Source organism: Amphiura filiformis, chromosome 5 (assembly GCF_039555335.1).
Source record: "Amphiura filiformis chromosome 5, Afil_fr2py, whole genome shotgun sequence".
NCBI classification, from domain to species: Eukaryota; Metazoa; Echinodermata; class Ophiuroidea; order Amphilepidida; family Amphiuridae; genus Amphiura; species Amphiura filiformis.
The window spans coordinates 61,393,985-61,466,073 of NC_092632.1; the positions used below are offsets into that span (position 1 = coordinate 61,393,985).

At 37.4% G+C, this 72,089-nt stretch overlaps 4 protein-coding genes across 5 annotated transcripts in view; 3 read left to right on the plus strand and 1 right to left on the minus strand.

Annotated features, from left to right (window-relative positions):
* Positions 1-6,381, plus strand: part of LOC140153484 (methyltransferase-like protein 27) — a 10,653-nt gene extending 4,272 nt beyond the window's left edge. Inside the window, exons 2-5 of the mRNA XM_072176246.1 lie at positions 1,342-1,467; positions 2,298-2,433; positions 5,011-5,103; positions 5,424-6,381. Of these exons, the coding sequence (XP_072032347.1) occupies positions 1,342-1,467; positions 2,298-2,433; positions 5,011-5,103; positions 5,424-5,614 (546 nt within the window). The 3' untranslated portion in view covers positions 5,615-6,381. The remainder of the gene's footprint in view (positions 1-1,341; positions 1,468-2,297; positions 2,434-5,010; positions 5,104-5,423) is intronic.
* Positions 6,382-9,654: 3,273 nt separating this feature from the next.
* LOC140153487 (RRP15-like protein) lies at positions 9,655-18,615 on the minus strand. Its single transcript, XM_072176250.1, has 5 exons — positions 18,377-18,615; positions 15,668-15,927; positions 14,324-14,418; positions 12,658-12,841; positions 9,655-10,365 (listed from the first exon to the last, which is right to left on the minus strand). Exons 1-5 carry the CDS (start codon positions 18,540-18,542, stop codon positions 10,222-10,224), a joined length of 849 nt encoding a protein of 282 aa, XP_072032351.1. The 5' UTR covers positions 18,543-18,615; the 3' UTR covers positions 9,655-10,221.
* Positions 18,616-23,079: 4,464 nt separating this feature from the next.
* On the plus strand, positions 23,080-58,720 carry LOC140153486 (uncharacterized). Its single transcript, XM_072176249.1, has 16 exons — positions 23,080-23,894; positions 33,768-33,949; positions 34,584-34,651; positions 40,238-40,401; positions 41,957-42,075; positions 43,504-43,613; positions 46,355-46,457; positions 47,175-47,261; positions 49,605-49,747; positions 51,803-51,912; positions 52,667-52,836; positions 53,936-54,042; positions 54,789-54,930; positions 55,807-55,890; positions 57,121-57,230; positions 57,941-58,720. Exons 1-16 carry the CDS (start codon positions 23,585-23,587, stop codon positions 57,984-57,986), a joined length of 2,055 nt encoding a protein of 684 aa, XP_072032350.1. The 5' UTR covers positions 23,080-23,584; the 3' UTR covers positions 57,987-58,720.
* Positions 58,721-69,534: 10,814 nt separating this feature from the next.
* LOC140153489 (uncharacterized) overlaps positions 69,535-72,089 on the plus strand; it is a 15,966-nt gene continuing 13,411 nt past the window's right edge. The window contains exon 1 of one of the 2 annotated variants that reach the window (XM_072176253.1): positions 69,535-70,026. The gene's annotated coding sequence lies outside the window, so the exon portion shown is untranslated. The remainder of the gene's footprint in view (positions 70,027-72,089) is intronic. The other variant, XM_072176252.1, reaches the window with a different exon arrangement.

The following is a 72,089-nucleotide window of genomic DNA, read 5'->3' on the forward strand; positions in this document are numbered from 1 at the left end:
ACTTGCAGAGTATGAGTTTTGTACCCAAAGTTTCAAAGTCAGGCATCTTATCAAGATCAAGATAGTGATAGTGACATAACAATTAACACGCTTATCTTACCAAGGTCTTATCTATCTGCATGGTAATTGGAAATATTATTATGGTGTAGCCTATTTGTTTTAAGGATGAAACAACTGGCTCCTTTTGCATGGAAATTAGAACAAATTACTATACAAGCTGTATCAAAAAGTTTGGTACCCAGCAGTTTTGATAGTAATTGAAAAGCCTGGTTCTTCCAAATGCAATATCGGGTCCCCTTAAAATGATAAAATGATCAGACCATAAATCTTTTGTGACTGTTTATGACATTAATCAACAAATTATGCGGATCCTAGATGTGTCGAGGATGTTATGTTTATGAACAAAACGTTACGTTTGTATTTTCAACATTGTTAATCATTGCTACGTGTATGTTAACAAATGAAAGTTCTGTAATTATTTTAATTCTTCAATGCTAAGTTAGTAAGTATTCTTTTGGATATCATCAAATTGTAAATCTCTAGTCAGATTTTCAGTGTGTTAACAACTATGTATCAAAGATGTTACGTTCATGTACAAAAACATTAACGTTCTTATCTTGTAAACATTGTATACCCATATAGCTACTTTTGAAGAATGAATGTTCTGTAATTGTCTTTTATCCTTCATCTCTATTAGATTTTCAGTGTATTAGCAAGTAGATGATGTATATGTATCACAGACGTTATGATGTATATGTATCACAGACCCGGGATCACAGACGTTATACATTCATAAAAACTTTTCTTTTGGTCAACATAGGGGTAGATCCTCTTCTATACTATCCATCATATACCCCCTGCATAACGAAATTCAACAATATTCAATATCCAAAGCAATATCATCACTACAATATGCCCCAAAATTGAACTCCCCACCCCACATAATCGCAAATTGACACGACAGCTTCATTCCAATTCAATTTATTTCATCCAAAACGGTCCTGTGATACACCTTCCCCAATCAAACACATTTGTCTTGCATTTGATCATCTTCTACTCTTCCCTAGAAAAAATCATTATGATACCAAATCCCCGGGACCAAATCTAAACACCATGCCATGGAATTCACCATATCACGTCCAAGCTCACATAATTTGGGCGCCCCATTCCTTTTTTAAAGGAATTTTTATTTAATGTTTTTTGAATAGTTTTTGCAAAAACGTTTAGGGACGGGGATATTTTTAGGATCGGTCGGGTTACGCCAATCAAATAATTTTTTAAAACTTTATGGCTTTAATCCCGTCGGAGTAACATTATGTGACATTATTTGCTTCATCACAGCCAGAGCTCAAGCAGCATGGGTACAATGGCCCCACAGCCACTGTGAAGGCATTGGTGAAATGGGTGCCTGATAAGACGGCTCGTGTTATGGATATAGCATGCGGTACAGGTCTTATTGGAGAAGAGGTAAATCATGTAAATACAGACAACAATTTCATTATTAGTTGAATTCACCATGATTTCATCTTAGTGGTGTTTACGCTTAAATATTGAGACAAGTAAAGATGACACTCAAGAGCCCGGGGGGTCTTCGAAAAAAAATTTACAGGGATGTGCCACACAGACTTTTGGATGCTGACTTTCTCTATACCTACTTTTTGCTGTTTTTGTCACCCATCAGGATACCAATTTTTCCCAAAAAGCACCTAAATTTGCTCTAATTGGGCACTTCAATGGGCACTTTTGCCCAAATGCGCCCAATTGGGCGCATTGGTCTCCACTGAAAACCCACCCATCGATATACCAAAATTGCTGAAAAGGTACCCCAAAACCGTGGCACATCCCCGTATACCTTCAACCAGAGAGAACCCCCTCCAGGCTCAAGAGGAAAAGGTATGGCTTCTATAAAGGATATCCTAGGCTTAATAAAGGGGCGGTACTTCTGCTCCATGTCCAGGATTTTTCTTGAGAGGGGAGAAACACCCAAAATTTCTTTTTGGTATACTGTCGGACTTAACTCGAGAAGCACAAGACCTATGGAAATAAAAATTTAATTATTGGCATCATGTCTCATCTCCTATAAGATCAATATATTAATATTTAAAAGAAGTATATTGCACTTTTTTTCATGTTTTTAAACTTAATCGAATTATTTATATTAAAATGCAAATAATTCCTGATCTCTCTACCTAACAGTTGTAGTGTGACAATGATGATGATGATGACCCTTATACATTGTGCGACCTTTCTTGTTCCCACCATATTGATATTTTTAAATTATTTGCATGATATGACAGCTCCTAAAGGAAGGCTACTCATCCATAGATGGTCTGGACATGTCTGCAGAAAGCATCAAAATATGTAAAGAGAAAAACATATATGGAAGGCTTGTTTGCTCTGAAGTAACCACCAACAGATTGGACATTGACAACGGTAAGATAATGGGAAGATAATAGCTGATAATAATTAGGCCTATGGTTTGACATATGTATCATGTCTAGAACATGCCCAATCAACTTAATGGTATTGCCATATTGAGTGATTAAATAATACTACCCTATACCAATTCACATTTGGGGAGCAAACTATTGTTATTTCACTCCAGAAAATTGATTTCAATTCGATTCAAATTCAATTCTTTCTACACCTGGAGTCTTGCTATTCGATTCCAATTCAATCCACCTTGCTATAGAATTAATTCAATTCGATTCCAATTCAATTTTTCAATTTCAAAATCATTTCAATTCAATTCCAATTCAATGCAGTGAAATTAACAGCTAATCAATTTCAATTCAATTCTGAGCATTCATTTCAATTCCAATTCAATTCCAATTCCAATACAGTTGCAGTTTGTGTTAATTGACCAAAGGTACCCTGAAAAACTGAGATTGAACACTTTTTGTCCTCGATTTGTAAAATCTAAACACAAATGTTAAACTCAAAAATATCAAGCGTTTAATATCTAAACATTAACACAAGGCATCAAATTACTAAACATGTTTAGCATTTAGACATGTTTACAAATCGAGAACAAGATGGTGTCTAGAATGGTGTTTAATATCTTGACACTGTTTTTACAGTGCATGTTTTGCATGTCTTACTACCAATTTTATAACACTTGTCGCAACACAAAGTCAAAATCAAGTACACTATTTGTCACAAAAGCATTTCAACCATGTCAACAGAAGATACTTTATTGTTATGTTAAGGGGTATAGTCCATACAAGATCCCGCCGAACGATTTTTCTTAAACTTCGTACCAATTAAATTTCATCGATATACTTCGAATATCTAAAATAAAAAAGAGGAGTCACGGAGTTAGTTTTCGAGAAATAACCATTTTAAAAATGCTGTTTTTGGGAAAAATGAGTACAGGCGTCTATGGGAAAATGGCAATTTTAGACATGTTTTCGATTATAACAAAAAATCTACCCGAACAATTTTGCTTATTTTTTGATATAATATGCGCACTGATAGGATATTTCATTAAAGCTAATAAAAAATAGGGGTCACGGAGTTACTTTTTTCGCAATTTGAGCAGAAATGGCATATTTTTTGGTTCAAAATACCAGTCCGATATCATAGCGCGTCACTCGCAAAAAACTTGTCGCAGCTCATACGCGCTAAATTATCCGCGTATGCAGATGATATCGCAAACACCTGCAACATGACAGTGGGGTGATTTTCTTCGGTTTTATTAACCCTCTTGATTCAAAAGTTCTTTATAAATCGAAAACCAAAAGTTGTTAAGCCATGATCCTAGTATCCTCTTTTAATGACATTTTTCAGTGGATATCCACGAAAAAGCTTATTCCCAAAATTTGAGTTTATTCCGATTTTATTTTTCCGAGTTATAAACATTATGTAAATAGCCAGAGGTTTCCAGTGGAATAAAATCTCAACTTTTTTTTGTAAAAAAGTGGGGGGATGAGGCTGTGGATCACGCTGACCTCAAAAATGTCCAAAATCAAGGTTTAGATACTATTAGATAGCCCCTACTTGTCTCCTGCTCCTCCTAATATTTTCACTCAAAATCCTTGTACTTTTGAAAAAGTGTGAAAAAACAATTTGTTGAAATTTACAATGACTTTTGAGCATAAAAATTAGGAGTTTGGGAAAAATAGGGGCTTTGTGATTAGTACCAAAAAATGTTAATGTGTGATTAGACCTGGAAGTGTATCAGAATTCAGAACGGGAAGGGCACTTTTTACAGGTGGAATGATCTGGAATTACAGACATATGCTTGAGAATTGAAATGCTGAATTGAAATCAAAGCTGAATTTCATTTCAATTCCACTTCATTCTTCATCACTCAACATGATTTCAATTCCAATCCAATTCAATTCTTCATTGATCACGATGATTTCAATTCCAATCCAATTCAATTCATGCCCAAGCCCACTCATTTCGATTCCAATTCAATTCCAATGCATTGAAATGAAAATCGCCCAAAATTCATTTCAATTCAATTCGATTTCAATGCATTGAATTAACATTAGAGCAAACAAGAACCTGCCTATACACCCTGGGGAAAAAATCAACCAAAGGCAGAAAGCAGACTTTCACATTGTACCCGAAGTTGGATGGAAAATCTGTACCCATTTGTTTGGCTTATAAGTGCCTAGACAATATTACTATTGCTGTATGTCATACAAAAGCGTTACTTAATTTATAACTTGGTAAGGGCTCATATTGAAATACCCTACCATGTTTTCACACAGAAAGAAGGCAGGATTCCCCTCGCTAAGCACGCTACTCAGGAAAGCTTGGTCATAAACGGATGGATTATATGCATCAGTGATACACCCTGCCCAGGATTTTAACAAAAGAAGGCTAGCACAGGAAAGCTGCAGGATGGCGCACACCTTCCTGTATAAGGGAATTTCAATATGAGCCCTAAAGAAAAATGTGCATTAGCTGAATTTCTGTACATTATATTGCTCCTGGCATAATTATTGTATTGCAATTTACAAATAAATCAAATCTGGTAATGTTTTCTGCTACTTACAGACACGTATGATGCTACTGTTTGTGTGGGATGCTTTGTGCCTCATCACATGAATGAAGAATGCTTTCCGGAACTGGCAAGAATTACTAAACCTGGTAAAATCATTACTAAATCTTGATATTACATCAATAGTGCTCAACTTTGCTTAGAATAGTGCTAAACTTGTCATATATTTATGCGAGTATATAAGTATGAAATGAAGCGAGAGCGGAAGAATCTGAAAAGAAAAGGAGTGAGAGGAGTGATTGAGTAAACTCAGAATGGCGAAACAATAGTACAAAATTAAGTTTTGTGTAACATTTTTTCTCTAATATCATATTTTGAATAAAACTCAAGACCATTTAGTTATTATTTTGTTCTTTGAATAGCCACCATTTGATGTCTAATCAGTTTGCCTTCTTCTCTCTTTCTACAGGTGGCTTCCTTGTGATTACAATGAAGCAGGCTTACTTTGACACAAGTGAAGATTATAATTATGGCGGCAAGTTTGAGGCTGCAATTCAGAGCATGGTACAACAGGGTAAATGGGAAGTAGTGGCAAGGGACCATGTAGAGGGTTACTTTGGAGAACACAATGGTGTAACACTGGTCTTCAAAATAATGTAAGATTTGGCAAAAACTTTGATGTCTCCGGACCAAAAAACAGTTCCATCATTCCGTAATGTACAGTTGAGACTTAATGAGTTGACTTGCTCTACATGCTTTCTATTTAGAAGTATACCTCAGTCAGGATAACTTAACAGTTACGAATTTCACCTTGTCAGTTGACGTGTAAGAAGTCCCGTTGAGGGCCAATCTTTCCTGACACATTGTAACCTCTACGACATTTCAAGATGCCCCTTCCTGGCACATGATAATATCAATTTACATTTATATCAACCTACATGCTATTCAACTTGGAAGTATACCTCAGTCAGGATAACAATTACGAATTTCACCTTGTCAGTTGATGTGTAAGAAATCCCTGTTGAAGGCCAATCTTTCCTGACATATTGTAACCTCTAAAACATTTCAAGATGCCCCTTCCTGGCACATGATAATATCAATTTAATGATAATGATAATGATAATATCAATTTAATTATCAATTTAATGATAATATCAATTTAATGATAATATCAATTTAACGATAATATCAATTTAATAGAATAGATTGATGAATGTTATCTATCAAATTGTTTGGGATTATTAACTGTATTAACTGTATATTATCCTAATTCAACAATTTGTGGTTTAGCCTTCATTTCTGTTTAGTTCATATCCTGGCTGAATTGAAGTCCACTGTGACAATAAACTGTAACTGAATGTTTACAAATTGATTAAAATGAATGGTGCCCAGCAATGTCGTCATTGATTGATAAGCATTACAGCCTATTTTAGTTGTTTTTGTTTCCTTTCTTTTTTGATCCAAATTTTTCATGACCTTCAACTGTGCTTCAAACATTCATATTTGTTTGGTAGTGATGCGCAGTTATTTTAATAATTTTAATAAAACCTCTAATTAGAAACAAAAAAGTTCCTAATTTGTAATTTGCACGTTTTCTTAGAATAATATTCACTATAGTAAAATCACAACATTTTGTAAAAGTGTAAACATCAAAAAAGCATTATGTTAAAAATACACTTTTAATATCACTATTTTGTTAAAATAGGTCATAAATGTGAATAAACATCTCAAAATAAGTAATTACCCTATGTGTTGATAGCAGAATTTATTTCTGCGCATTTTGACACCTCATTTCATACGATAGCCCAGAAAAACACCGGTCAATCTGGTCCAGATTTGAAAGTTGCACTTACAGCAATACAAAAACACTCAGATACCATTACACAGATTTCCTTCAATTATACTGAATATAAATCAATAGAACTTTCAAATCTTGGGTTACATGGACTTAAATGTATGCTGTGACGTCAATATTTAGTCAATTGCTACAAATGAGGTGTCAAATGTGCAGAAATAAATTCGGCTTCCAACGCACTTTACAGATTTGTAATACAATCGCCTGTTTTTGAATAATGGCAATGTAAAGTTTTTGCTTCTCGTATCAAAACCACTGGAGCAATATAAATCAAAATTTGGAAACAGATTATTTTAATGGTGTATGCCTCAATATAAGATGACCCCCACCAATAAATGCAAGAAATCAAATAATGAGAGTCTAATTAACAGTAATTATTTATTGATGTACAGTTCTCATTTGTCACTTCTTTTTTGTACAAGTGAATTAAAAATGATTACATTTCTGTTGAAAAAAGGCATGTTATTAAACATCCATCTATGATTTACGGCCCTGGTGTGTTTTCCGCAAAGCTCAATACTTGCAAACACAAGTTCAATTTGATGCGCTATGTGAATCAATAGTCAGGGAAGTGAAAAATATTTTCCTTTCTAGGAACTTGAACTGCTGTTTGGAATAATTTCTTTGAGCACAGGGCACAAGCCTCAACAGGTGGGGTGGTGACCCCTGGGGTCCAAGGAAAAAAAACATGGCAGGGGTCCATCTCCTGGGTTAAAATGCAGTGATGCTTTTTTTATAGGCAAAAATCAGCATGCTGACTTTGCCGAGGCACTATTATTTGCATTTTTAGTTACTGTATTTTATTTGTGTATTTCTGCCAGACTTATATTTTAAAGAGTGCCGGTTCCCAAAAAAAATTTCAGAGCTGCAGAAAAATAAAAACATCTTGATTAATTTGCTGTGACTCTGGGAACCCTGATACCAGGATACTGTGGATTTTGTAGCCCTGTGAATCATAAAGCAACAATGAAAGTAAGGAATGCATGCGCGTATTTTGGGGGGCTTTAGCGCCAGCCCCGGGAATCAAAGCAGGGGCGGCAAAATCAAGTGGCGGCGGGAAGAAGAAGAGGCGGCAAAAGAGGCGGTGGAAGAAGAAGGCGGCAAAATGAATTAGTAAAAAGAAAAAGGCGGAAAATGTAAAAAATTGTACTATACACCAAAATGTGTTGCTTTTGGGGCGGTGGCGCCTAAAAATTTTTTTTTTTTTTTTTGCTCTTCACCTTTTCAAACGACCGTAAAAAATTGGGGCAACCTTTTCGGGCTGTTGATGAAGGGGCTGCAAAATTGGCTTTTCTTCAGCCCCCCGGAGAAGGGGCGGCCACGGTACGCCACTGGAATGTGTCATATGCAAAATAAAATATCATTGGATGTTCAATATCTGTGGTGTAATTAAGCACTATAATAAATATAGGGTCCACAACTTATAAGTTCCCCCCTGAATACTTTTTAAAATAAATCGCAAAATATTTGACAAAATTCAAAAATATAAAAAGGTATGGGTAGCCTTATTTGTTTTACACATGTGGTCCAAATTATTGTGTCACACGTCATTGCGTTTAGTCACAATAGTTCATTATGTAAAAAAGATACCAATTTGAACAGTGTTAAAAGTTGCATTTGAGTCCATTACGCTACTTGCGGTTCCGCCATTATGCACTATGTCTTGGGGAGAGCCTCGAACTGGCAGCATACATGAATGGGAATTGAACTAGTCATAACGTTCTGTGTAAGGTTACATAATTCTTCCTTTCATGTATGCTGCCAGTTCGAGGCTCTCCCGCACATATAGTGCATAATGGCGGAACTGCAAGTAGCTTAATAGAGTCAACTCTCAAACAATACAGTAGGCCAGGTCTATTCATGCGTTTGTTAAAGAAATCCTGACTGCTATGGACTCAGGTGCAACTTTTAAAATGGGCTCTTTTCTTACACAATTAACCACTGTGACTGAACGCAATGACGTGTGACGCTTTAAATTGGTCCACATGTGTAAAACAAATGGGGCTATAAATACCTTTTTACATTTCATAAAATATTTGTCAACTTATTTTAAAAAGTATTAGGGGAAACTTATAAATTGTGGACCCTATAGATCAGCGATTGTCAATGAGATCAGGTGTAGCTAGTGATTGAGATCCAAGTTTCACATGCTAACCAACTTGTCACTTGTATTATAGTGATTTTGTGAAACAACCTCTCCAGATATATGTGAGCCATTGTGGTGAAACTCTACAACATAACAATTTAAAAAAAAATCTGTATAAAGACCCATCTCTTTCAGTTGTTTATTTTGGTTCTGAATTTATGTTGAATGTATTTTATACATGTAAGAATGTTGAGGAGAAAATCAATATTAAATATATCTCTTCATATCCATATTTTTTTGGAAGGAATAATAACCTGAAAACTTGTTCAGTTCTCTAATCGGGCTTATAGTAGTTGTCTGATAAAAACAGGTACCGTATTCATTCCAATAAGCACCCAGGGCGCTTAACAAAGTCATTTTGGGTGGGCGCTTATTTTCTACCTGGTTTACCTAATTTTTCGTGAGGGGCGTTTATTAGAGACGAATTTACGTATGTTATAAAAGGGTCCTGACACGTTCTAGTAGCTTTTCCGATGTTGAAAATGCATTGCAAGTTTACACAGGATGTGCAGTCCTCCAGCTATTTCACTGTATCGTCTATCTGTCACTTAAACATTAATGATACCCTTTAGCAAATTGAAAATACCCTGGGTGGGCGCTTATTGGGGCATGGGCGCTTATTGGAATAAATACGGTACAATTATTGCTTAGTAAATAATGGTAATTGATATGTATGTAAGCATAATACGCTTCATATTATAAACAAAATATGCTCAAAATATGCTTACAAGTATATGCTTTCAAAATTGAGTGTCTCACAATGCTTCCATTATCTAGTCTTGAGTTTGAACTAAGTACAGTGTGAGCCAGCAAGCACCCTGTAGCTCACCTGTAATATCATGTAGCAAAGAACTTGATTACATTTCTTTCTATTATCAGTTCCGTACCTCTCTTTGCATGATTAGTGAATTGGGACATTTCGTCGGTCACATCACAAACAGGCCTATAAGTTTAATACCATTTTAAACAAAATTATTTCACACACAGAGCTATAATTTTAATACCATGTTACACAATGTTACTTGAAAGATTGGCATGTAGAATTCACTAAAATTAAAACTTTCAAGTGTCTTCTTCATAAAAATGCCCTTTGAGGAAAATTAATTCAGCAATAAATAAGTTTGAGACTAAATCTAAAACCAGTATTGTATAGCTTTGTATGTGAAACACTTTTGTCCGTTTTTGTATAGTATGTGATGTGACCGACAAATTTTAAAAGATGTCTCTTGGCTCGTCTAGCGATAGCATAACAGGTTGTGATAAACGCTATCTTTTTGATTGCTTAGTTTTGTCCTGTTCTTGTTGTTTGTCCCAATCTTTCATCTTGGCACCCATCATAAAGTCTTCTCTTAAAACACTCCACATTGGTTTGTCCTTTTCATCTGGCTTGCCAGTATCCGTCTTCTTGCTCTGTAATATGATGGGAAAATACAATCAAGATACATCACAGTCAGTCCCTAGTAGTTCAATAACGATTGGCCCTCATGAATATGCAAGAATTCACAGCATACAAAGTACGGGGACTATAATGAAGTCACTTGACCATTTCACAGTCAGTCCCTAGTAGTTCAATAACGATTGGCCCTCATGAATATGCAAGAATTCACAGCATACAAAGTACGGGGACTATAATGAAGTCACTTGACCATTTCACAGTCAGTCCCTAGTAGTTCAATAACGATTGGCCCTCATGAATATGCAAGAATTCACAGCATACAAAGTACGGGGACTATAATGAAGTCACTTGACCATTTCAATAATCGCAATCCTGTTTGTTGTGAGTTCATATGATCGACAACCAAATTCATGTTTTTGTTATATTGTTCAAAATCAAATCACATTTTTCCCTTAGAAAGATGAGTAGTTCTACTCTCCATTCCAGAAATTGCCTTGCCATAAATTCATGTTAAAAAGCTTCATAATTAAAGATTCAATATATTCAAGTATATAACTTAAAAGGGCATTTCGTGATCCACAGCATAATCCCCCCACTTTTCTCAAAAAAAGTTGAGATTTTTATATCACTGGAAACCTCTGTTTACATAATGTTTATGTACAAAATATTTCTTGCAGATTAATTAGTTTAGCAAAGATATCGTGAAATTTGAATTTCGTTCTGGTATACCAGAACGAAATTACAACACATTGTCTATGGAGCAGTGTAATACACATAATTGTGCATAACTCCCAAACGCAAAATCGGAATAAACTGAAATTTTGGGAATAAGCTTTTTTCGTGGATATCTACTGAAAAGTCATAAAAAGAGGATGCTAGGATCACGAAATACTCCTTTAAGTTGTTTAAACAAGGGAAGAGATTAACGCATTCACTTTCTTTGGCCCATTATATTACTCACCTCACCAAGTCCCTATTTTCCCTTCTGTCTTTTGTTTCATTCTTTGACCCAATATATTACTCACCAAGTCCCTATTTTCCATTCTGTCTTATTCTTTGACCCATTATATTACTCACAAAGTTCCTGCTTTCCATTCTGTCTTTTGTTTCATTCTTTGACCCATTATATTACTCACCAAGTTCCTGCTTTCCATTCTGTCTTTTGTTTTATTCTTTGACCCATTATATTACTCACCAAGTCCCTATTTTCCCTTCTGTCTTTTGTTTTATTCTTTGACCCATTATATTACTCACCAAGTTCCTGCTTTCCATTTCTGTCTTTTGTTTTATTCTTTGACCCATTATATTACTCACCAAGTCCCTATTTTCCATTCTGTCTTTTGTTTTATTCTTTGACCCATTATATTACTCACAAAGTTCCTGCTTTCCATTCTGTCTTTTGTTTTATTCTTTGACCCATTATATTACTCACCAAGTCCCTATTTCCCTCCTGTCTTGTTTTATTCTTTGACCCATTATATTACTCACCAAGTCCCTATTTTCCATTCTGTCTTTTGTTTCATTCTTTGACCCAATATATTACTCACCAAGTCCCTATTTTCCATTGTCTTTTGTTTCATTCTTTGACCCATTATATTACTCACCAAGTCCCTATTTTCCATTCTGTCTTTTGTTTTATTCTTTGACCCGTTATATTACTCACAAAGTTCCTGCTTTCCATTCTGTCTTTCGTTTGATTCTTTGACCCATTATATTACTCACCAAGTCCCTATTTTCCCTTCTGTCTTTCGTTTGATTCTTTGACCCATTATATTACTCACCAAGTCCCTATTTTCCCTTCTGTCTTTCGTTTGATTCTTTGACCCATTATATTACTCACAAAGTTCCTGCTTTCCATTCTGTCTTTTGTTTTATTCTTTGACCCATTATATTACTCACCAAGTCCCTATTTCCCTCCTGTCTTGTTTTATTCTTTGACCCATTATATTACTCAACAAGTCCCTATTTTCAATTCTGTCTTTTGTTTCATTCTTTGACCCAATATATTACTCACCAAGTCCCTATTTTCCATTGTCTTTTGTTTCATTCTTTGACCCATTATATTACTCACCAAGTCCCTATTTTCCATTCTGTCTTTTGTTTTATTCTTTGACCCGTTATATTACTCACAAAGTTCCTGCTTTCCATTCTGTCTTTCGTTTGATTCTTTGACCCGTTATATTACTCACCAAGTCCCTAATTTCTCTTCTGTGTTTTGTTTTATTCTTTGACCCATTATAGTACCACCAAGTCCATATTTTCCCGTCTGTCTTTCATTTTATTCTTTGACCCATTATATTACTCACCAAGTGCCTGCTTTCCCTTCTGTCTTTTGTTTTATTCTTTGACCCTTTCAATAGATCCAAGAAATCTCCTTTGCTAATTGAGGCCTCTATTTCCAACCGTTTGGTTTCAGAAGTAGCTTCTTTGAGTTTATCTTCTAAGAACTTCTGTTGTTTTTTGACAGCATTAAATAGTTGCACAACACCTCTGTAGAGAGGAAAAGCATAAACAATCCATAATTGCAAATTATCACCAATCAATCAATGACCACAAATTTACTTCAGCATCCCGTCAAAATCACAAAATGGTTGCATTTGCACACATGATAGTGACAGGGGAAGACAAAAACGCAGATGGCGGGACGACATCACATCTTACATTGGCACAACCTGGGCTAGGATAGCACAAGACAGAGAACAATGGAAGCTTCATGAGGAGGGCTACAGCCGACATGGGCTGACATAGCCAGCAAGGCAAGGCAAGGATAGTGACAGGAACTTTGCTTCAATGTCATACTCTTACTAAAAAAATCACCCATACTTTACATGACTATATAGATGTATTCTATATATTGTCCAACTTTGGTGAAGATCAGTCGAAACAATGGAAAAAGAGAGTCATAATTAATTGAATACCTGAGTGGAAGAAGGGCCCAACTCCATCAAAACTGTTTTTGAGATATCAAGAAAAAACTTAATATTTGGAAAAGTGTTATAGACAGAATGTTTTTCATCTTCAGGGACCTTAAATACATGAGCATACAATATTACGTACATTCGAAATTATATATGATGTTTCCATGGCAACGGTACAGGTCTTAATACGAGCTGGAGTTGGGCCCTTCTTCCACTAATATACTGGAAGAGCCAGTTCCGTGTTAGAAATGGCTACAAAAATTAGGTAACCACCATTAATTGCACAAATATAACTCATATAATATGTTTGCAAGAAAGTTTATTGTAGTGAAAAGCATATTTCATGGATGTACAAAATTCCTCTTTAACCCACTATTTGTGGAAGAAGGGCCCAACTCCATGGAGTTGGGCCCTTCTTCCATGAAAATCATGATTAAGTGTATGTGGAAGACTATTTAAAGAGTGGGTTTTGGCTCATCTTTCACACACAAGGAAGAACAGTCTGCTGGCAATAAAATGCTGGGTCTAACTCAATTTGGTAAAAAATTGGAGTTGGGCCCTTCTTCCACTCAGGTATTCAATTAAGCAAATGACTAACATTTCTACTATTTACATTATATATTATAAAAATACACTTCCTACCACATGCACACATACAGGGTTCATAATAATTAGCAGCGCTTGACAGGGTCTTAGCTAGGATTTGACAAGTGCCTGTCATTTTCACCAAAACTCCCTGTCCAAAAACTGGGGTTTCAGTTAGTTCAAATAGCTACGGTACATGTAATTGCTACAGCCTTGAATGTTACTCTGGTCTTGTTTTGAGTTCACAGAACTATATGTACAAGCATTATTTTTAGAATTGAGCAAGAATCATTTATCTGTCCCTGGAACAAACTAGCTGCCCAAAATGACGGGTACCCGCCCAAAATGACGGGTAGACGAGTGGCTGGCTAACACCCTGGAGCTTGAACTGACTTGATACTCCTCTCAGGGTATTATATTTAGGTTACACCAAGTACATGGCCATGCAAATGTGAGGCAGAATGTTTACCTTGTTGCTGTTCTCTGCAAGCTTCTTTCATGTTCTCTCTCTGTCACCTTTGGTTTCACCCGATAAAGATTTTCCCACTGTTTGTGATCCTCTTTCTGTGAGACAAAATGGTTGATACATACAGTGGAGGGTACTTTAAGGGGGTACTACACCCCTGCCCAATTTTGTGCCTATTTTTGCATTTTTCTCAAAAATTATAGTGCATTGGGGACAAGTAAGATATGTATATTATAGGGGCAAGGACTACAACTACTGCACTGGAAATTTTATGTCAGCACAGACAACAGTTGTGGAGTTACAGTCAAAAATGTGGGAAAACCAATATTTGATCAATAAATCAATAACTACTTGCTTTGAGTTGCTGAATTTTCAGTACAGTAGTTGTAGTCCTTGCCCCTATAATATACATATCTTACTTGTCCCCAATGCGCTATAATTTTTGAGAAAAATGCAAAAATAGGCACAAAATTGGCCAGGGTGTAGTACCCTTAATCCCATGAGAACTACCTGCCCATTGGCCAAAATGAATATTATGTCCAATTTTGAACCAATCAAGGAGGGTATTAATAAGATCATCCACAAATGCATAAATAGTTTAAAGCCTAGACATAATTGACAATTGAAATGAGCATTTCAAGTTATCAACCAATCAGAAATCCTGTTAGATGACCAGTAGTGTCCAGGGGGTTAAACTGCTTCACTACTTTCAACTACATCAACTAAATGCATTGCATTCAAGTGGTCATATTAATTCAAATTGAGATTGGGTTATAATGTACTATGACATGTTACAGAACAAAACAAAGCAACCATTGAGCATTTTGGGACTTATACAGCAAACTGTTTTATCTTCATAGTCTACTAGACCCTCCACTAGATCTATTCATGTGTAAGATGCATTTTAAGCATGAAAAGGATACTTCTACTACTGTCAATATCAAAATTTAAGAACATTAATATAATATTAATTTTTTAAAGTACATTTATAATAAATGAATTAACAAAATACGACAATTAAAGGCAGTGTCCGAAATAAGGAAAATATGGAGGTTGTCCTGAGGACAACTATAAAGCTTAAATTCTGCTTGTCCTCCAAGCATTCTGGTTGTCCCCAAAAGGTGTCATATTTTTGGAGGTAAAATATAGTGGTTGTCCAGGGGATAAGTACATAGCTCAATTTGGTTATCCCCAGTGATTTTTGGACAAGCGGACAAGAGGATAAGTGCTTATTTCGAACACTGATTAAAGGTTGATGGGACATATTATGGTATTACAGGAAACAACACATACACCTTCACTGGCCCAGTCTGTCTCAATAGTTCTGACAGTGTCATGGTCATTTACCTCTTTTTTAAGTTCTAGGTGTTGTTGCTGTTCAGTCTCTTTTTTCTTTGCATACTCTTTTGACTTGCTTAGAACCACCACCTCTTCTGGAGCTTCATTTCGAAGAATCCTGGCCATGGCATCTGCCCATCCAGCACCTGCTTCGACTTGTTCAGATTCATCATCATTATCATCATCATCATCTTCATCAGAGGAAGCTGAACTGTTATCATCTGAAGCAGTCACTCTGGTTCTCTGTTTAATCTGTTTACCTCTTTTCACTGAAACACAGAGAAAAGGCATTAATTTGTACCTTGAATAATGTGATTAGCACTGTTAGGTCTCGGGGGGTTCACTTTGGATATTATTTAGTATGCATGCTTGTCACAAAAAACATCGAAAAAGGGCCAAAGTTTGACCTGCTGGTGTAGATCCCATCTTTAGAAAAAGGGTACCTTTTAAGGGGTACTACACCCTGGCCAATTTGTGCCTATTTTTGCATTTTCTCAAAATTATAGCGCACTGGTGACAAGTAAAATGTGTACATGTATATTATAGGGGCAAGGACTACAACTACTGCACTGAAAATTCAGCAACTCAAGGCAAGTAGTTATTGATTTATTGATCAAATATTGGTTTTCCCTCATTTTTGACTGTAACTCCACAACTGTTGTCTGTGCTGAAATAAAATTTCCAGTGCAGTAGTTATAGTTCTTGCCCCTGTATAATACATATCTTACTTGTCACCAATGCACTATAATTTTTGAGAAAAATGCAAAAATAAGCACAAAATTGGGCAGGGGTGTAGTGTAGTACCCCCTTAAGGGTAATCCTCAACGTTTAGGGTTGTCATTTCATCCCATCTTCGACATTAAGGGTCACTTATTTGCAGAGATGGTTATGGAGATGGTTGGCCTACTCAAGTACACAAGTACCGTAATAAACCAAACAAAGAAAATGAATATGTACGGTTCCAGTTTATTTTCTTTATTAATTAGTAGGTCTGCTCATATTATTATTAAGTGAGAAAATTGTACACATTATAATTACGCCATTTAGGAGTCCGTTTTATTAGGGGGGTAAAATTTCTAATATCCAGGGTGCGTGCAGCCACCTCTATTTCAAATTCAAGGACTTTTCAAGGACTTTCAAGTACCCAAAAATTAATTTTCAAGTACCTTTGAACGACCCAGAGATACATGTAGGTGTGTGTAAAAAATAGAAAAATACCCAGTAGTGGTCTAAGGGCCAGTGGGGGTTGAAGGGGGCTTCACCCCCTTGAAGCCCCAGCTATTTATCAATTAGAACTGCAAAGCCAATGGTAATTACCAAAGCCCCATACAGCACGGCTACACATTTTACACGACAGAAGACAACATTTCTGAGGGGAAAATTATATGGATTAAACAATAAGGTTCTTTTGAGAAAACAATCCTAGAAGAATCTCTTTTTATAGACTCTAGAAAGTAAGAGTCTATGTTTGATACATGTAATATTCTTCAAGGCTGTTATCTTGGCTTGTTTTCTCAAAATTAATTATACCGTAAAATATGCAAATTAGGTACCTAAGCCCACGCATTTTAGCAGATTTAGCACACCAAAAGAGCCAATTTTTGACATAAAAACCTGTTTTAGACTGTCAAGTAGAACCATGTGCTTCTTTTGTCCAATTTGCCAACAATATTTCAAATATAGAAACAGTTCAGACCCAGAACATGATCATGTCAGAAATTAATATTTTGTTCTAGTCTGGGTCTGATTATTCGCACTACTGGCAGGTCTAGAACAAGAAGAAAGGCAGCTGTGTACGGTACTCTCGATATGCATGTAGTAAAAGTGCCATAACTTTGTAATTATTCACGCAAGACATATAAAAGTACCGTATACATTTTTTATAAAGGCAAGACATGAATACAGATTTGGTGTAAAAACAACAATTATGAAGAAAATCACAAAAAAGTTAATTTTTGGCAATTTTTGTTCGGTACATCATAACAAAAAAAAACCACTTTTTCCAAAAATTGTTGTTTTGTTTTTTTCTTAATCTTGAGGCACCATTCCAAAAGCGGTTGTTTTAGTTTTTGATAAATTTGGCCTTATTTTTTGAGATATTGACCATATAAGGCATCAAAAGAACTTTTAAAAATTCACAAGCGCCTAATTTGCACAAAATGATGCCTAAATTAAAATCAGAAATAGACCAATATATTAAAAATGATGCGTGGTTTGCTTGCGGCGTATACGTACCCGATGGTAGTCCTGCCAGCAAGACTTCAGTCTTTATCATCAACATAATGACATATCTACGGACCTAGGTATGACGAGTTACAGTTACTGGAACTATATACATGTATAAACCCAGATGACACGGTCGATGGTTAGTTCTAGTAACTATAACTCAGCATACTGAGGTCCGTAGATGTCATTATGTTTATGATAAAGACTGAAGTCTTGCTGGCAAGACTAGGTCGATGGTATAACAAAGTCAAAGTAAAGATTTTCTTTCCTTTTAAATTGCGGAAACGAGTGAAATAGTGAAATAAAATCCATAAAATAGAGCAGTTGTAGTTAACAAATCTGGATTTTCTTTCCTTGTATTTATAAAAAACATAACAAAGTAAATACATTTCAAAAAAGCTCAATTTCGCGAAAAAAAACAACGACAACGTCTTGTGAGTCTGAGTGTACAGACAACATGTTCATGTGTTGTACCTTCGTCTTCGACATTACCTAATATTTCATCGTCATCATCACCACTTTCAGCATCAGCATCACTGCCTGAGTCGTAAGCTACTTTAATGTACGGTTGTTTTCGTTTTCTTGACAGCTTCTTCCCGGTTCCCTCATCAAGCATTGCAACATTTTCGTCATCCGCATGTTTTGTGGAAGCCGCCATCTTCTTTTTGCTCTTTAATTGTGTTTCTAGAACTAGACGAATGATAAATGTTGAAATTTCTGTCAATTTTATTATTTATTTAAAAATATGATTGTTTAGTTTGCTGCTTTAATCAAAGAGTTTTATCAATAGAAAATATTTTATATAAGTATCTCTATAAAGATACAAAAATCTTTCATCATTGTGCTTTATACCCTAAAAGAATAAACGCTGTAGTGTTGCCAAGTCGATGGTAAAATCCAATTCAGTTATTTTCCTTTTGAATAGAAACGAAATGGAACAGGGCGGGGGGGCAGCGGCGCTGGGGGGAATTCCCCAGTCACAACTCTTTCCCCTGTTTCCCCCAGTAAAACTAAAATTACGAAAATTTACACTTTTTGTGGCAATTTTGCGTTGATTTTGCCACCCCTGAACTTCACTTAGGCCTAGTGCCCCCCCCCCCCCGAAAAAGAATTCCTGGCGCCGCCACTTGGGGGGGGGGTACGTACAGCCGGGGAGGAGTACAGGTTCGTTGTCTGTGTGGTAGGTCACCTGGGAACAAGTGCTTCAGTATGAGAGTCACTCAGAGGAATCCAGTTACCAAGAATTACAAGATGGGTCACCATATCCTCGACTAGGAGGTGAAACATCACCCGTACCTCGGCGTTGAACTTAGCAGTTAGCAATGATTTGAAATGGTCTACTCACATCAATCAAACTGTTACCAAGGCTAATAAAATGCTGGGCTTGCTGAAGAGAAACATATATTACTGCAACAACAGCACTAAGTCTAGTGCCCGAGCTACAAGTCCCTGATAAGACCCAAGTTAGAGTACTGCTCCGGGATCTGGGATCCACAGCACAAATCAGATGGGGATAAGTTAGAGAATCCAAAAAAGAGCTGCCAGGCTTACTGTTGGCGACTACAGCAGGGAGTCCAGTATCACTAAAATTCTTGCTTATTTAGAGTGGGAACCTCTTCAGGACCGTAGGACCAAATTACGCTTGACGACCATCTACAAAGAAACTCACGGGTACATACCAAGTAACATCAAATGTCATCTTCGTGATACAAATTCATCCAGTCAACCCAGGACCAGGCAATCGGGGGCCTTATCTTACAACATAATCACCACAAACAAAGACTGTTATAGGCACTCGCTTTATCCAAAGACTATTCGCGAATGAACCAACTCGACCAGAACCTACGCACCGCACCCGACCGCAAGACCTTCAAGACCAATCTAGAAACCATCAACATCAAGACGCTGACTTCAAAGGCCCACTTTAATATTTAACCGCGACTTGCACATGACCCCCCAACGTATGCGACAACCAGAGATGGTGATTGTACGTGACAAGACAGATACAGATACAGATAACACGGAACAAGGGCACACGCCACAAGGTTGGAAGTTGGAATTTTCAATTGATACCAAAAAAAAATCTGGAATTCCATCGTCCTCTATAGAGGGTTTCTAAATACCCAAATAAAAAGTTGGAATTTTTCAATTGACTAGCAAAATAGTCTGGAATTCCATGGAGGGTATAGAGGGTTTTTTAATAAAAATTATCAAAAAAAAGTTGGAATTTTCAATTGACTTACCAAAAAAAATCTGGAATTCCATCGACCTCTATAGAGGGTACCCCCGGTACCGGTATCTAAAATTACACAAATAAGTGGGAATTTTTCAATTGACTATCAAAGTCTGGAATTCCATGTTAGGGATTTTAGAGTTATTTTAGGCTTGTATTGGTGTTTATTGTTCTCATGGTTTCATTAAATTTGCTTTATCTGCATTTATTCAAAGTCATCTAGGCCTATGTATAATATAGGCCCACCACCAAGGCGTGTGTTTGGTAGTAACGTACGCAGGTTTTCAAAGTCGGGGGCAGGGGTCTTGATTCTCTGACTAGTTAAAAAATTTAATAACTAATTCCCCAGTTTTCCCCCGATTGGGTGCATTATTTCCCAAAACTTTTTGACAAAAGTGGGTGGGGGGCACATCCCCCTGTCCCCTTTGTGCACGCCACTGGTATTGGGTTTTCAATAACAATATGTGGTATGTAGGCCTACTAGTTTCTATATTAGGCCTAAATGTTTGATTGGCGTAACATAATTTTTAAATGGGGGGGGGGGGTGGTCGAAGTGCCCCATGACAAAGATGAAAGAAACAGTTCCCCTGTCAAAAAATGGAAGATAAAATCTGGAGGGCAAAGGAAAATAAAAGGGGCAAGGAGGCCCCAGGGGTACTCAAATTTGGTTTTGATAGGGACGTGCCGCTGAGATTTTGGAAGTGGACCCATAAATATACCAATTTTTCAAGAAATTTGGACCCATTGATATACCAAAAGTCAAAATTTCCGGCCAAATTTAACCAAAATTGTCTTAGTTAAATTTACAAATTTCCCCAAAATTTTGGGAAAATTTTGAAAATTTTGGCTAGATTAAGGAAAAATTGGGCTGTTTTTCGAAAAAATTGAGAAAAAAGGACCCATTCATATACCATAGGCTTTGAAAAAGGGGTCATTGATATACCAGAAGGCCGAAAATGCTACCCATGTTTGCGGCACGTCCCCGTATGGTCATTTGTACTGAGTAGTACCCCCCCGGCCCTTTTCCACCCAAATTCACTCAACTTTAGAAGTGACGGGTATGTCTACCAGGGTCGCGAAGTAGGGGCCTATCAGTACAAAACGTTGTAAGGGGGTCATTGGGTATACATACAAAAAATGAAAGAGGGGGTCATTAGGTAGGCCTATATAAAATTGCAAAAAAAGGTAATCGAGTAGAAGATGTTGAAAAAAAAATGGAGAAAAATTCTATTTCTTGTTTCAAATTTCCAAAATTTCTGATAAAAATTTGCTGCAATAAGTTTCCGAATTATCGGGCATGTTAAGGGACCGTTCACAAACACTTGTAAGGGGGGGCCTGATGCAAAATTTTTTTATCGCGAACATTTTTCGGGGCCCCCTTTACAGACCTCAAAAATTTCAGGGCCCCCCTTTTTGACATGAAAATTATGGGTCAACCCCATAGAAAAGCATATAATAAACTCAATTTTCCAGTAAAATTTGTGGTCATTTTTTCAGGGCCCCCCTTAGGAGGATCAAAAATTTTCAGGGCCCCCCTTTTTGCATCAGGCCCCCCCTTACAAGTGTTTGTGAACGGTCCCTAATGATCAACTTTAGAAAAAAGGGGGTCATTGGGTAGCCACGCCTAAAAAAAGCTATTTTTTTGGATATAGTCCCTGGATATAGTCCAAGCAGAAGAATTGAGACCACTTTGTTCAAAATTAGAACCGATTAGTTTTTGATTTTGTGGAGACCAAATTTGATGCAAATTATTCCCCTATTTCATTTTTCTCCTTTTTGGGGATATTAGTCTTTTAGAGATACTTACAAGAAAAAAACTGATTCAATTTTCTATTTTCAACTTTGCATCCGATTTTCGGATCATGATGGGCGTGCTTAGAAATTGATAATTTTGATTAAACTGGCAACGCTTTATTAAATAGAGGGCAAGGACAGGGGGATGACACTCACCTCATTTGCATGGCAAAATTACCCGTCTCCTCTGCAGCCAATTTGTTTTCGCTCCATCGAAATCAAGCTGGTCACGGAGGAGACTACCTTCCTTTGTGTTTGTTCATTTGTGTATGGAGAGCCTTTCTTGGAGTCCATGACTTAGGCTACTACGCTCTCAGCTAGAGTCCGACGCTGCATTGTACTAGAAATACCTTTTCTGTGAAATCGCTATAGAGCCAATCGGGAACACGTATTCAATTTATAAATATAGCATTAAATTAGTATCACATAGTGGCCTCCGTGCAGTGGAAAACCTTAATTCTTTCATCAAAAAGAAATGAAAATGACCAAAAAAAACCGGATCCACCTGTACGCCTATAAAATGGGCACAGAAATTTGTCTCAAATATGAATGAATTTTAAGAAATATACGGGATATGATGAACCAATGACCTGACGCCATGATAGCAGGATCTATTAGTTGTTTTATATACAATGCATATACCGTGTTGTCATAATACCAATATTTGGCATAATATATAACGACTAATATTTAGTATTGTAAATATGCAGTTCATATGCACAAACGAACACTGATCTTTATGATATTCAGGTTGTTGTACATCTCATATAACATGTCATATAGGAGGTCATATGTGTTGACCTTCTCCTATTGTATTTGTTCATCTGTGTATGGAGAGGATTAGCGCCATTAAACGCCATTAAAACTCCATCAGTATTAGGGCGTAGTTCAGTGAACTCACCAGATTGCTATTCCAAGTACTTTGATAAATACAGATAATATGTATTGATGGGTCGAGGCGATTGCATTGAAAACCTAATACATTATTCATAACAGTTACGTAATCAATCGATAGTGCGGACACTTTTCATTTGCAAACCACCAAAATTCGTGATCTCTTAGCGTTGGAAAAGAAACCACGTGAATAGAGTGCCCTCTCAAGAATATCAACTCTCTGGCAAGGACCTGTTCAATTTTAGCACTGCTCAGCACACGCAGTGATCTTCACCGTAAGTCAGCAATAGCAATACGTGCAGAAAAGCTCGCTCATAGATTCTGTTTACTCTTGAATTTCCACTGATTTATCACGATTCTTTAAAATATGAAACGATGGCAATGTCAAAAATCAATTGTATGTATTTTCTCTGTTTGTAAGCCTTCTAAGCTGTAATTGCAGACCAAAGGTAGTGTTGTGATACACAGCAGACGACGATACTGGATAATACTGTACTGACTCATCATTCATGCACTGTATGCAGTGTCATCATTGCCATTGACAGTGCTTGTTGATTCGGCTCTATTGATAACTGACATTTGAATTAAGGTGTTGAAATACTTTGAACTCTACAGGCTTTCAAGAACCAGAGCCTATTGTGCATTAAGACCAGGGATTTGTCTCATATCCCTGTAAAACACCCGGGACTTTAAACACACGAAGAGTGCTAGCTGCTGAGACTGTGTTACTTATTTAGATACGTCTCAAAGTTATCCTCATCTACTCTATTTTCAGCAACATGGCACACAATTTAGAGCAGATTCTTGTGCTAATCACAGCAGACAAAAAATTGGATCGTGATAGAGGCTTAGGAGAACTGAATCGAAAGATAAACAATGCAGAACCTCATGAGATGCAGGCTGTTGAGACGGCCTTGACAAGGTTTTTGCAAGATTCCACCGCAAGCTGGGAGACTCATCAGGGGGCCTTGCTTGCTGCTAAACTGGTCTTGGGGAGTAATCTGAGCTCAGATCATTTTGCGGCAGAACTTCGCCTCCACGCATTGCATCAGCTTAACAACAATGAAGCAAGGGTTAGGCTTGCTGCAGGTAAATTTATGTGCTGAAAATTTGGATTTAATTTGAATTTTTTATGTCTTGTTTTTCGTGATGGTATGAGGACATGTACCGTACATGTATGTACAAAATTTTTGATGGTATTTTTAATTGAAATTATTTTCATTGAACAGGAAATTTTTAACTCCTAAAAAGATTCTTATCATTTGATTGGTCAATTACATTACTATTGATTATTTTTGCTATCGAAATAGACTATTGCACTCCGTGCCAGTGCAATAGTCCATTTTCCATTGCACTCACCCGCAGCTAACATGGCAACGCTGACAGACGAGAGCGTATATAGCGCTCAGAGATATCTCAACTCGCCAATAATGTAGGTGTACACATGTATACATGTAGGTGTCGCTTCTAAAATAAATAGTAAATACAGTTTGTAATATTTTTTTTAAATTTATGATTTTGTTTTTATGGTAATTTTATAAAATTAAGTGGAAGAAAAAGAATTTTTATATGAGTTATAAATATAAAACAAATACCGGTACCGTATTGAACATTTTTATTCATTCAATGGAAAGAATATTTTCATTCTGTGAAATATGAACTGTTCCATTCAACTCGCCAAAGCCTCGTTGAATCATGGAACAGTCCATATTTGGCCTGAATGAAAATATTCTTACCAAGAAATTAGAAAGGGTGGAGGGTGGCATTTAATATGCATATGTAATTTGCAAATACATTTTTGGTGTAGGGCCTACTGTATACGGTCAAAACCACTAAAAACAAGCAATTCGGCGAAAACCCTGTCACAACCATTCAACTTAATATATTGTACCAATGTGGCTCGTAATATAAAGAAATGATCATGGAATATCTTGAACACATAACAGGCTATAATATCTGAAAATTTGATCATTCAAACGTATTATTTTGGAAGTAGCGATGTTTCGAAGTTGGCTGAGCGGTCAAAACCCCTATGTCGCAAATCACGAACTTCACACGTGTATATATTTGTGTAATTGTGCTTTTAAAAAAGGAACGCAATGAATATGCCTTGAAATAGTATTAAAATGTAATTTATAGTGTATTCCTACAAGGAAAAAAAGGAAACAACCATCCCTAAATTGTAAAAGATGATTTATTTACAATTGAAATATGTCGCAATACATGTATACTCCGTGTAACCTACATGTACATTAGGCTAATGAAAGTTGATCCCCAGTTTCCCGTTACATAGTTTTTCATGACTGGGTAGGTGACTGTTTCATTATTCATTATTCATTATTTTCAAACTTTCGTTATCGGTGCAAAGTTAATAAAACGGAATGCTATGTTTTGAGGCCCAATAATAAAGTATAGTTAGTAATGACCATGCTTCACTTCAAAACAAATTTTAATTAAGCACATCTTCTTTGGAATCTTCAAATTAACCTATAGGTTGTGCAACATATGAAAGCACCAGAAGTCCATGATAGTCTTTGGAGAACCACTTTTCCATATAAATACACGGTGTCTGTGTGTTCTATTGCACACTACTTTTTACAAACCAAACTTACTCTCCACTAGCACATCTTTGGAAGCAATATTTATACGGAAATTAGTTTGTCTACTTGCACAAACTGGAGGTTGCTGGTAAAAATCATCACAGGGTGCACGTGTTAATAATAAAACAACCATGCAAGAAATTGACAAATAAATCATTTTATTTATAAGTTTATTTTATTAAATACATAAATATTTGTAAGAAAAGCAGAATAAATTTGACTTCAAATTTTGTTTATTTTATTTATTTTGATGTTGTCTATATATAGCGCTACATAGTGCACGGTAGAAATGCTTTCATATTTGTTCATACGCTGGTTCCTGCGAACTTGGCTGCCTCTCTTTGTGTTCGGTCTATCCATTTAGTGGTAGGAGAAACTTAGATGCAGGGACTTGCTAGTCCCTAGTAAATGCGCCCTACGATATCGCCATTTTACCCCGTAGTTTAACCCAGCGTTTGCAAAGACTATTCGGGCCGGTCAGGGTCGGCGTAAAAGTGCTTAAAATACGTGTCGGACGTGAAAGATGACATTAAAACTATCCTTTTTTCTTAAAAACTTGAAAATGTGAAATAATGAAATAATGGAAAATAATGAAATATTTGATCGGCATTTTTTCTGACCGAGTCGGATAACGGAAACTGGGAGTCAACTTTCATTAGCCTTATATTGACATGTTATCTAACCCTTAATAACCTTTTTATCAATTTAGGTATCATGTTTTGCCTTTATAATGTCAAATAATGGAAATTAGATTTATGACTGAAAACGTAATGAGGGTATCCGTTTTAGAGAAAAGCAAGACAAAGTACCATAATCTATGACCGTATGGTTAAGGAAAGTAACCTACGTTACCATTTATCTGAAAATCAAACTGTAGAATATACACCTGGTAGGTAGTAAACATTAGCATGTGATACCCTGATCAAAGTGAAATAATTTTGTTGCACTGCTATCATTAACAGAACGTGTGGAAATTTTAGAAGTTTAAATGAAACATCCGTTACTGAAACATATGTTACCAGTATTTGTACGACCATGATCAAATATGAAAATCACATCAGACCCCGCCTGCATGTCATTTTTAGTCCGTCTAGCCATACAATGTAGGTATTTGAGGATCTATGGTCTAGCGCCCCCTCGCACGGCTAGCAATGTATAACATTTTTTATTTTTTGAGTTCTACATGTATGAGTATGTAAACGATTTGTAACATACGTTACGTAACATACGTTACCATTCTTAACAGTGACACAATGCAATATGAGGAACCATTATGGAAATTATTTGGTGGTATGTCAAACACAAAAACAAGAAACTTTTTGATCCAATACTTGCATAAGATTCTCTAAAGTACCAGATAATAGTCTAAATTATGTAAGATGGATATTAGATTACTTATTCTACATCTCCTGTATTCAAATTCACACTCACTCCAGGATGCCAATGGTAAGGCTGAAATAAGTCTTTTGGGTTGAAAAAAGCAAGTTCTAACATCCATTTCAAATAGTGAAAACCGATCATTAGTAATGCGCTTCCCTCCCTGACAAAAACACTGCTGAATTTAACGAACCAGTTGTAATGTATGTTACTACAGCAGTAAATTTCGCTAGTTTACTTGTAAATGTCATAGGATACCAATGGTAAGGGTGAAATAAGTCTTTTGGGTTGAAAGAAGCACTGTTCAAACATCCATTTCAAATAGTGAAAACCGATCATTAGTAATGCGCTTCCCTCTGACAAAAACACTGCTGAGTCTTACAAACCATACATGTAGTAACGTACGTTACAGCAGTAAATTTCGCTAGGTTACTTGTGTAAGTGCCATAAATAAAAAAGTTCACAATATTATGTGCTCATATTTGTCTGTGTCAGAATTCGAAGTGTTATCTCTGATTTTATATGTGTAAGGGCTCATATTGAAATACCCTACCACGTTTTCACACAGAAAGAAGGCAGGATTCCCTCGCTAAGTGTGCGCCTCAGGAAAGCTCGGTCATAAAACGGATGGATTATATGCATCAGTGATACACCCTGCCCAGGATTGTAACAAAAGAAGGCTAGCACAGGAAAGCTGTAGGATGGCGCACACCTTCCTGTGTAAGGGAATTTCAATATGAGCCCTAAACATGACTAGAATAATATTTTATTTTTCCCATTTTTGGAAGTCCGAATTGCTCGTTTTTAGTGGTTTTGACCCTATAATAGAATAGAGAGAGGCATGCAGAGCTGATTTATGTTTTGATTGTAATAATATTAATAATAATAATAATAAAACGGCATTTATCCACGCTTTCTGAATACTCAGATTCCTTAAGCGTGCCACAGGTCGATATGCTGCCAAGCCCCAAAGGGCAGCGCAAGTTGACCTAAATGCTGAGTGTGACAGACAACAGGCCTGGGCTGATCCCCTGCTCTTTACGAAAAACCAAAGTCAACAAAACAATTTTTTGAGGTATATAACAAATTTCAAATCTATACTTACAAGCTTTAAAATCATGCCAATCAGATACCTGTCACTTGTAGTTGTAGCAATGACATACTGTGATTTCACTGATTTGGTTCTAATTCTGTCCCCTTTATTTGGGCTCATATTGAAATTCCCTTACACAGGAAGGTGTGCGCCATCCTGCAGCTTTCCTGTGCTAGCCTTCTTTTGTTAAAATCCTGGGCAGGGTGTATCACTGATGCATATATAATCCATCCGTTTTATGACCGAGCTTTCCTGCCAGCGTGCGCTTAGCGAGGGGAATCCTGCCTTCTTTCTGTGTGAAAACGTGGTAGGGTATTTCAATATGAGCCCTTAATCAAGAAAGTATAAAGTGTTAGAAATGAACTATTATATTATCTTTTTATGTCAAAAACATTCACAATTTGATGAATTCAATGTTGTCAATAGATTGAAAACATCAATTGACAAATGTTGGAAAAACATTGATATTTAGTATTAAAAAATTTAAATCTTTCAGATCGTATGAATCATGAATTACATTGTATGAATTTTATACATGTAGTGTGTCGTAAAAGGACATAATTGTAAAACTAAATAATAATGTTCAAGATCATGAAAAACATTAAAATTTCAACCCTTCAGCGATGAAAAAAAAACCCAACCTGTAATTTAACAAAAACAATTGAACAAAACTGGTTTTGCAAGAAGGGATCGCAAATGTTGTGGTCAGACAGTAGAAAAATAGCCTGTTATTGTCTGTACAATTATTCAAAGTATTTATACATCTACATTGTAGATTGTACATGTACTAGTATTTTGAAATCGGTTAACTTCAGTGGCCTACATGCAGATGTAATTTTGTAAAATTAAATTTGTTATTTTTAGTTGTTATTGTATGTAATCAGCAGTGCCCAACCTTTGGATTTATTGACAAATAAGGTTACTGTGTCACAGTGGCTGTTTGCTAAACAACAACATGACATTGCAAGAGTAGTGTAGGGCTCGTTTAATTGCAATAACATGATTTACTAGGGGCAGACTGGCTTTGAACCAGCTGTGGGGACTTGTGTGACCATGATCTTGGTTGGGGCGGGGGCACATCCCCCTAAATTTTTGGAAAGGGGGACAATGGGACAGGGGACATATCCCCCTAATTTTTTGCAAGGGGGGACATGTCATATTGTGTTCAGTGCCAAATAGCAGATGTGTTTAGTTCAATATATGTTAGGAAATATTTAACCTGATGAACCCATGTTGACATCTTGGCTAAATAATCTGTATTTTTGCTGATTCATGACATTTCCTGTCTGCCAATTTGACCCCCTAGCTTACTGAAAATACCGCTCACTACACCTGGTTTTCCGAACCTTTCCAATCTTGATTTGAAATGGTCTATCAAATACATGTAGATTGAAGTTCTTCAAAAATAGCAAAAACCATGCAATAAACATATCTTGAAATTCTAATCTAATTAATGGAGTACCTTTGACATTTTAAAATTACAAAGCTGATACACAATGTTGGCAACCTACTCTAATTTATAACAACAACAATAACATGGTTTATGAGAGAACAGGTTGGATATCATAATGGATGTAGCTGCACCAACAATTGGTTGATTTTCCCCCAATACTTGATGTCAGACTTGGTATTTTATGTATGAATCATCACATTGAAAGGTTGATGTTGCTTATTGCTAAATAATATGTTTGTTTGTTTCCTCTTTTCTTGTTTTCTGTGTGTTTTGTTTTATTTAATTGACACTCAGTAAAATATTTATTGTTTTGATCATATTAGAAGAACCAAAGAGCACAGAAAGATTGAAACCAAACCAGAGGAAAATTAGAACAATAAATGATGTACAGCCCGATTATTTTTAGCCATGGCCACACATGTACAAATTGTGTACACCTACAATGTACATGTAAATATTAACAACAATAATATAGCCTCATGTATGACCAAATCCTGAAACTTAAAAATAAAAAAATAGTAATAAAAAATTAGTTACCGTATCAGTTCGGGGGCACTCGTAATTCACAGACATCTCTGATTTCAAAGACGGGTCAGTGATTTCACATACGGGGGTCTGTGATATCACATACGTCGAGCTTTGTTGACAGATCGGAATGAAGCTGAGTGTATTAGAATAAGCTTTCCTATGTTTAGCAAATATCTACCTGTGCAAAACGTATCTATCTTTGCAAATTCTGACAAATGGTCCCAGAACACACTTAGATTGCAATGGCCAAAATCAAATGTTTTGAAGATAAAAAAAATCCCAAAAGTACCCGAGCATGCGCTCTAATTCATGAATTGGATAGTAAAATTAGCAGGCACTCAACTTAAGGGCTAGCTACAACCCTGATAAGGCTTACTCACGAAATTATTCCCACTGCGCTGGCACATTGACCAAAATTACTAATATTGTTTGCGACTGCGTTTTGAAACTAGGGAGTATGTGATTTATGAGACGTCTCTGAAATATGATACTGTTATGTGACATGGCGCTTCAAGAGTATTTGATATCAGAGACATCCGTGAATTATGAGTGCCCCCGAACTGGTATCATTAAAGCCATATTGTAACATTTGCTGAGGGGGACGCCCTCAAAAATTTGTTAAATTCTGGTTTTTACACAATTGTAATGTACTTAAGGGGGTACTACACCCTGGCCAATTTTGTGGCTATTTTTGCATTTTTCTCAAAAATTATAGCCCATTGGTGACAAGTAAGATACGTATATTATAGGGCAAGGACTACAACTACTGCACTGAAAATTCAGCAACTCAAGGCAAGTAGTTATTGATTTATTGATCAAATATTGGTTTCCCTCATTTTTGACTGTAACTCCACAACTGTTGTCTGTGTTGAAATAAAATTTCCAGTGCAGTAGTTGTAGTCCTTGCCCCTATAATATACATATCTTACTTGTCACCAATGCGCTATAATTTTTGAGAAAAATGCAAAAAAAAATAGGCACAAATTGGGCAGGTGTAGTACCCCTTAAGTAAACAAAGATGCCCTGCAAAAATCAAGACTTTAAAGGTGCTGTAGTTTAGTCAATATCCAAGATTTTGAATAAACCGTCTTAATAAGACGGTTTATTATTACGATGGAAATATTAGTCGAACACATGCGATGTTTATAACCAGAGATGTCACACTTCCGGATTTATCCGGATTTCCAGATTTTTGTATGTGCTCCGTATTTAAAAAAAACCCAAAAAATTAAAAAAAAAAAAAAAAATTTAAATTTTTAAAAATTTTTTTGTTGTTTTGGAGTGTCCCTGGCCCGGTCCCTGGACCAAAAACTAAATGCTACAATGTAGGATCATTCATGGTTGACCTACAAAACATATTGTTTGTGTTTCTAATATGCAAAGTGATAATTTGTGTTCATGTCAGGCAGTGGATGCCAAGCACAAATGGTTAATTATTGCTTTATTTTTCTGCTTCACATATATCAAAATCAGCCATATTGGTCTTGTAATAAAGCCAAAAAACATTTTTTAAGAGTGTCTCTTGTGCATAAAAGTATAGAAAACTCGAAACTTTAAAGCATGTTTTCTGGAAGAAGGAAGCACTTTTATTAAAAGTGTAGAACAAGCCAGGAGCTTTGAAATGTTCTTTTTACCCTCTGAAATGGCCTTTCCTGTGGTGCTAAACGTGCAGAAACCATCTGGCTTCGGGGGACCTGGACCCCACCGGGGACCCTTAAGTGGGCCCCCGGACCCCCGGCCATACTGGGCGAGAGCTCCGCTTCGCTTTGCTCGCTCACGCCGCAAGTTCAGGATTTTTTGGGTCAGCCTGTGACATCTCTGATAACACAGTACGTACAAGGCGTCGGGACACACATACAGTAAATAGTAGTAAATTCCGATTTTCTTCGCTTTACCGCACTTCTTCGGCTCAAAATTAAAAGGGGACATATCTGACACAGTAAAAGCTAACATTTTATGGAAAAGAAATACTACCGGTAATCTATTTTTTGTTACATCATGGTTTAAAATCATCAGAGTAGCCACCTTTTACACTTTTCTCCTGTTCATTTTGAGTGGTTTTGGAGTTCTGACAAGAAGGTTAACTTTTATCAGTTATATGCACAAACACATAAATAAATACACATGCAAAAGAGGAAAATCTACCAATAAACCATCAATCCCACACGCATGATTGGCTGGTTTTGGGCATGTGATAGGTCATTAGTTATTTAAGTCATAGGAGAATTGTAGCAAATTTGATTGTGGGTCCCTATACATGTAGTTTGTTAATTACCCACCTGCTGAAATTAAGATTTTTTTTTTCTCTAAAAAAATGCACTTTTTTTTCGGGTTGGAAAGGGATTTTTTTTTTTTTTTTTAAATTAAATTTTGTGAGTTTATCCTGGACTTCCATGCATTGTACTAATTGTACATAGAATTCCATGATTGATTACCCGGCCCAGCCCCCAAATTCTGTGTTAAATATTCACAGCTGGTATGTTGTGGACCAGTGATGTGAAAACCAACAAACACATGGTGGATACGTGCTGTGCGAGCTGATGTGTGCACAATTAGATTCCAATGCTAAAAATAGCCAGTTTACATGCTATATTGTCGCTGGACCCGTCTATGAATAGCAACCACTGTGCAATTATTGACTAGATTCAGTTAGAGCTAGGAGCCCAGATCTATTATTGATTGCAGAATTTCCCACTGACCTGGATGTGAGGGAAGTGGTAGTATTTATTTGTTTGTTTCTTGTTTTCTTCTTTCCATTGATAAGAATTTAAAAATGACTTTTGTGAACAAAACCATGCAAACGTAGGAGTGTGCACATTACTTCACCTGCCTGTGACAAAGTGCATGTTTGTAAGGTTGCATGGGTGATGCAGTTTAGTTTTAGAGTAACATTACTGGTTTAATGTGCTCAGTGGAAACAGATCGGTTTGGAGTGATGCGATGTGGACACTCGGCAACCATGATCCACCTCATGAGGTAGATTAAGCGGTATGATTGACACCTGGTATTTCTGCCAGTAGAAATACAACCCTTATTTCTTTAAGCATCTGCAGATGGCCGGTAAAAATACAGAGTGTTCAGTATAAACACACAGAAAGTGAAAGTGAATAAAGAAATCATAGCTGAAGAATGGAGGGAAAAAGTGAGAGAGGGAAAGAGCAAGATAGAACTTTCTTGTTCATCATCTAGTCTGTTGCCAAGCTCTTAGAATTTGGAGAATTTTAGCAAAAGAATTGACCTTCTCAGTGAAACAAATGAATACCTGAGTGGAAGAAGGGCCCAACTCCATCAAAACTGTTTTTGAGATATTAAGAAAAAACTTAATATTTGGAAAAGTTTTATAGACGGAATGTTTTCATCTTCAGGGGATCTTAAATACATGAACATACAATATAACATACATTCAAAATTATATATGATGTTTCCATGGCAACGGTACAGGTCTCTGGGCCCTTCTTCCACTTATCATGCTTATATGTATACTGCAAGTGCCAGTTCCGTAATCAGATGTGTTATATAAATAGCTACAGAAATTTGATAATTATCCAGTAATTGCACAAGTAGAAGCATGTAAGTTTATTGTAGTGAAAAGCAGATTTCATGGATGAACAAAATTCCTCTTTAACCCAATATTTGTGGAAGAAGGGCCCAACTCCATGGGGTGGGGCCTTTCTTCCATGAAAACCATGATTAAGTGTACAAGGAAGGGACTATTTAGAGTGTGGATTTTGGCTCATCTTTCACACAAAAGGACGAACAGTCTGCTGGCAATAAAATGCTGGGTCTAACTCATTTTTGAAAAAAAAAATGGAGTTGGGCCCTTCTTCCACTCAGGTATTCAAATGATACACTCTATCCCACCAAGCAGTTAAAACTGAAGTAAGATTGATGTATTTTGATAATATTTGCAGGTGAGTTGCTGGGAGCTCTGTGTAAAAGATGCGGTCCAGAGGTATATGAATCATCGAAGGATATCATCTTAGAAGGAGTGCGCTGTAACCTAGAAAGAGCACCACTCAATGAAGCATCACTGGAAGAACAGAATCAGGTCCATGCTCTCACAGAGAAGCTGGCAAGATCACAGAAAGACGAGGTAAGAATTGAAAGATGCTCATCTGCTCATCCTCATATAGGACAAACTGGTCACAAGTTTTAGGTCTTTTGGGGACAAATGTACATCTTCAATTCGAAAGTTCAAAATTTTCAAATGATGGACGGATTTTCCTCCTTTTAATGCTCTGCATGCTAGCCATGCGCTTCAATGGAAAAAGTTCAAGTTTTGAAATATTTTTTCAAAATATCAAGAGCTATCTTAAAAACTACTGAATCAATACTAGGCTTGTTTGTACTCATTTTAATGCATTTTTCATGCTGATTCCAAATATGGTCATGAAAATTTACATTTCTGAAATTTTTGAATTTAAAAACATTTTTTTGAAACTTGTCATCTGCAGTTGACACCTGCATGAAGAGAGTTAAGTATATCATTAGATTTATAAAGTTTACTTCGAGGACTGTTAAATATCAAAAATATCAATTTTTAAAGGATCAGGTATCAATGTTTGAACAGTATTTTTTGTTGGACGAGTGCACATCAGACATTTCAAATTGCATTCTGAATATGAGGAATGTCCTATTTTTGTCTATTTTAGTGTCTAAAATCCATTTGGGTTTGCCTGTCTTTGATTAATCATAATAAATTAAATAAATGTTGGTTTTATTTTCAGGGAGGTGCGTCAGCAGAGCAGATATTTCATGACACAGCAGGTTGGAAAAACTTGGAAACATGGATGAGGTATAACACATTTATTATATAGTCCATTTGCTTTCTTGAGAAATTAAAACTAGAAAAAAAGTGATCAAAAAGGTCCATAAATAAAAAATGGGAAGCAAAAATGTCGATATATCAAAACTAGGGTTCATAAAAGGTCAATAAATCATCTACTGCGCCCCTACAGATACACTGTCTTTGATCGCGCATGATGTATCACACACAGGTGCTGCTACTATTTCGCTCCTATATTTTATAGTTGAGCACTGTATCTAGTGATGGTTTCATTGTAATTTCTTACTATATATAATTTTATTTATAAAATTATGGGCACCTTTGTCTCTATATGCACATACTCCCATTAAAACCCAGCTTTGTATATCCTTGGTACCAAAATTTTCCTGTCGCTTCCCGCTATTTGCGCCGCGAAAATCATTGGACCCTGACTATATTTCTGTTCAAGCCCAGGCATGTTTTTTATATCGCACTCAATTTAATTGCTTCAATTTAATTGCTTCAATTTAATTGCTTCAATTATCACTAAAGATGAAATATATTATTTGTCCCCACAGTACTATAATGATGAAATTGACTGATAATAATCTCCTCTCTAAGTGATATGAAGGAGGAATAGAAAATATTCTGGCTAAAAATTTGAAATATAACCACACTGCTGGTAATTTTTTTAATTATATTTTTTAATTATTTCTTCTTTTGCCTGGGTTACTCATTCAGTGGATGTTACAAGGTATCCTCTGTTCTTCCATGAGGACCAGGGGTCACATTAAAATATACATCAAAATAATTTAACAAAATATTTAAATATATAGGATGCATAAATATATAAGCATACACAATCATGAACTTAAAATGGGCAACTAACCCATATTTACAATAACCAACACAGTGCATCAAATTTAAATATAAAGAAATTTTATCAAATATAAAATTGAAAATGAAAAATTTGCAAGCAAAAACCAAACAAAAAAGAAAAGATTTCAGATTTCCATGATACTAGCCAAAATACAACATAAAAGGCATGATTTTGAAAAAAAAATTATACAGTTAATGATTTTAAGACAAATATAACAAGAAAGTTCACCATTTACATGTAGTAATTGAGTTAAATAAACATATTTCACAAACTATAGAAGACTTGAAGATTTAAAAACACTAAAAATTGATATACATGTAGTGAGAAATTACACCAGCATTTCAATTATAAAAATATACACATTTGAAAACTTTAAAAAAAAATAAAAAATTGCTACTTATTACACAAGTGGTCGTTTACACTAAAGGATATTGCTAATATTAAAATGGAAGTGCTGGTTGGTATTGGATATTATTATTATTATATTGGATATATTGGTATTATTATTTTCATCAGCAAATAAGGAGGTTGTCATGGTGACCATGATAATTAAGAGAACACAATGCTGCTGATAGCCTTTTGGATTCATGCACAATTGCTCATTTTTCCAATTTACTGAAATTATTAACAGTAGGGTACAGTTAAAATGAGAGATTGTGTAAACCATAGATTGATTGAAGTCATGTGACTCAAAATCACTGATACACGGTTGTGTGCACACATCTTTCAAAGAACCTAATCTTAAAGAAAACTTAAAGATTTCACAAAATGTTGAGTTTTGTTTTTGGACATACATCTTTAGAAAAGTGTGTAAAAATACTACTTTACAGAATAGGAACAGAAAAAAGAAAAATTAAGGGATTCACGATATGTACAATTGGTTAGTAGGAACAGGGCTAACATTGTAACATTCCATCTTCATGACAATAAGTACATATGCATGTAGTGCACAAAATTTGCAATTCTTACACTTTAAAATGGAAGATGCTGAGATGCACACAGCATATCACAGTTGCTCTTATGATCTTTTGGGCCACATGGAGTAACTAGAGAGATTGCGATGTTACATACGTGATGCATGGACCGTGCATTTATACAATGTTCAAAACGGCATTAAATATTGCTAGTCTCGGTTCTAAGCTGGATTGTGCTCATTCGTCACGAAGGAGAACAAGGCGGCTGGAACAAGCTGATCAATAGAGGGCGATGCGATTGAAAATTTAATGATCATCAATTCCGCAGCCTACTTCTATGTATACAGCATGCTTTTGACTTTGACTAAAAACCAAGGTAAACATGCTGCTTAAAATTTATTGTATTTCAGTTCTTCCCAAATATTATAGTTGACAAAAAATCTAATATTTTGGTAGATTAAAGACCGATGCATCCAAATATCATGGCTTTACTTTCAAAATGAGACTTCTTCATGGTGAAAATTAGGCATGTTGCATGAACCTCGACATGCTGTAAAAATTGGCATACCGTATTTCGTCAAATAGTCGCCCCCCCCTCAAATAAACGCCCCCACCACTTTTTTCAATCAATCAAGATGTTTAAAAATTCGATATTTCCATGCTATCTTGTGTAGTAAGCTTACCAAGTTGCTCACATGGTCGCAGTAGCAGCAATAAATGGCGAAAATCTGCATTCGAACCCGGAAGTGAACCAAAAGTCAGTGTCAAAAGGTCATAGTTCGTCATTTTAGCGTGACTTTTAAGCTTACCTAATGATTTTAACGGGAATTTTCGTGCTAAAAATGACCTCTAATAAACGCCCCCCTTGGGAAAATGTAACGCTTCGGGCGTTTATTCGACAATACGGTATTTCAACGCCAGCCGACGTTTTATACGATGTTGGTGTTTAAAATTTGAAATCGCAATGTCATTTTTTATACGTAAAGTATCACACACATTTCACGTCTCTGCATATGAACATTAGGCGCGAACGCCCCCATTAAATGGGTGCCCCCATTAAATTTCGCAAAAAAAAGGAGAGGAGAGGAGAGAAAGGGAAAAAGGAGAAAAAGAGAAGAGAAAAGTTAAATAATTGCATGTATAGGCAATCAATCGTGGGTTGGGTCGATCGTGAGTATAATAATTAATAGGCCTAGGCCTGTGATTATATTTAGGCATTGATTGAAGATGGATTCTTGGCCCAAACGCCAATGGAAATTATTGCAGGCCCGCTGATATGCAGGGCCTATCACATTTTGGCACCAATCCATGTATGCTTTAGTAATCATGAGTCTCAATTCTATGTGTCAGTGCAGTAAACCAGTGGACCACATTTAAAATTTTGCAAATTGAATTTTTGGGTTTTTGATCTAAAATTTTATACGCAATAATAGTGCCAAAATGGTCCACCAAATGGCGACTGCTATTGGCAGCCGACGCTAGATGTAGTTCCAACATTGATCTTGGAGTTGCCAGTCTGTTTTCCTTCAAGGGATTTTCTTGATCCCTGATTCAAGAACTCATCAAATATGTGAGATACTATTGTCTGTCCAATTAACTTAGACACCCAGTTTTTGTTACTTATTTGAAAAAATATACACTTTCAAAGAAAGTCATAAAAGAAAAGTGTTAACATTCGCTGAGACCTAACGGGATTTTTGTGTTTCCAAAGAATTGAGTGAGTGTTTACCAGAAATTCTATTGAAATTGGAAGGTTTTTCTCAACACTTTAAAAATAATCCGGTAGAAGTTGGGTACCATTATTTTGGAAGGTCTCATTATACAGATTTGTAGGTATGGTGATTTTGGATAGTGAATGGATGAATAGTAAATTAATTATACTCCTCGCCAAAAACATTTATAAAAATGAAAAATATAATTCAGGTCATAAAATCCAGACAGTGTTTCTAATTGGCATATATTTATTCTTAGTGTATTAACTCAGTGATCCCAGCTGTCCCTCAACCAATTACAACAATTCGGCGCGGTATTTGAATCTTCTTCTGTGCATGCTTTTGGCTTGGCACAATTCTAAGAAAATACAAATTGTATGCCATATCAGAGAAGATGATAAAAGAGGAGGTCGCTCGCTGCCCACATCAAATAAATAATGTGTGCATCCGCCTATTGATGGAAATAATGATCTAATCCGATTGATCAACTAATACGATAAGTGGCTTTGTGAGTCACGACTGTCTAGCTCTAAACAGCGCATGCCCGGACATCAATTTGTTACGTCAGTTGACCGCGAAATATAGTTTCTGTATTGTTTGGCATGACCGACTGCTGATGTTGACCTGAGATCCCTGTGAAAAAGACCCTCATTTTGGATCCAAATAGCATTTTTGGACACGTTTGGACACAAAACGGGAGTATATGGAAAAACTGACACGAGTTTGAATTACTGATTACACTAGTTTTAAGTTTCCGTAAACTGCCGCAAATATTCAAATGCTTATCATTTAAATTTCTTTTCCTTTGACCTTATATTAATTTTACTGGAAAATTTATTATGCTTGACTTTCCATAACTTAACAAAACTTTTGATTTTTTTAATGGGAGTTGCGATATATATGATGCTTTTTCATTCGTTTAAAAATCATGGTCACCCTGGTTAGTATTATTTTTCTTTAAAGAAAAAAAAGCATGATTTGACTTGAAATTGGGAATTTAACGATGTACTTCCGTGTGTGGAATATTTTCTCCACTAAGAGAACTACCGAATCAGTCGAGTGTGTGTCGGATGAACAGATTACCACAAAGGAAGTTTCAAGTGGTATTTTAAGTACCCCAAACAAAGAAAAGTGAATGGAGGTTAACTGTGGGTAATCGGATTATATGTTCGAGCGATCTCCTCTTTTCTCATCTTCTCTGGCCATATGAATGTTCTGATGTTATCGGTGAGGAGTATAATTCACAATACACTCCAGACGCATAGTAACTTGCCCTATTATTTGTTATAATGCACCAACTGTGACATCTTTTGAGTTATAGAGGTGGTGCATGAAATTATTTATTGGCTTCAAACAAAGGATTTGAACCGGTGTCCTTCACCCAAATCATGGCACAGTGTAGTCCATTCAATCAAATATTGTCATCAACCTATTTGATCGTAGTGTATTTGTTATGCGTGTGACGACCTCTCGCGGTAGATTGCAAACATGCTTTTGTTGAATGCATTTGAGTAGACCGCTATTATTGTGAATTAGTAAAAGGATCAAAGAAAAAAGGGTGGAATCACTGATCAATATGCATGATTACAATGTTCAAACACCCCTGACTGTAAATAGATTATCCCATCAAAAGTTTCAAGTCATTAGGAATATTCGGCTGGACCCAGATATCTTGCTGTAAATTGGTAAAAATTGAATAAAAGTAGACAAGGAAGAATATTTTTTTATCGCTTTACTAATAATTTCTGTTAGGTCTGACCGTGTTTAGCCACTTTTCTTTCATGACTTTTTGCCAAAGTGAAAACTTTTCGAAATATATCCTAAAAACCGGGTGTCTAAGTTATTTGGACAGACAATAGTAGTTGGTACTGACTCCTTCGTCTCTATTCATGGTGGTACCCCTCCTCTTTCTTATTTCTATAGCCTCCTTTATCCAGCGAGTGTATCTATTTTGCTCTGTGCCAATCCCAGCTTCCCCCCATCCAAAATAGATACACTACTGATAAGGCAACAGGTGTTGTTGAAACATACACAAGCAAGTGAACATCGTGGATGAGATACTAAGAACCTACTGAACCTTATTGCTTGTTTGTTCATTCCAATATCCCAGGTGTTTACAGTCTGTAATTGAAGGATGTGGACAATATTTCCTTCCTCATGTCACCCAGGATCTCCTAGATCTCGTATTCCAAGCTCTTACCCATACCAATCGTTTTGTCAGGGAGACTGGTTATTATGTATGTGGTACGTTGGTTAGCTGCAGCACAATGGAAGGTAGGTTTTCTTAACTTTTTTGTCTCGCATGATAATGCATGGCTGTATATATAGGTCATTTGAGGTCAACTTGTAAAATCTGCGGAAAATATGAAAACTAAATTGTCTGAAGTGAATATTTACCTTTTACTTCTGTTATCAAAAGTAATTGCGAAACAGGTGGTCGCGAAAGTAGGCGAGACTTGTGGTTTGAGAATCGCCTTGTTTTGTCCCCCAGTGTACTTGCTAATACAGATAGCAAAAAAATTAAGGTACCAGTTATGTTCACCCCTGTATATTCTAAACAAATGAAGAGCTTTGTTTCAAAACCCCTTACATCCACTTGAGCAATTTTGAGAACACATCAAAAAATCATCAAAAAAATCACTGATATAAGGAGGTTTTCAACAAAAGCAGTTTTTTGCGGGATGCTCATCCTACCCAAGCATCCCGCCAAAAACTGCTTTTGTTGAAAAACCCCTTATATCAGTGATTTGTTTTGATGATTTTTTGATGTTCTCAAAATTGCTCAAGTGGATGTAAGGGGTTTTGAAACAAAGCTCTTCAAATAACAAATAATTATATGTCCTAATCATACCGGCAGCTAAAACCTGGTCCCTTTAGCTCTGATTAAGACCTCATCTCATTTGTTGAAAGCGTTTAAAAGAATTCAAGAAATGGTGAACGAAAACCCAAGAAGGAAACAAAATCAAAAGTTGCATTTTATTGATCTAATCTATGGAATCACATGCTACACGTCACTAGCTGCCAGAGAAGTATGGTAGTCTATTGCTCAGCTTGCCTTTTCTGCGGGCTTAATGGGTTATCCCGGCTTGTCATTTTTTGTCTGTGTGTCCTGATCCTAATGGCTTTGTGGCTGATTAATTTAAGCTTTAAATAATTTGTCACATTGATGTACTTAGTAATGATTTTTCTGTCTCTATAATTTGTTTTTGTATTCTTATGATATTGCCAAATAAGAAACAAACAAACATTGACTTGAGTGCCCTTGTTAATGAGCAACATACACGGAGCTTTGTGATCACTTCAAGAGCAGCATTCAGTGTTGACCAACGCTTTGACGCATAATCGTCCGATCAAATTATCCGTTTGTTGTAATGTTTGTCAGATGATTGGGTACAATTACCGAATAGGGTGCAACTTGCTAGACTTGAGTCCAGTCCTCGTTTACAGAGTTTAGGGTTAGGGTTTAGGGTTGGGGTAGGGCAGTCTTGTAATAAGACTAGTAGAGTTGCACCCTATTCGGCAATCGCTCCGATGATTGAATAGTTGATGATTGAAAGTATAGTTTAGAATCTTTTAAGATGGAACATTCTAACAAATGTGTGTGGGAGCTTTTTGAATCAAACTAGTACTTGTTTTTACCTTAAAAGATTACAAATATCAATCATTTTCTTAAAAAGGTTTTATTCTAGAGAGTCAATTCCATGAAAATGGTAAAACCCGATACTGATAAATAGCACTGTACTAGTATATCAGAAGGAAAAAATAAAACTAGTCACAATTTGACTATCCCTGTTTTTAAGTATGTTTGGTTTTGTTGCATGATATGCAGGTGCTGAGGATCACATGGAATCGGATGATGGTATCATGACAGATGATAATGAAATACTACAACATGGGGAGCAATTTGCAAGACATCTAGCTGAAGGACTGGCTGATAATTGGAGTCAGGTAAGTAGCCTGTCTGCAATTGTGTGTATGGCATAATACACACCCTGTCTCACACTTCCGTATTTAAAAAAAAAAAAAGAAGAGGAAATGCATTTGACAAAGAGTCATCAATGGGATTTGAACCTGGGCCCTCAGTATGATCAGGCCTTGAAAAAATGTTAATTTCCCGGGAAGCAAGCTAAATTTCCAACAATTTATAGCATGTTTTTATACACAAAAAAGACACAATTTCCCTCCAAAACCAGAATTTCCCTCCAAACACCAACATTTCCTGGGAGTGAGCTTCCCAAATTCCCCACTTTTTCGAGCCATGAGTATGATAAAGCATAGTCCTTACCACTAGACCAGCAAGGGATGAGCTTCCAGGGAGGCAATTTTATTCCTACTGAAGCTTTACGGAATAAATCGCATTGGGATTACTATTTGTCATAGTGAGTTTATTAAAGACCTTGAGGAACCCAAGTAGGTGCTTTATTTAATTTATTATTCAGACATTAGGTGCTAGTGAAAATACTTTGAGGTACCGGTACATAAGTAAGTGCATATTTATAGCATATTATTCGGAAAAGGTTTCTTGAAAAAGTGCACAAGTGCATAATAGTTGGGGATGCAAGAGGGGCTACTTTTACCCCTTCTGTGATTTTAATAACCATTTGTTTTTGGTATCTATTGCCAGATTTGGCAGGTTCCCAAAATTAATAAGTGGATGCATAGAGATCAAATTTCAAAATTTGAAATTGACATCATATTTTATTTCTTGCTCCTGTGTTTTATATGTGTTTTATGTATTTAAAGTTCCACACAATTGGCTGGTTTTTTTCCGTGCATATCCGTGTAATTTGCTTTTTTTTTTTGTGCAATTTGCTTTTTTTCTGTGCAATTTGCTATTTTTTTCTGCACAAACCATTGGACCCTACTGATGCCCGCTCATAATGACCAGGCTTGGTATGTGCCTCTGGTTGTGAATTGAAACAGGGATAATTGAATAGTCGGGATAGGCGACTGAAATCATGTGACGAAACCGGAATAGCCTAGGTCTAGACAATAGATGGCCATTAGCGGCCATTTTGTTTCCTATATGATGTTATTCACATGTCGTTTGCAATTTTTAAATTATATTTTGAGTATACAATATATTCTGTAGTAAATCAATCAAATGACGGTGATTGTTCAGGTATTGGCTTGATAGAATTAAACTGTCTGACCAGCTAGTATTCTCCTTCGCCATCAGTGTGATTCCAGTCATCACTCCACATATTGTGTTGCGAAGGTGAAGCAGACTAAAGCTGTATTGACGAACACACATGCGTTAAAAATGATGTAGCCTAGGTCCAGCATTGTTGTAACCCATTGACGTGGCATTGCTCTTATGAACTTTCACCGCCCTGATTGAAACCCTGGGCTTACTGACTTTTGTGATATTTGCAGGTGCGATTGGCAGCATCAGTGGCTACTAGAAAGTTCTTGCTTGCATTACCTGATGGAGAAGCTAGAGAGAGATTTAATGCCATATTGCTGCCTAGGATGTGTCTTAACAGGTAACATCATTACTTGCCTTAATTCCTCTATTATGTTAAGCCTGGCAGGCTGACAGTGGCGGCGCCAGGAAATTTTTTTTTTTGGGGGGGGGGGACAAAGTGAATTTCAGGGGGGGGGGCAAAATTGGCAAATTTTTCGCAAAATTGCCGCAAAAAGTGGAATTTTAAGTGGTTTGGGGAGTTTTGCCTCAAAAGTGGGAGGGCAAACTGGGGTGGGGCAAGAAAAATATTGGGGGGGGGAAATGCCCCTCAATAGCCGCCACTGATTGCTGAATACACATCACAAGCTGTATTGGAATAAGAGTTAGCATTAGAGGTAGGGATGGAATTAGGTTTACTTAGGTAGCACAGTAATATGTCAAATCCCATGGACCTTGACATGTTTTGCTGTTACCTAGGTAAGAAAAGGTTTGTTTTTTTGGGTTTTTTTTTTATTCCCAACTTTTTTCATGGTATTTGGAGAAAAAAAACTGATTTTCACCGAATTTTTCTGGAAAAACTAAAAAAAAATTTTTGAAATAAAAAAATTCTGCATTTCTTTTTTTCCCAAATCTCACGAATTTACAAATGCGCGCGCGAGCTTTGAGACAAACCTTTTTTTTTTTTTTTTTTGGCCTTATTATAGAGATGATATTATATATTTTGTTTCTGGAAGATGTGAACTATTTCTACTATCCACTATAAGAAGCAATGCTTTCAAACCACAGAGAAGAGAGAGAGAGAGAGAGCACTATATAAATAGTGGGAACTGGGAAGTAATGAGTATTGGCCCCTAAACTAAATACAAGACTTGTGGGAATAAATTAGAGTCCGAAGTTTACCGTTTTCTCAAATCCATTTTCCGTGTTGTAATCCGTATTGTAAAATCTGTAAATCCATGTTTTATGAATAAAGCTTAAAATGTATAAAGAATGATTATGAATGATTAATGTCACAATAAAATGTTCAATATCGCGATCAATATGCTCTGATTGGAATATTCTCACGATAATAGGCCGACTGTTACGATGTTTGGATGGATAGGGGGTTCATACATTGTACCATGGTAATATACCTTTATTTCGGTAGTATTAAACAGTATTTTTATCATAAAATTGACACACACAACTCAAGATTGTTTTTAGCATTTATTTCTCTTATCTTTTAACAATTTTTGTCACATCATTCAAAGATGTCATTTTCCGTGTTGTACCTCCGATTCCGTGATTTTTTTCCATTTTCCGTAAAACAGTAACTTCGGACTCTAGAATAAATGAAGGGCAACACTTTTAACATTAAAGTGGAGGAGAGAAAGTGAAATGTGATGATGCATAGCATGCCTACTTGATAAGATTGCCCATCAAGAAAAAGGGCTCAACACTCCTATTTTGTGTTGAGTGCAATGTAAATTAATAAACATGACAACTTGATATTGGATGCTGGCATCGTTTTCCTAAGAAGTTCATCTTAATTATCTTAACCTTTAAGAACATTGATGAAAAAACCTTAAGAAATATAAGGAAAAGAGGAAAAGTAGTAACAAGTATGCATAAACATGCAATCACCCACACAAAACTCTATGGCAACCAGACTTGCTTGCTCCAATTATGTAGATTAAAATCGGTGGTTGAGGATATTTTTTGTGATGTATATATTTTCTGATGAGCACTGTACAGGGTGTCATGAGTGAGTGATAAAATAATAGCTATAAAACTGTAACTGAGTTACATTTATGATATTTTCATCAGTACTTTTCAATATTAAAAAAAAAAGGAAAGAAAGAAAAATACAAAAGACAAAATATTGATTTACTATTACTATAATCATTATCTTTGTAGGATTGGTGCAAATTGTAAACTTATTTTAAATAGCTATAGTCAAGGGATTTAATATTGTTGTTCTGATAAACCTGGATAATATTGTGGAAGCTTATCCAGGCTGCCATGGTTTGTTTGATGTAGGAGGATAAGGGCACACCTGTGAATGTTCATTTGATGCTTTAGTCAACAACAAAATGTTTGCAAAAGTTCAGCATCCATTATGAACATTTCTTTTGTTTGTAAAGCATGAATTGATTTTGATCAAATGTGTGAGCACCAGCAGAAAATGGTTATTATTGTACTGTAAAATACTGTAAATCAATTTTGGTCAATTTAATAATAATTGATAATTTTTCCTATTATTTAAACACCCTGTACATAAAGTAATTAGATTCAGTGAATTGAAATAGTGATCTTAAATTTAAAGTATGTTTTCTTATATAGGTAATGGGGGATTAAAATTAAATTCAGTAATTACTTAAAGCCATATGTACAATTTCTGTCAAATTTTAATTTGGTTATTCTTTACCCAAAATGCTGAAATAATATTAGAAATAACTGCTGGGAAAGGATTTGGTCCATTTTAAGCATAAATAACAAGGTAAAGTGAAAAACCCCACTGGCTATTTTGGATGTGTTATCTACTGGCTATTTTGGATGTGTTATGGGAGTTTTATGGGTGATTTAAAGTCATAATTATGACTTTATGTCAAAATTGCTCTGTTGACCTACAAACAAAACAAATTTGACTGATTCTATTTTGGACTTGTGTAAACATTATAAATATGCCAAAAAAAATAAACCAATTTTCTATTATAATTTCGTACATTAAGGCTTTCAGGGCTTTGGTCACCCACCTTTGCACATTAGTTTTGTGAGACCTGAGAGCATATCACACACACCAAATTGCATTATTCCATGTTAATGTTTAATTTTCAATAGGTACTATGTTGCAGAAGGTGTAAGGATATATTCACAGGAAACTTGGAGGGCAGTGACAGGGACACAGGGAAAAAGAATGGTGGAAGAATACATTTGTGATGTGGTAAGTAAATACAATTTATTACTGCTGACTCGTATAATTTCGACATCTATCTCTACCAGGTGAAAATATCAGGTTATTCTATATCAAATCATTGAATATATCGTCGGCCGTATCACTTAGTGATGTATTCGACATTTTTAACATATTTGAGAAAATTGGTACATTAGTTTGTTATGTTCTACTCTACTTATTCCCCAAAAAACATGCCACAAAGTGGCTTAATTGGTGAGATATTAATTAATTTAATTATGTTGTATTTGCAGAACCTTGAAATGTCTGTATCACATAACGACATATTTGCCGATCATCTATACTGCGCAAGCCCAATATGTCGTATACATCTGCAATTTGAAGAATTTGCTGTTTTACGTAGTGACATATTTGCATGATGTATTTGTACGACTTTGTCATTGCACAGTAAAATTGCTGTTTTGTCCTTTTCACATAGCCGTAGGCGCACTCATGGACAAACTCAGTTGTGACCCTTTGACTTAATAAAACTGCCACCACATTTGTAATTTAAATGTTTTTTCATTGGTTTTTTCACCGAATAAAGATGGTTCTTAGGAATTTGCAACAACAATTTGAAACAGACTTTTTATTTTTGAGATATGAAACTTTAAAATTGGGTAAATTTATTTTTGGCCACCCTATATTATATGATGTTATTGCATAATTATGTCTCATCAGTTTCAATTTGTGTGCTTATTTTTGTAGGTACAATACTACGTAGCACAAACAGAAGCAGATAATCATGCAGTGAGGGAAGCAGCTTGTGCCTGTATAGCAGAGTTAGGCTCAAAGGTTGGTTCTATGGCAGTCACTTGATTAGGCCAAAAAAAAAAGTTTGTCTCAAAGCTCGCGCGCGCATTTGTAAAATCGTGAGATTTGGAAAAAAAGAAATGCAGATTTTTTTTTTTATTTCAAATTTTTTTTAGTTTTTTTTAGTTTTTCAAGAAAAATTCGGCAAAAATCAGATTTTTTTCTCCAAATACCATGAAAAAGTTGGGAATAAAAAAAAATCGTGATTTCGCATTTGTTTTCAAACCACTCGTGAGCTTTGAGACAAACCATTATTTTTTTTGGCCTTATCACTTGTAAATGTGTTCAGATATACATGGATGATAATTGGGCCATTCCATTTAAAATTCACACTACCCCTGTGGAAGATTTAGCTAAAGTCTTCCACAGAGGGAGTATGAGTTTTGAATACAATAGACAATTGGGTAACTTCCATTTGAAATATTCACTCCAGTTGTGTAAGATATGGGTAAAGCCATAACACAGGGGGAGTATGGGTTTCAAAATGATTAACCCTGATCAATTAAATTTGAAAAACATACTCCCTTTATGGAAGATATTTCCAAAATTTTCCACAGGGGTAGTGTGGATTTTAAATGGAACAGCCCATTGTCAGACTTCAGCTGACTTCAATCTTAATGAGATCTTTTTCACTCTGTTTAAAAAAGACCCGTATGTCTGTCTGAAGCCACAACTATTTATGGACAAAATGAGTTGCAAATTAGCTCAGAGGTAAAGAACAGTATTGATTTTATTTCATACAGGTATCTACTCTAAACTAAATCATTTGTTGCAGGTTTGTTCTGGTGGTTGTTTGTTTCTATGTGGATGGTTTGGGTTTTTTCATGAAAATTTTAATGTTTGGTTTTGATCCCCCTGGCTTCAGCCATAAAAGGGATCCTGGGATGGTATATTTCCTTCTGTGTGTGTAGGGGTGTGTATGTAGAGGTGTATGTGTGTATTCCATTTTGATTAAGGTTTTTGTCTCGCCTGATAAGGCAGGAGACTATATAATCACTTTTCCGTGCAGGGGTGTGTATGTGTGTGTGTATGTGACAAATTTGGTTAAAGTTTTGGTTAAAGTTTGCTTTCCGCCTATTTTCTCGGAGACTACGAGTCGCACGTTCCTCAAACTTGGTGGGTGAGTGCATCTTGACCCGAGACAGAACCGGTTTGTATTGGTTAGTGGGTCAAGGTCACTGAGGTCATCTAGGGGTCATCTGAGGTCAAATTAGTAAAACTGTCATATGTCCATGACACTTGGTGGGTCCATTCAACATTTAAAGCCAAATTTTTGGAAGGTCATTTCGAGGTCACCAGAGGTCATCTGAGGTCAAATTAGTAAAAACTGTCGTATGGGCATGAAACTTGGTGGGTACAGTCAACATTTAAAGCCACATTTTTGGAAGGTCATTTCGAGGTCACCAGGGGTCATCTGAGGTCAAATTAGTAAAAACTGTTGGATGGGCATGAAACTTGGTGGGTACAGTCAACATTTAAAGCCAAATTTTTGGAAGGTCATTTCGAGGTCACCAGGGGTCATTTGGGGTCAAAGTAGTAAAAACAACCGTATGGGCATGAAACTTGGTGGGTACAGTCAACATTTTAAGCCAAATTTTTGGAAGGTCATTTTGAGGTCACCAGGGGTCATTTGAGGTCAAATTAGTAAAAACAGTTGTATGGGCATGAAACTTGGTGGGTACAGTCAACATTTTGAGCCTAATTTTTGGAAGGTCATTTCGAGGTCACCAGGGGTCATCTGAGGTCAAATTAGTAAAAACTGTTGCATGGGCATGACACTTGGTGGGTACAGTCACCATCAGCCAGATAATCGTGCCCAGCCGATAACCGCCAAATTCATTTACCTCTACCAAAAGTAATTGAAAAAGCAGGTGGTCGCAAAAGCAGGCGAGACTCGTGGTTCGAGAACCGCCTTGTTAAATATTTTCCCCCATGTATCTGGATATACGTATGAGGTACAGTGAAGTTAATTGGTAGGGATAGCAGGGCCAAAGGTTCTCAACCTGATTAGACCTTCAGCGTCAATATGCTAAGTAGCTGATTTGCATAATTTATGGTACAGTGACATAAATTGCATTTGGTAAGTGGTCACAGGTCCAAAGGTTCTTAACCTGATTGGATCTTCAGTGCAAAATATGCTTTTTTAAAAGTTTTTTTGAGAATGGAGAACAGAATGCACTAAAATTAAAAATATACTGGGCCCACTCACATGAAACAAACTGTTTTAGACATAATTGTGTTATATTTACGATGAGTTTTCAAAAGAGTAAAAACTCCTAGCTGTACTTTTTTCCAATACTGACTGATCCTATATTCCTTCACCAGATTGACTCTGATGTTGTACGTCCTTATGTGAATGTTCTATTGAAAGCCTTGTTAGTATGCTTCAAAGACGACAGCTGGCCAGTCAGGGATGCAGCTTGCATTGCTTGTGGCAACTTTGTGCTGTGTTTTCCTGATGAAGCGAGGTAAGGAGTGGAGGCACTACAGGGGTGGGGGGGGGTGGAAGGGGAAGGGTGGGTGAGGGGTAGAGTCAGGGATGCAGCTTGCATTGCTTGTGGCAACTTTGTGCTGTGTTTTCCTGATGAAGCGAGGTAAGGAGTGGAGGCACTACAGGGGTGGGGTGGGGGAGGGGTGGAAGGGTGGGTGAGGGGGAGAGTCAGGGATGCAGCTTGCATTGCTTGTGGCAACTTTGTGCTGTGTTTTCCTGATGAAGCGAGGTAAGGAGTGGAGGCATTACAGGGGAGGGGGGGGAAGGGTGGGTGAGGGGGAGAGTCAGGGATGCAGCTTGCATTGCTTGTGGCAACTTTGTGCTGTGTTTTCTTGATGAAGCGAGGTAAGGAGTGGAGGCACTACAGGGGTGGGGGAGGGGGTGGAAGGGTGGGTGGGGGAGAGTCAGGGATGCAGCTTGCGTTGCTTGTGGCAACTTCGTGCTGTGTTTTCCTGATGAAGCGAGGTAAGGAGTGGAGGCACTACAGGGGTGGGGGTGGGTTGAAGGGTGGGTGAGGGGGAGAGTCAGGGATGCAGCTTGTGGCAAACTTTGTGCTGTGTTTTCCTGATGAAGCGAGGTAAGGAGTGGAGGCACTACAGGGGTGGGGGGGGGGGGTTGAAGGGTGGGTGAGGGGAGAGTCAGGGATGCAGCTTGCGTTGCTTGTGGCAACTTCGTGCTGTGTTTTCCTGATGAAGCTAGGTAAGGAGTGGATGCACTACAGGGGTGGGGGTGGAAGGGTGGGTGAGGGGGAGAGACAGGGATGCAGCTTGCATTGCTTGTGGCAACTTTGTGCTGTGTTTTCCTGATGAAGCGAGGTAAGGAGTGGAGGCATTACAGGGGAGGGGGTGGAAGGGTGGGTGAGGGGGAGAGTCAGGGATGCAGCTTGCATTGCTTGTGGCAACTTTGTGCTGTGTTTTCTTGATGAAGCGAGGTAAGGAGTGGAGGCACTACAGGGGTGGGGGAGGGGGTGGAAGGGTGGGTGGGGGAGAGTCAGGGATGCAGCTATGCGTTGCTTGTGGCAACCGTGCTGTGTTTTCCTGATGAAGCGAGGTAAGGAGTGGAGGCACTACAGGGGTGGGGGGGGTTGAAGGGTGGGTGAGGGGGAGAGTCAGGGATGCAGCATTTGTGGCAAACTTTGTGCTGTGTTTTCCTGATGAAGCGAGGTAAGGAGTGGAGGCACTACAGGGGTGGGGGAGGGGGTTGAAGGGTGGGTGAGGGGAGAGTCAGGGATGCAGCTTGCATTGCTTGTGGCAACTTCGTGCTGTGTTTTCCTGATGAAGCTAGGTAAGGAGTGGATGCACTACAGGGGTGGGGGTGGAAGGGTGGGTGAGGGGGAGAGACAGGGATGCAGTTTGCATTGCTTGTGGCAACTTTGTGCTGTGTTTTCCTGATGAAGCGAGGTAAGGAGTGGAGGCACTACAGGGGTGGGGGTGGAAGGGTGGGTGAGGGGGAGAGTCAGGGATGCAGCTTGCATTGCTTGTGGCAACTTTGTGCTGTGTTTTCCTGATGAAGCGAGGGCAAGAGGTAGTCATGTACAAAAGAAGAGAAGTAGCATTACATAAATTAATACTTTTTGATATGGTTACCCATTATAGTCATTGTATGTGACCAGATCTGATCCAATCAGGCTAAAGTCAGCAGTAATGAAACTGAGATATAGAGTGGCAAAATGTAAGGAGAAAAAACAATAAAAACATAAGAAAGTAGACGTATTAAAGGTTCATAACTTTGCAAAGTTTTCAAGAAAAATGGGGATTCAACATCAGTAAGTGTAGGTACTGAATAAGTTAGTAATGGTAGTAACTCAATTTTCAAATTTCCGACTTTGGCCTCGGTGGATCAAATCGGTTCACATATTATATGTCAAGAATTAAGTTTAAAAAAATCCTTTAAGAAGAAAAGGAATGGGCAACTGAAATGGATAAAACTGTATTTTTTTATGTTATGTTTGTGGTGTATATATTAAGCATGAAAGCTAATACATTATCTTACATAACACTTTCTTTGTACTCCTCTTCTTTGCCCAATGCAGGCCAAGTATGGAGGCATTATATCCACTGTTCTTTGCTAATCTAGCTGATTTCATACCATCAGTAAGGCAAGGTTCTGCAGTAGCTTTAGCCAATGTGGCAAAGGCATATGGTAAGTGTACCAAACATTGACATTTTGATTTGAAATACTATTGAAAATAAAAAGATTTGTTTGCTTGTCCATAGACCACTTTTAATAGATGGATCGGTCGGTCGGTAAAAGGTTTTTTTTTTTTCTTCAAAATTCATAGTGACCAGCCATAGCAACATTCTTGCATTCTCCCTCAGATATATGGCTAAGGACTGGAGGCATGATCTGAAAAACTCCTTTCTCAAATGCACAGTTCAGCTACATTGAGGTCTATTGGAAATTGAGGAGATGTGACGGAGCAGTTGTGTTATATTGGTTTATCGGATGGTGGGGAAAATGAACTTGAGACACAAAAAAGAACTTTTTCAAGCTTCTTTGAGATTCAAGATTATTGATGAAAGTAGTAAAAAACTAGTTTTTCGTTCGTAAATTTTGTTCGAGAATAATTGGCTAAAATTATTTGCTTTGTTACTGCGTGCCGCAATAATAAAGTCCCAAATTACGTTCTTGTAAATTCACACAAGCTTACGCCAGTCACGCATTGCGCAACTAGCATAAGTGCTGCTCCCAAATGTGTGCACACCATTCTATACCAATGCACAATGGTCTTAGTCTCATTTTTTCACCAATTATAAGCGGAATTATAGTTTCTCCCATAATTCATAAGATGTCTGCTACCAAACCAAACTAAAGCATGTGTCAATTTTGTTAGCATATCTATGGTCTTAGTCACTTTACAGTAAAGCGCTTATATCATGTGATTTTATTTTTACAGGAGACGAAGCCATCGCCAATTTATTTAGTAAGATTCAGGAAGGTATCGCTGGTCTGGAGAATCAGCCCAACACAACAGAGAAATACAGTGAGTTTGATTCCGTGCCAGCACAGTTTGGTGTCGTCAAAAGGTTACGAGACAATGACATGGAGCTTCACAGTGATAAACAGGTACCAGAAAATCACTTATAATTCTTCAAGGTTGTCACAGTATAAAAGAGTACCACCATACTGGTAATCTCACCGACTCATGGGAAGTATTGTGGCCTAATGGTTAGGATGCAAGCTGGATAATCCAGCATGGAAGTGGTTACGTAATTCTCTTGGTTACTAGATCACGGTATTTTGGTATGTCTTCGAGTGCAATATACTTTGTGTGGTGATTGTTTCGATCATGGTTCATTACTCAAGCGCATTATCCCGTTGACATAGTAACATTACGTAACTTCGCTGGCGAATTGAAAGCTTGCGGATTCGAGCCCACCACAGCCAGTGTGTTGCATCCTTGGGAAAGAAGGCTTAATTCCTGATTGATTCACTCCACCCAGATGTAAAATGGGGAGCTGCTGGGGGAGGGGGGTAATCACAATCTAGTCATCTGAGAGTTCCTGCACATCATTAGTGGACTTCGTGAAGTGGAAATGGTTCTGATATATTTTAATGGCACCGTAATAATTGTTGAAGTGTGCTGGTACTTAGGTGTAGTGCATGTTAAATCCCCAACTTTATTTATATCATGTTATTGTAGTGAAAAGCAGATTTCATGGATGAACAAAATTCCTCTTTAACCCAATATTTGTGGAAGAAGGGCCCAACTCCATGGAGTTGGGCCTTTCTTCCATGAAAACCATGATTAAGTGTATGTGGAAGACTATTTAGAGAGTGGATTTTGGCTCATCTTTCACACACAAGGAAGAACAGTCTACTGGCAATAAAATGCTGGTCTAACTCATTTTTGTAAAAAATTGGAGTTGGGCCCTTCTTCCACTCAGGTATTCAATTGTGTACAGGCTCTACTTTGTAATTTTAATCTTGTGCTGAAATATAAAGTGGCATACAAAAGGCAAGCCATGCCAGTCATATGTATACACAAAAGTAATTATTATAGTGAAGTATTCGCTTTCCTCAATATTTCCATTCATAAATCAAAAGTGAAATATTTGTTTCACAAACTAATATATCATGTTCAATGCTACTCATTGTGAAAAGGAAAGGAATGTGTACTGAAAGACTGACACAAAGTTGTATTGTACACATGTTTTTTTTCCAGATGTATTCATGTGGTTCATTAGCACCCAAGATGGGCAGAGGGAGTAAAGGAGGATGCATGGATCATCAGTTCAAGAAACCTTCAGAACCATGGGAATTTTGTGATGGGTTAGTATTAGGGCTCATATTGAAATACCCTACCACGTTTTCACACAGAAAGAAGGCTAAGCGCGCGCCTCAGGAAAGCTCGGTCATAAAACGGATGGATTATATGCATCAGTGATACACCCTGCCCATGATTTTAACAAAAGAAGGCTAGCACAGGAAAGCTGCAGGATGGTGCACACCTTCCTGTGTAAGGGAATTTCAATATGAGCCCTTACTAGTATGTGCAGCTGTAATTCTTCATAGGCATGGTCATTAATTTGCACGGAAAAAATAGCCAATTGCGTGGAAAAAAATAGCAAATTGCTCGAAACTTTCATAAATAAAAGCACATATAAAACACAGGAACAAGAAAAACATGTCAATTTCAATTTTTGAGTAAGTTTGAAATATTTGACCCCTGTGTTGACCTTTGATTGACCCGTATGCACTTAGGGCCACTTTTTATTTTGGGAATATGTCAAATCTGGTTATAGACACCCTTAGCACTTCAATGTCATTAAATCCCAGATGGGGTGCGAAGTCAAATTTCCCTTGGCCCTCCCACGGATCTCTCTGAAAAAAAACTTGGCTATGCCACTGATAGGTAAAAAGAAGAAATGTCCACGCCCATCGCACAATACACTATCAAACCAAGAAATAAAATATATGTTTTGTCTAGTAAACATTCTTTCACAGTGGTTCAAATCTGACCTTTTCACCTTGCATAGCTCTCAATAACAGAATCTGTTTCTCTACTTTGTTTTTAGGTGTGTGCAATTACTAGCAGAGTTGTCATCACAACAGGATCTGGCTGCTCAAGTAGCTACCATCTTGCCGGCAGTAGCTAACGCCACCAGAAAACAGCACTATGCACAGTATGTGGTTTTGTTGGAAACTGTGTGCAAATCAGTAAGTTTTACAATGATATTGTCACCTGCAAACAGCATTTCAGGTGGAAGAAAAGGGCTTGAATGATATTATTTTGTTCAACAGTGTCAAAACTTTATTAAAACGCTATATGTAATTTTTGATATTGTCAAACAAAACATTATTGTTCAAGCCTTTTTCTATTTACTCTGAAATAATGTGGTATCACATGGGAGAACTAACTATCATCTTTATGCTTTGAAGAAATCTCCTTCTGGCCAATTTTGATATTAGGAGGGAAAATCTGCTTTCCCAATAAAAAAAAACCATGAAATTGTGGGATATATCAATATTGTTCTGGGAAATAAACATATTTTTCAAACCTGAGCAGCAAGGAACTTCTTCACTTTCTCCTCCTGTCCCCCTCCTGGTACCATATAATAGCCAAATGAAGATAAGTATGTACATTACCACAGCAGCTGAAAGGAGTATCCCATCATGCATTGCAGTATATCTGCATGCCCCATAGCAAATGTATACAAAATATAAACAAGGGCCGCTTAGATATTGAGAGCTATGGATAGTTTCACAATACTTTAGGGGTCATATTTTTGCAAACAAAAGTCTAAGCTTCCCTGATTTAAGCGAATTATTTAAAGTTTCTATGGCACATTCAATTCTATTATGGTACTGCAAAGCATAATGGGATACTCCCTTCAGCTGCTGTGGTACATTACTGATGCATGAGAAAGTGTCTATTCCTGAATACAAAGGTACATGTAGTATGTTACATCTCATCATTAAGTTTGATCTTATCACTTTTTTTTACATAATGAAAGTGAATTTTTATATTCTGTAAGCACATTCTATGAATTTTTATCAAAAATCCTGAACACCATGTTGTATCGAATATTTCAGCTACCAGTGATAGCCAAGAACATTGGGAAGAGACATTTCAAACCAAATTTAGAGAATTTCTTTGATGCCATCTTCCATGCTTTGGTAAGTGTACTCTTCAGTCTCACCCCTAGACCCTCCCTCGGGTCCATGGAGAACGACTGGTAATGTAGATTATACAACATTAAATAAACCCGATACATGGACCCTCGCAATGTGTAGGCAAGTTGCCTTCCAGCTTCCAGCATTTTGTGGGAGTTCACTTTTACCGATCCTGGGTCAGACGAGTTTTCTATATATCACGTCCGTGGTCTCACTGTCTTGCCGTTTGTGTAAGCGGCTACTTAGCCTGACCAATCAATGTAGATCTCAGCAAGCAAGGCGATATTTGAAATAGGTTTTCATTGATAGTCTATTGATCATAACCAACGCGCACGCAAAATGACAATAGAACTGGGTCATGCATGTTATGTGCCTAACATTGACAATGAGGCGGGCTATCATAATTGATGCCACAGTCATGTTACATAGCTTGATAATTATTTGGAAGGGAGTTTACTATCAAAGCGGAACAGTCTGGGTTTAGGAGAGCTATTATAAAAAAATAAACAAGTTGGTCTGTAGATTTATTGAGTTTTCGTCGACACACAGTGCTCTAGGAGCACTATAACTTTGTTGTCATTTATAATTAGGGCTTAGTGGTGTGTTGTTTTAATCTTTGGAGTGAAGGAGAAGGTGGTTTTAGCTCTAACAGATGACTCACCCCCTCCCCTACTCCTCAGTTTCTTAGACTGTCATAGGCTTGCAGACATGTGTTGCATGTAATGTACATTGGGAGATCTTACCCTTGATTTCTGAGGACATGTCTGATAAGAATCATGTAGTATACTCTCCAGTTCTTATTCTTGCGAGGACAATATGTCCGTAGTTTTATGATAACACATTGCCTTTCTGTGGACACATTTTCATGTGTCTGGTGTCTTCACAAAGATGTGTGCAAACCATAGGCTTTGGAACATGAGATCTAGCAAGGGCTCAGCTCCCCCAGTTTGGGTGCGCAGGCTCTAATACTCTTCAGTCCCCCTACCCCAATAATCCTAGGTGAAGTAAAAAAAAAATCAATCAGATACTGAAAAAAATGACAGTTTTTGACCTATATTTTGCAAAATTTTCTGACTCGAGAGGACAAACCCACTTTGCCCCTCCCCCTAAACAGGTTATCAACAAAATTTGTCAGTCCCCTCCCCCCATGTTGGAAATCTTCAAGCTGCATGGAAACAGGAACACTTCAATTAATTAATATCATATTTTCTAACATTGTCTTTCCCTTAATAGTCATGTGATAATGCCTTATGCAGCAGTGCAGCTAGCTTGTGCCTATTGGAGTTAGGACAATTCCTGGGGCCTAATATCCTCAAAGGAAGAGTAGAAAACTACAATCCAAGGTAAATAAGTACAATAGTTTGTGTTGTTATGTTTTGTTTTTAACTTGTGTGGGGGTGTGTGTGATGTGTGTGTTTATCATAATCACATAATTTGCTAAGACATTAGCAGACCTGCCAACTGTCCCTCATTTTGAGGGACTGTCCCTCATTTGGGGTTTACCAAAGTGAAAATGAGGGACAGTCCTGTTTTCTGAAAATTTCACTGATGGCAAATTTAAATGTAAGAACAGCAGAAAATGATGAAAATGTCTCTTTAAAATTTACTATAGCATTCTCTTGAGTCTATTGTGATAAATTCAGACCTGCAAAACCTTCTCTGAATTCTGAAAGAATTGCACACCTTAAGTCTTTAAATTGGTTGGTACCTGGTTTGTGTACATGTACAAGGTTTTGGTCTCAATGTCCCTCATTCTGACTTCGGTAGGTTGGCAGGTCTGCATTAGCCGTTGTTGGTTGTGCTGATTGTATTAGTCATGAATTCTTGGCATCTCCTTGACTGATTAAAAAAATGACTGCATATACCTCACAGGGCTGGTAACTGGCTACTCATATCAAGGCACCTGAAGTAGCTGCTCAATCAATCTTTATAACAGCAGCAAGCAGAATACACACAAGCAGGCAAAGATTGTACACAAATATTGATTGATTAGTTGATTGATTGAATTGATTGACTCTTATCCTATACCCCCTTATTTTCTCTTTTGTTTCAGTTATGTGGACAAACTACTAGCCAATCAGTGTGCAGCTCCATACTGAGGGAGGGAGGGAAACATTTTAGAGTGACTACAGTCGTCATAGATGCCAGATAAATCAATGCAATGTGATGGGGACATAGAATGAGAAAGAAAATGGCCAATTTGCGATGATGATTGACAAACTATGCAGTTGTACACCACAAGGTGCCATATTTGATTGGACATGTGATTGCCTTTTGTTAGTTCTTTTACCCTGTGGGCACTACTGATTTTCTTACAGATCCTCTGATTGGTTAGTTACATGATATAGTCATCTGAGTAGCCAATCAAAATAGAGCTTTTAGATCTCTTAACTTTTCAGCTTAATCTGCTTCAGCCCTACTTACTATTCTTACCATATCTACGATTGGCTTTATAGATGGTATAGCCCTCTTTGTAACCAATCAAAATTGTTCTTAGAGAGGCTGATAAATCGGCTGGTAGTGTTCATGGGGTTAAGCTTTTATTGGTCTGCAAAGTTGTGTTTTCAAAGCTACTGATAAAATTGCATTTTGTAGAGCTCTCTTTAAATAGTGTAACAAGTTGTATCTTTAAGCAACTCTGTGATTGATTTAAAATGCAGCTGTTAAAGGTCTACTTAAAGGAAGGTGACCTGATATATTTGGAAAATCAAATTCTTCAAAACTTATGTATAACATAAAATGTCATCCCTTTCAAGCACTCATGCAAAAGAACATGTAAATGTTTTTTGTAAATGCGACTAATTCCTAATGGAATTACCGACATTTGTACAGCGTGATAAATATGAGCTTTCATCAGATACCAAAGTCAGCATTTTGATGAGGTAAAGATTGTCAATCAGGTTACCCACCTTTAATGGCAATTAAGCAGCTTTCGGGACGAAGCTGTATAATCCTTCAATAGAAGTTTATGTACCAGGTTACTTTCTAGTTTTACATTATAAAGGGTAAACCAAACATTTCAATAGTGAAACCCAATTTGTATACACGTCATATATTGCAGCTTTTAATGATCTACAAGTAAAGCATCTGCATCTTGTAGTTATCTACCAAGTGGTGTATTCAAATGACACAAGTCAATTAACTGGAACACCAATATGAAGTAACCAACAACATATCAAAAATTGGTCAAATCTGGGTAAAACCCATACCAATGTATTCCTCGCATTACTAGGATTCAGAAAAAGTATAGTTTGACCAATTTCTGATGTACAGTTCTCGAGGTTAAAGGTTATAAAGGCGTAAGGTCAAATGTCAAATTTTGGTCTCCACCAAATGTCCACAGGGATAAGAAAAAAATCAAAAATGCTCTGATTTTTTTATCAAAGTGGTCTCAAATTGTCTGCTTGGTACAACATTTTAAGCAAAGAATAGTTTGGGTGTTTTGTTAACGGGGTAACATCACAAAATAGGTCAAGGTTAACATGATTTAATGGGCTTTGATTTTTTTGCCCTGTTACCCAGGTAACAAAACACCTGAGATATGGCAAACTATTTTGTTTGGTTAAAATGTTTTTCCAAGCGGAACAATATGAGACCAATTTGATCAAAATCGGAACATTTTTGTTTTTGACCCCTGTGGACAAATTTATGGTGGAGACCAAAATTTGACATTTGACCTGTATGTCTATAACTGAAGAACTGTACATTGGAGATAGATCAAGCTATACTTTTTCTGAATCCTAATAATGAGATGAATACAATTATATGGTTTTAATCCATATTCACCCAATTTTAACATTTGAGCCCTGTAGTTAGCGGCCTTTTTTATTTTATGCAAATTAGCATTTTTCCCTGTACTACATTTTTGTCCATTTTTGATATGGTGCCTGAGACACCAGCAAGCAAAAACATTGGTGTTCCAATTTTGTCTAGGTGTACCTATTATTATTAGTCTTAATGTAGATAACACACAAATGACAAGACTGTACTATGTGGATTGATCTAACTACCAATGCACATTATTAGAGGTGCTACTGATCAGTGAACGATGTTTAACTTTTAAGTCCTTCAATAAGATCACTGTTGCCATGGCAACGGAATATAACACGCTCACAGGTCACACATTTGACAGCATAGAAGAAGATTTCTCCAGACTCTTGAACATTTTGATATATGATTTGTTCATATTTGAAACGTCTGTCCCGTTATTACATGGAGCTGGTACAAAATTCATAGCTATGGTGATTATTGGCTTCCTTGACTTGAAAAGATCAGTGCATTAAGAAGTACACTGCAGTTGTTAGATAAATGGTGCAAAGTTTTGCACAAATTTGTTCCACTTTGCACCATTTCATCATTTTAGCTTTAATAGAGCCATTTTTTTGTGCACTCTCACACATTTGTACCATTAACTTATTCTGTCACCAAAAGGTGCTGGATTCATAAAACTTCAAGAAATTTTTCCAACTCCATCCTCCATGACAAAAACACATCTTTGCCACTGCCTGAAATGGGGACAACTGCAGGCAGAATGTAGCAGAACGTAGTGAGAAGTCCTTTAGATGATGAAAGATTAACCCAAGGCCTAAAAAAATTGTATTGCCCTTTTTGAATGACCCTAAAATTTGAAATATTTCATGTTTGGTATGAAATGCACAAAAATGTTGTGAAAATGTTTTGCCTGTTTGTAATCCATACTGCACAACTCTGATATATTAAAAAGCATTTTTGATTTGATTTGATTTGTTCGGGTTTTGACAACCCTGGATAACCCAAGAAAGCCTCTATTGAAGCTTATTTCCATTGGGGTCCATTTGAACACCGGGACGGGTTAGGAACAGTCAGGGGTTAACACCCTACTCTTTTCGAAACTGGCTGCGAGATACATGTACAGGTATGGCTCTCTATACACGGGACCGACGGCTTAACGTCCCCTCCGAAGGAAGGGGAGTACTTTCATGATTCATTTACCCAATTCTAAATGAACCATGGGGAGAGCGGAAGCCTGAATTTAATCTACAGAAGTTGCCAATTAATTTCAGACTTTTTTTCCAAGTCAATATCCCAGCAAATCGCCACCGCCGAATCGAACCGGGACCTCATGCACTAAAGGCAAGTACCCTAACCATTGCGCCACGCTCTCCCTCAAGCCGAAGAAACCCTATAAATCATTGTTTACCATGGTATTTTGTGGTGAACTTGCATTTCTTGATATTGTATATGCAGAAAAAAAAGAAGAAAAGTAAACCAACCATGACTTTGGAACTCTAAGGGCAATACAAATTTCTTTTTTTAGGCCTACCAAACCAGCATAAACAATCAGACAAAAACAAACCCAGTGATTGATTAGTAAACTTTATACAAAAACGAAAGTATATCACTAAAATGCAGTGTAATGCAAGGAAGGCACAACCTTGCTTAGAGTGGTCTATAAAGAAGTTAAAGAATTTGATGCATTGTAGAGCAGCTATAATGTATAGCTTTGTTTGTAGTATACTATTTGCACACATTACACTGACAATAAAAATGATTGGAGATTGATACATTTATATTAATGTTTGCAATTTCTTTGTATTCTGATAATTTAACAGAGTTGCTGATTTGATGTCTTCTGAGGAGTGTTACCCCCGGTGGGGAAATTATTTTCATTATATTTGTTACTTTGTTCTCTTTCATTTGACACCACTCGGGGTACCTACCTTCTTGGCATTTTGAGGACCCATATAAATATTGACCTAGGGCTGATTATGAGTGCCACCCCCGGGTGGGAAAATATTTTTATTATATTCTTTACTTCTTCTTTCATTTGACACCACTTCGGGGTTCATACCATTGTGGCATTTAAAGATATGTCCATTTCAGACCAAAAGGTTGGTTGGTAAGTAAGTAAGCAAGCAAGTAACACACACTAATATAGGCTGATAACATTTCATGGTTCAGCAAAAAGACAGGTGTATAGTACTTTGGTCTAACTTTCAATATTCATATCTTACCTTCTCTGCACTGATTTGACAATAAATGATTAGGGGCATAATGGTACCTGCGTCTTGACTTTGGAAAATAATCGTTAAAAAACCTCATTTTGCATTTAGGTTTTTAAGTCACCTACACCTATTATATCAAAATATTGAAAATAGGTATAGCTTCGCGCCGTCGGTGTATCCCTTGAAAATGGTATAGCTTTGCGTCGTCGCTGTAGCACGGCAACAACGATACCTTTCTCCACCACAATCATTTGCTAACATGACGACATGAACAATTAGGCCTATACATAAGGTATAGCTTTTCGCCGTCGGTGTAGCCCCATGAAAATAGGTACGTGCGACCCCTACTCCCTGAGAAAACAGGCGGACAGACAAACAAACACACAGATTCTGGTGAAGACTATTTATAGTAAGACTAGGCGGTCACCCATATTTTGCAGTTCTCGGCTGTCGCGATTACCTGACTGATGGTGACTGTACCCACCAAGTTTCATGCCCATATGACAGTTTTTACTAATTTGACCTCAGATGACCCCGGGTGACCTTGACCCACCAAGTTTCATGCCCATATGACAGTTTTTACTAATTTAACCTCAGATGACCCCTGGGTGACCTTGACCCACCAAGTTTCATGCCCATATGAAACTTTTTACTAATTCGACCTCAGATGACCCATGACCCACTAACCAATACAAACTTGTTCCGTCTCGGGTCAAGATGCACCCACCCACCAAGTTTCATGCCCATATAACAGTTTTTACTAATTTGACCTTAGATGACCCCTGGATGACCTCGGGTGACCCTGACCAACTAACCAATACAAAATTTTTCTGTCAGGGGTCAAGATGCACCCACCCACCATGTTTGAGGAATGTGCAACCGCTAGTCTAGTATTGGAGAAAAACAGTTTTTACTAATTTAACCTCAGATGACCCCTGGATGACCTCGGGTGACCTTGACCCACTAACCAATACAAACAGACAGGCGGACACCCAGACATGCACCCCGACAGATAGACAAACGCTGCTTATTATAATAATTAATATAGAATAATTCTTACTATAATTCACTGGAATCGGTCTGTTTGTTTGTATGTCTGCCTCTTTTCTCAGAGACTAGGGGTTTGCATGTTCCTCAAACTTGGTGGGTGGATGCATCTTGACCCCAGACCAAAAAAGTTTGTATTGGTTAGTGGGTCAAGGTCACCCAAGGTCATCTGAGGTCAAATTAGCAAAAACTCGTATGGGCATGAACAGGGCCTGATTTACCTTTTGTGGGGCACTGGGCCAGACCAAAATTTGGAGGCCCCAAACGCACTGCGATGAAGGCACCCAAGTTTTTAGATTTTATTAGGACATGCGCATGAAAAATTTCTTATTTCTTGGTGGGTACAGTCAACATTTACAGCCAAATTTTTGGAAGGTTATTTCAGGGTCACCAGGGGTCATCTGGGTACAGTCAACAGGGTCACCCAGGGGTCATTTGAGGTCAAATTACTAAATATTGTCGTATGGGCATGAAACTTGATGGGTACAGTCAACATTTAGAGTCAAATTTTGGAAGGTCGTTTCGGGGTCATCCGAGGTGATCCAGGGGTCATCGGAGGTCAAATTCTAAAAACTGTCGTATGGGCATCAAACTTGGTGGTACAGTCAACATTTAGAGCCAAATTTTTGGACGGTCATTTCGGGGTCATCTGATGTCAAATTAGTTAAATTTGTCAGATGGGCATGAAACTTGGTGGGTAAAGTCACCATCAGCCAGGTAATTGCGCCCAGCTGAGAACTGCAAAATATCATGTATGTACATGATCCACCAGTGGAGCTTCTGCGACCCCTACGCAGAACTTCCGATAGTGGATGATCTGCGCACGGTGGACTCTTGGAATCCACAGTCTGATTTTCTGCGCACGTTCACTGAAAATCCCCTCCGTATATAGTTCCGGTGGAGTAATTCTACGCATGGTCGCAGGGAATCCACAGTCGGACTTTCGGCGCACGTGCGCTGAAACTCCCCTCCGTATATAGCTCCGGTGGAGTAATTCTGCGCACGGTCGCAGAGAATCCACGGACGGATTTTCGGCGCACGTTTTAATCAATGAATTGTTATGATTTAATATTATTAAATGGTAGAAAGTATGAAATATTATTTAGGGCCTATATGTTTAGAGTCAGTTCTGCTCACAATAAACATTGAAAGACAAAAAAGTTTCATGTTTAAAAAATAACTTAGAAAGTAAGAAATATTATATATATTTTTAGAGTCAGAACGGTGGAGTATTTCTGCGCACGGTCGCAGGGAATCCACTGACGGATTTTCGGTGCACGTTTTTCTTCAATTGTTATGATTTAATATTGGCCTACCCTAGAATGTTTAATAAGTGATAAGATTAAGGGTAGAAACTTAAGAAATATTATTTAGGCCTATATTTTTAGAGTCATAAGTTACGATTCTGCGCATCAAATGTCTCGTGTTTAAAAAGAATAACTTATAGAAAGTATGAAATGTATACATTTTTAGAGTTTATAGGGAATCTACTGACGGATTTTCGGCGCCATTTTTCTTGAATTGTTATGATTTAATATTGGCCTACCCTATATACGGAGGGGAGTTTCAGCGCACGTGCGCCGAAAGTCCGACTGTGGATTCCCTGCGACCGTGCGCAGAAATACTCCACCGTTCTGACTCTAAATATATATATATATAATATTTCTTACTTTCAAAGTTATTTTTTTAAATATGTTTTTTAAACATGATACTTGATACGCAGAACTGAACATATAGGCCTAAATAATATTACTTACTTTCTACCATAATAATATTAAATCATAACAAAGAATCGTGCGCCGAAAATCCGTCCGTGGATTCCCTGCGACCGTGCGCAGAATTACTCCACCGGAGCTTTATACGGAGGGGAGTTTCTGCGCACGTGCGCAGAAAATCCGTCCGTGGATTCCCTGCGACCGTGCGCAGAATTACTCCACCTGAACTATATACGGAGGGGAGTTTCTACGCACGTGCGCCGAAAATCCGACCGTGAATTCCCTGCGACCGTGCGCAGAAATACTCCACCGAAGCTATATATGGAGGGGAGTTTCTGCGCACGTGCGCAGAAAATCCGTCCGTGGATTCCCTGCGGCCGTGCGCAGAATTACTTCCTGAACTACATACGGAGGGGAGTTTCAGCGCACGTGCGCCGAAAATCCGTCCGTGGATTCCCTGCGACCGTGCGCAGAATTAATCCACCGGAACTATATACGGAGGGGAGTTTCAGCGCACGTGCGCCGAAAATCCGTCAGTGGATTCCTTGCGTCCACCGTGCGCAGATAATCCACTATCGGAAGTTCTGCGTAGGGGTCGCAGAAGCTCCACTGGTGGATAGCTTACATAACTCAAAATATGGGTAACTGCCTAGTCCTATTCACCGGAATCTGTTTCTTTGTCTGTCCGCCTGTTTGTTTGCCTCTTATCTCTGAGTCTAGGGGTTGCACGTTCCTCAAACTTGGTGGGTGGGTGCATCTTGACCCCAAAAAAATTGTATTGGTTAGTGGGTCAAGGTCACCCGAGGTCATCCAGAGGCATCTGAGGTCAAATTAGAAAACTCGTAAGGGCATGTGTGGGTATAGTCAACATTTACAGCCAAATTTTGGAAGGTCAGTTTAGGGTCATCCGGGGTCACCCAGGGGTCAACATTTAGAGTCAAATTTTGGAAGGTTGTTTTGGGATCACCAGGGGTCATCTGAGGTCAAATTAGTGAAACTGTCGGATGAGCATCAAATATCAAACAGTCAACATTTAGAGCCACATTTTTGGAAGGTCATTTTGGGGTCACCCAGGGGTTAGCTGAGGTCAAATTGGTAAGAACTCTCAGATGGCCATGAAACTTGGTGGGTACAGTCACCATCAGCCAGTTAATCGCGCTCAGCCGAGAACTGCCAAGTATGGGTAACTGCCTAGTCTTACTACAATTCACCAGAATCTGTTTGTTTGTCTGTCCGCCTGTTTGTTTGTCTGTTCGCCTCTTTTTCGGAGACTAGGGGTTGCACATTCCTCAAACTTTGTGGGTGGGTGCATCTTGACCCCAGGCAGAACAAGTTTGTATTGGTTAGTGGGTCAAGGTCACCCAAGGTCATCCAGGGTTCAATTAGTAAAAACTGTAATATGGGCATGTTGCTGCTACTGCTGCTTCAGTGCCTGCTGCATCGTCAGTGGCTGCTTCTTTAGTAAAAACTGTTGGATGGGCATGAAACTTGGTGGCTACAGACCCCAGACAGAACAAGTTTGTATTGGTTAGTGGGTCAAGGTCACCCGAGGTCATGCAGGGGTCATAGGGTCATCTGAGATTAGTCAAAACTGTCAAAAATAGTCATGAAACTTGGTGGGTATACAGACCAATTTCGGGGTCATACAGGAGCCATCTGAGGTCAAATTAGCAAAACCTGTTGTATGGGCATGAAACTTGGTGGGTACAGTGAATATTTAGAGCCACGTTTTTGGAAAGTCATTTTGGGGTCATCTGAGATCATCCAGGGGTCAGCTGAGGTCAAATTAGTAAAAATGTCGTACGGGCATGACACTTGGTGGGTACAGTCAACATTTTGAGCCAAGGTCATTTCGGGGTCATCCGAGCTCATCCAGGGGTCAGCTAAGGTCAAATTAGTAAAAAATGTCGTATGGGCATGAAACTTGGTGGGTACAGTCAACATTTTGAACCAAATTTTTGAAGGTCATTTCGGGGTCACCAGGGGTCACCTGAGGTCAAATCAGTAAAAACTGTCGGAATGGGCATGATACTTGGTGGGTACAGTCAACATCTAGAGCCAAATTTTTGGAAGGTCATTTCGGGGTCATCTGAGGTCAAATTAGTAAAAACTCGGACGGGCATGATACTTGGTGGGTAGGCCTACAGTCTCCATAGCTAGGTAATCGCGCCCAGCCGAGAACCGCCAAATACGATAAACCCCGGGGGGCACTCAACTTAAATGTTGGTAGGGGTGTGTGGCGCGGAGCGCCGAACTTGGGGAACTAAGAACTGATTTTCGGGCAAAATAGGGGCTTGAAGAACTGAAATTAGGGCAAATATAGGCTGTTGAGCTAAAAATGTCTAAATTATAAAGAACTGGAGCAGATCCAAATGTGGGGCTTAAGAAACTGCCGGAGAGCCTGAAAAAGGGACCCTTGAGCGCCGCACGGGGCCCGTACCACCTTAACATGTGAGTGCCCCCCCGGGCGATAAACCACCTAGTAGGCCTATATATAACGGTTCATTCTGGTAAAAATAAAAGCATGACATCCGTACTATTTATAAAATAAACATTCCATCGTATACTAACACCATTACCTTGATCAATGCAAACTAAATAACATTCAAACATTGGCATATAGGCCTGGCCTACTTTGTTTAACTTATGTAACTCATACCTACTTGTTTATCAGTAATTCGCGACGACGCGACCGTAGTTTTGCAACAACAAAAAAGCATGAGCTTCGCTGCGTCGTCGATGTTGTAGGGTATTCTAAAGGTACTCCAAATATTGTTTTTTTTTCAGTAAAATTTCGGTATGGGAAAAATTGCTTAAAGGGGCATTTCGTGATCCACAGCCTCATCCACCCACTTTTCCCAAAAAAAGTTGAGATTTTTACACCACTGGATACCTCTGGCTACATAATGTTTATGTACCAAATATTTCTTGCAGATTAATTCGTTTAGCAAAAATATCGCCAAATTTGAATTTCGTTCTGGTGCACCAGAACGAAATTACAACACATTGTCTATGGAGCAGTGTAATACACATAATCATGCATAACTCGCAAACGCAAAATCGGAATCAACTGAAATTTTGGAAATAAGCTTTGTTTGTGGATATCTACTGAAAAATGTCATAAAATGAGGATGCTAGGATCACGAAATACTCCTTTAAATTTTCAGTTACAACTTACAAACGAATTACATATTACAAAGTGACAAGTATGCAAATTTTATGTCAATCAGTCTATTGTTCACAAACTACAAGTGTAAGAACTTGTAAAAAAAACTTTTCAGAATACTTTGGACATATCTGGGATTATTTACCAAAATATCCTGTCTACCCAACTTTCCAGTCACGTTGCGCGGATGTTCCGCTGCCCTAAAACTGGGACGCGACAAGTCGTCCATAATATTAGGGATGACCACTGTTAATACAGTTTCCACTAGAACGATTTTTCATTTACTGTGTGCGTGCACTCACACACGTATTGTCTATGGAGAAAGTGATCGATACAAGAAATCCCAGGCCTGTTAAATGGCGTACATACTTGTTTTGATCCAAATGTAGGCCTATATCAGGGTGTTTCAAGAAATTCCTGATTCCACCAGAAAACATTAACCAAACTTTTTCCTGTTTAGTCAGTAAATAGAGAGGACCTTCCTTCATGAAGAGATCAACTTTTTTAAATGAAAAATTTAATGAGATGAGAACTACAACAGGTTGAAGTGACACCATTCCGTGCATCAGGTGTTCAAACGCAATTATCTCCGAATTTGGAGTGAATCAGACAAGCAAACTTACATACTCATAAAATTTAACTATTTTTGAAGACAAAATGTGCAGGATGTTAAGAAATTTAAGAATGTTTAAGCCTACCGCGGCCCATCTCAAATCTTTTACTTCCCCGTGCACTACTCACTACCTAGTCTGTGTTACAGACCGTGTACCTATATCCATAGGGAGAGAAACTACTGGGAACCACACACTCTCGGAAACCATAGTGGGCACATGCACACACAGTGTATTGCTCAATGTAGTAAAGATAACCTTTGAGTTGGAGCAAATTTCTCAAAATTGGTAGTGATTAATGTTACCAAACTTATGCCATGATGAAATATAATAATTTTTGAAGATAAAATGTGCTGACCTTAAAAGATTGAACAATGTTTAAGACTACCGCTATTCATTTGAAATAATGCACTTATTGTTCATCTCCTCTATGGAGATATTTTCCATGGCGGCCATCTATGATCATGCTTGAGGTTTCACCAAACAAACCATGGGTTTTGAGGTCTTATATTTTTTGTTGTATGTCAACAAAATCGATTAAATTTTCAGGATGATCTTATTTTCATGTTGTTATAAGCAAATATAATGTTCCAGATAACGCTAGTTAATAAATACATTAAGAAAAAGTACCTTAAAGTTGCACTTTCCTTTAGTATTCCTTTTTGGACTTTAACTTTTTAACATGTTCTAGCAGCCCTATATAAAACCGTGACACTCGAAAGGCCATATCTCTGGAATGAAACGTCCGATTAAGATTATTTAAACGCCAAAATGTTTCTTTCATCAATTCCAAGCCAATAAGTTAGGTCTGAATCAATTTAAAAGTACTTCAATTTTTAGTGGACATGCCTAATAATATCCTTGACAAATCGATCCCATATATTCCCATCCCATTCCAATCAATATTAAAGCACGATAAGGTGTGTTTACTCACACTCAATACAATGATAGAACACTCTTTAGCGGTCGATGTTTTAGGATGTTTTTAAATAAGCAACACGTTGTGAATTATAAATAAGAGCTTTCCTAAATCACACATCGGGATACACAATCGGGATACTAATAAATTTGCGACTGACTAGCACTGCGTCTAACCACCACATGCATGGTTTAATAAAAAACCATTCATGCGAGTAATATTTTATAGGAACGACATTCCAATACTTTCCACTTGGTCGCCCACAAATCGCTCGAGACAGGACCTTTTTAGACTGAAATCCTTAAATCATCAAAAGAATGCATTGTACCAAATTTAGATGCTTTTGTTATTTAAACGAGTATGCTTGATATGTGAATGCATCCACCGTGCACCAAAATATTAACGTCAAATCTGTGTGACTGGCTGCTGTGTAAACCAAGCGTGGCATGAGCTGTAGATCCCACGGGCCAACAAGTGTCGCGAAGCCATACCAAGCCAGTGAGTAATACGAGACCACTCAATGCAAGCACAGGAGCAAGGCACCATTTTATATACCAATATATGTTGTACACCACCAGCTTAGTGTTGTGATAAATAACAATCACTACATGTCAACCAAGGAGTTAGGGTGCATAATACCAGGAGATGCCAGCTAGCAGGTGGAACAAAATGCCGATTTTTCTATACCAATAACTTGGTAAGTTGGGCGTGGTATAATTACTTGTTTTATGTCTTCTTTTTTTTACTACAAACTGGTATTTTGTATGATTGCGATGCTGTGACGGACCGGCCTTGTCTTGGATAATCCTTGTGTTATTCATTGAGCATGTTATTTAGTGTACAGTACTTGATTTGCTAATGCATGGATATGTATAATGCATGATACCGATTGATGCATCCGTATTTCCGCTGTGTGGAAGTTCGACAATAAAAGGTTTAGGCCAATAAACAATGCTTACACTGCCAATAAACATATGGTATTGACCGTTTACAATTAGGCCTACTGTATTGCTACTAGTACTAGTACTACATGTACATGTATTAAACCCAGGGTATTCAACCCCGTTCGATCTGCAAAATATACCTGTAGGGCCTAACATGTATATCGGAAAAGAAAATGATTTTTATAAAGCAGGATAGATGCATCACTATATTAGGGGGAAGTGGGGCAAATTGGTCCACCTAATGTCCCATTTTGCCCCACCAGATTTTACTCGGCTATAAATAGCCTACTATAAATACCCGACAACTTGCGACAAGTGACCACTACAAAATAAAATGTACATCACCAAGAGTCTAGTAGACTTACGTTTCACAAAAATGGTGCCCGTCGGCCTCCGGCTTCATTATTTTATTAAGGAGTCTTTTACTATAGGCGTCCCATTTTACCCCACTGAGAAATTGTTGCTGTAAAGAAGCTGGGGGTAAAATTGGACAGCTGAGGTAAAATGGGACGCCATTGATTTACTATGGGATTTTTTGTTGGGGCAAGATGGGACAGTGCGAGTTAGCTCACAGTAAATCAATGGCGTCCCATTTTACCCCCAATTTGACACATTTCTAAAAGAAAACTTTTCTTATAATTTTCGATGAAAAAAGTAACAATTTTTGTCTTGAAAGGTGGCTTAGAAGTTATTTTTTTAATTTGAGAAACACTAATACGGGCCATTGATTCAGATAATTAGCCTCAAGTCGTGACCTCTGCTTAGACATGAAAACAAAATGGAATATTTATTTTGATGTGTTCAGCTTTCGGCCCTCAGAAGTTCCTGTTTTAATGAGGAATGGTACTTCTAATTGGTTGGAAATATAAAAAGACATATCAAAGTTCTTCTGTTGCAACGATGGGCAAAATGTAACAATTTTTGTCTTAATTAATTGAAAGGTGGCTTAGAAGTTATTTTTTAAAATTTGAGAAACACTAATCCGGGCCATTGATTCAGATATTTAGCCTCAAGTCGTGACCTCTGCTTAGATATGAAAACAAAATGGAATATTTATTTTGATGTGTTCAGCTTTCGGCCTTCAGAAGTTCCTGTTTTAATGAAGAATGGTACTTCCAGTTGGAAATATAAAAAGACATATCGAAGTTTTTCTGTTGCAACAATGGGCAAAATGTGACTATTTCCGAAATCACTGTCCCAAATTACCCCGTGTCCCAATTTACCCCAGTCTAACCTACTACTAGGCTACTAACTGCCATGATTAGCAAATCATTAATATAACCATAAACTTTGGTCTACTCGGACTATTGGTTAAAAATTTTGCATTGTGTTTTTTTCAACGTCTATAAACGTATTTATGAACTTTTTATTGAAACGTGAAATGACAAAAATGCCTTATAATTTTTAATGTTTTTGTGTTTGCTGGGATAGTTAAAGATTTCAATAATATTAAATTGTAGATGACACTTTGCAAAATTACATAAGCATGCAATAATTTAAGTGTACCACGAAGTGTGGAATTCTGAAAATGGTCTGCCGAGAATCGCTTGCCTCCTTCCCCTTGGCCATGCCAAAAATCGTTGCCCCCCCCCATCCGGCCCCCTTCAACGTGCCAAAGTTGGTTTTTATAGCTTAATACAGATTGCTTTATTTAAATGAAAGGTCTATACAAAGATTTTATCAAATATTCCTCAACATCGATACTTTTCATTAGCACGCAAATGGCACAATATTATTGTGGTTTTCTATGGAAATCGAAAGTTTGAAAGGTCCCTAATACATATGTTTTCACTGATTCCATAGGCGTAGATCCGGG

Excerpts from the sequence above, each read along its gene's own strand:
- LOC140153487 (XM_072176250.1), bottom strand. The coding sequence starts at position 18,542 with ATGGCGGCTTCCACAAAACATGCGGATGACGAAAATGTTGCAATGCTT. Across the intron at positions 15,928-18,376 it reads TGATGACGATGAAATATTAG|TGAAAAGAGGTAAACAGATT; the intron begins GTAATGTCGAAG and ends TCTGTGTTTCAG. Across the intron at positions 14,419-15,667 it reads ACCTAGAACTTAAAAAAGAG|AAAGAGGATCACAAACAGTG; the intron begins GTAAATGACCAT and ends TTTGTCTCACAG.
- LOC140153486 (XM_072176249.1), top strand. The coding sequence starts at position 23,585 with ATGGCACACAATTTAGAGCAGATTCTTGTGCTAATCACAGCAGACAAA. Across the intron at positions 43,614-46,354 it reads CCTAGGATGTGTCTTAACAG|GTACTATGTTGCAGAAGGTG; the intron begins GTAACATCATTA and ends AATTTTCAATAG. Across the intron at positions 47,262-49,604 it reads TAGCAGAGTTAGGCTCAAAG|ATTGACTCTGATGTTGTACG; the intron begins GTTGGTTCTATG and ends TTCCTTCACCAG.